This window comes from Carcharhinus amblyrhynchos, chromosome 6 (assembly GCF_965287045.1).
Source record: "Carcharhinus amblyrhynchos chromosome 6, sCarAmb.v2.hapA, whole genome shotgun sequence".
NCBI lineage: Eukaryota > Metazoa > Chordata > Chondrichthyes > Carcharhiniformes > Carcharhinidae > Carcharhinus > Carcharhinus amblyrhynchos.
The window spans coordinates 29729842-29801538 of record NC_137329.1 but is presented as its reverse complement, the minus strand read 5'-3'; the positions used below and the strand labels follow the sequence as shown (position 1 = coordinate 29801538).

The 71697-nt window shown below is 42.8% G+C and overlaps 1 protein-coding gene, 2 long non-coding RNA genes and 10 other non-coding genes across 15 annotated transcripts; all 13 read right to left on the bottom strand.

The window, feature by feature from the left end:
• Positions 1–23031: 23031 nt before the first annotated feature.
• Positions 23032–35733, bottom strand: rps13 (ribosomal protein S13). Its single transcript, XM_080190134.1, has 6 exons — positions 35640–35733; positions 35068–35116; positions 32931–33009; positions 25300–25469; positions 24373–24473; positions 23032–23314 (listed from the first exon to the last, which is right to left on the bottom strand). The coding sequence occupies exons 1-6, from the start codon at positions 35660–35662 to the stop codon at positions 23281–23283; spliced, it is 456 nt and encodes a 151-aa protein (XP_080046260.1). The 5' UTR covers positions 35663–35733; the 3' UTR covers positions 23032–23280.
• Positions 24612–24707, bottom strand: LOC145344615 (small nucleolar RNA SNORD14). The gene has a single exon (XR_013886913.1). It is a non-coding gene; the product is annotated as a small nucleolar RNA SNORD14 (small nucleolar RNA).
• Positions 35734–38035: 2302 nt separating the features above from the next.
• Positions 38036–50754, bottom strand: LOC145344441 (uncharacterized). Of its 2 annotated transcripts, none has more exons than XR_013886866.1 (7): positions 50657–50754; positions 47830–47999; positions 46923–47021; positions 41456–41534; positions 39989–40158; positions 39103–39201; positions 38036–38263 (listed from the first exon to the last, which is right to left on the bottom strand). It is a non-coding gene; the product is annotated as an uncharacterized LOC145344441 (long non-coding RNA). The 2 variants fall into 2 exon arrangements; XR_013886867.1 differs by having other exon boundaries at positions 39103–39162.
• Positions 39337–39431, bottom strand: LOC145344617 (small nucleolar RNA SNORD14). Its single transcript, XR_013886915.1, has one exon. It is a non-coding gene; the product is annotated as a small nucleolar RNA SNORD14 (small nucleolar RNA).
• Positions 40310–40402, bottom strand: LOC145344623 (small nucleolar RNA SNORD14). The gene has a single exon (XR_013886920.1). It is a non-coding gene; the product is annotated as a small nucleolar RNA SNORD14 (small nucleolar RNA).
• LOC145344613 (small nucleolar RNA SNORD14) lies at positions 47156–47252 on the bottom strand. Its single transcript, XR_013886911.1, has one exon. It is a non-coding gene; the product is annotated as a small nucleolar RNA SNORD14 (small nucleolar RNA).
• On the bottom strand, positions 48141–48233 carry LOC145344620 (small nucleolar RNA SNORD14). Its single transcript, XR_013886918.1, has one exon. It is a non-coding gene; the product is annotated as a small nucleolar RNA SNORD14 (small nucleolar RNA).
• Positions 50755–56154: 5400 nt separating the features above from the next.
• On the bottom strand, positions 56155–69662 carry LOC145343794 (uncharacterized). Of its 2 annotated transcripts, XR_013886799.1 has the most exons (8): positions 69454–69525; positions 66520–66610; positions 65897–66059; positions 64988–65082; positions 59793–59871; positions 58153–58320; positions 57287–57371; positions 56155–56425 (listed from the first exon to the last, which is right to left on the bottom strand). It is a non-coding gene; the product is annotated as an uncharacterized LOC145343794 (long non-coding RNA). The 2 variants fall into 2 exon arrangements; XR_013886800.1 differs by lacking the exons at positions 66520–66610; positions 69454–69525 and adding an exon at positions 69581–69662.
• Positions 57507–57601, bottom strand: LOC145344616 (small nucleolar RNA SNORD14). Its single transcript, XR_013886914.1, has one exon. It is a non-coding gene; the product is annotated as a small nucleolar RNA SNORD14 (small nucleolar RNA).
• Positions 58467–58559, bottom strand: LOC145344622 (small nucleolar RNA SNORD14). Its single transcript, XR_013886919.1, has one exon. It is a non-coding gene; the product is annotated as a small nucleolar RNA SNORD14 (small nucleolar RNA).
• On the bottom strand, positions 64796–64891 carry LOC145344619 (small nucleolar RNA SNORD14). The gene has a single exon (XR_013886917.1). It is a non-coding gene; the product is annotated as a small nucleolar RNA SNORD14 (small nucleolar RNA).
• On the bottom strand, positions 65216–65309 carry LOC145344614 (small nucleolar RNA SNORD14). The gene has a single exon (XR_013886912.1). It is a non-coding gene; the product is annotated as a small nucleolar RNA SNORD14 (small nucleolar RNA).
• On the bottom strand, positions 66201–66293 carry LOC145344618 (small nucleolar RNA SNORD14). Its single transcript, XR_013886916.1, has one exon. It is a non-coding gene; the product is annotated as a small nucleolar RNA SNORD14 (small nucleolar RNA).
• Positions 69663–71697: the final 2035 nt, after the last annotated feature.

Here is a 71697-nt window from a genome sequence, read left to right as displayed (position 1 = left end):
TTCATTCTCCAAGTTGGTGACGGAGGCAAAAACCCCAAATTCTTTAAAAAGTACTTGGATCTGCATCTTAAGTGCTTTATGCTATAAAGAAATGGGCATCTGGGTGTCCTCAGGCTGGCAAGGACAGAATGACTCCTTCCGTGCTGCAATGTTTGTGGTTCATGTTGCAACTGTACACAACTCTGGTGCGGCCGCACTTGGAGTACTGTGTGCAGTTCTGGTCCCCACATTACAGGAAGGATGTGGAGGCTTTGGAGAGGGTGCAGAGGAGGTTTATCAGGATGTTGCCTGGTATGGAGGGGAGGTCCTACGAGGAGAGACTGAGGGATTTGGGGTTGTTTTCGCTGGAAAGAAGGCGGCTAAGAGGGGATCTTATTGAAACATATAAGATGATTAGAGGTTTAGATAGGGTGGACAGTGATAGCCTTTTTCCTCAGATGGAGAAAGCTAGCACGAGGGGGCATGGCTTTAAATTAAGGGGGGTTAGTTATAGGACGGATGTCAGGGGTAGGTTCTTTACCCAGAGGGTGGTGAGGGATTGGAATGCCCTGCCTGCTGAGGTTGTAAATGCGCCTAGTTTGGGGGCGTTTAAGAGATCTGTGGATAGGTTTATGGACGAAAAGGGATAGGTTTAGGTTAGTGGGTCATTGTTTTTCAACTGGTCGGCGCAACATCGTGGGCCGAAGGGCCTGTTCTGCGCTGTAATGTTCTATGTTCTATGGGTAGAAAATATTAGTATCTTTATTTAAAGTGATTAAATATTGAGATACAGTAATGAACTATAAAAAAGAGAGTAAGTTTCAGGTTAAAATGTTTGTCTGCTAAAATAAATAATCATAATCCGGAAGAAAATTAAGTCACTTGGACAAACGTAGATGCATTAAAAAGGAAAACCAGCATAGAACTGCCAAGGGAAAGTCACATTTAGCGAACTTTTGTGTTTCTAAAATGAAGGTAACACTGTTGATTGGTGTAAATGAACTTCCAAAAGGTTTTTGCAAAAGTGACACATAGCCCATGGAATAACAAAGTGGCAATAATGACACAACGTGGGCTGAGCAACAGGAAAGAGTGTAGTGCTGAATGTTTTTCGGACTGGAGAAAGGTATGCAGTAAATTTCTGCAGGGATTGGAAATAAGAACACTGCTGTTCCTGACTCTATGTCAATGTCGGGGTGTGCAGAGCGCTACAGTATTTCAAATTTTCAGATGACAAATTGTGAACAGCAAGGAGGACAGTGATAGACTTTAAAGGGGGCATTGGCAGATAAAATGTGAGGGAAAGGGTACAGTTACAAAGGTGGGGGGCACGTGCAGGAGCAGTAGGACTTGAGTTTCTGTGCATCAATTTGGGGAAGTGGCAATGGCTATTGAGAAAATCGTGTCCGAGGCAAACAGGGCCCTGAACGTCATCAGTAAGGCATTAAAGGACAAAAAAAAACCGAGGAAGAGGTGAACATCTATAAAATACTGGTTTGGCCTCAACTTGAGTATTATGCCCAATTCAGGGAACCAAAAAAAATACAAGGGCATTTTACAAGGATGCAAAAAGATTTACATGAATGCTTCCTGGGATGAAAAACTTTTTTAATCTATCCATGTAATGGAAAGATTAAAAAAAAAGAGAGCTGGGACATCGAAAGATGATTTGATAGAGATGTTCGAAATCATGAGGAGTCTGGACAAGGTGGATAGGGACCATAGAATCCCTACAGTGCAGAAGGCAGCCATTCAGCCCATCAAGCCTGCATGGAGAGCTATCGCACCCAGGCCCTATACTTGTAATCCCATGTATTTACCCTGCTAATCCTCCTAAGGGGCAATTTAGCATGGTCAATGCACACATCATTGAACAGAGATAGAGACAATCTGGTCCCGTTGGCCGAATAGTTGAGAACAATTCCAATTTAATATAAAGGCATAAGAACCAAAGGCAGCTCAAAGAAAATCATTTTACACAGTGGGTGGTTAGGACCAGGAATACATGGCCTGAGAATGTGGGGGAGACAGAATCAGCCATGGCTCTTAAAAATGGAATTGGACAATTATCCGAAGAGTCAAAAATGTCACCGCAAATGGAAAAAGGCAAGACTGAGGAAAGAGAAGAGTTTCTCTTGTAGAGAACCAGAACTTGCGTAATGGGCCACATGACTTCTTTCTATGCTATAACCATTCTATTATCCAATAAGAAAAGCATTTAGAACACAAGTTGATGATAGAAATAGGCTGCTGCTGATGCTTCCTCCGTAATATTAAGAACATAAGAAATAGGAGCAGGAGTAGGCCGTCCAGCCCTTTGAGCCTGCCCCGCCATTCAATAAGATCATGGCTGATCTGTCGTGGCTCAGTTCCACATTCCCGCCCTCTCCCCATAGCCCTTAATCCCCTCGCTTATCAAAAGCCCATCAACCCGCGTCTTAAAAATATTTAGCGAGGCAGCCTCCACCACTTCAACAGGCAGAGAATTCCAGAGATTCACCACCCTTTGAGTGAAGAAGTTCCTCCTCAACTCCATTCTAAACCGCCCCCCCTTTGTCTTGAGGCTGTGCCCCCTAGTCCTACTGTCCTTTCTGAGCGGGAAGAGTCTCTCCACCTCTATCCTATCCATCCCATTCATCATCTTATATGTCTCAATGAGATCTCCCCTCGTTCTTCTTAACTCTAACGAGTACAAGCCTAGTTTATTCAGCCTCTCCTCATAGCTCAACCCCCTCAACTCCGGTATCAGCCTAGTAAACCTCCTCTGCACTCCCTCCAAGGCCAAAATATCCTTGCGTAAGTGCGGCGACCAAAACTGCACACAGTACTCCAGCTGCGGCCTCACCAGTACCCTATACAGCTGCAGCAAGACCTCCCTACTTTTATATTCAATCCCCCTCGCTATGAAGGCCAGCATCCAATTAGCCTTCCTGACCACCTGCAGGCTGGGTTTTTGTGACTCATGCACAAGGACCCCGAGGTCCCTCTGCACCGTCGCCTGCTGCAGTTTTTCGCCCCGTAAGTAATAGTCCTTCCTACCATTATTCCTACCAAAGTGGACCACCTCGCACTTGCCAACATTAAATTCCATTTGCCAGTTCCTGGCCCATTCACCCAGCCTATCTAGATCCTTCTGCAGACTCTCCACACCCTCCGTGCAATTTGCCGTTCCACCAATCTTGGTGTCATCAGCAAATTTCGACACCATACACTCGGTTCCCTCCTCCAGATCATCTATATAAATGGTAAATAACTGAGGCCCCAGCACCGACCCCTGGGGCACTCCACTAGTCACCAACCGCCAATCTGAATAGCACCCATTGACCCCCACTCTCTGCCTCCTATTAGACAGCCAATCCTCTATCCACGCTAACACCCTGCCCCCAACTCCATGCCCCCTTACCTTCTGCAATAACCTCGTGAGGTACCTTGTCAAACGCCTTCTGAAAATCAAGACCACATCCACCGGCTCTCCTCTATCCACCGCCCTAGACACATCCTCGTAGAACTCCAATAAATTCGTCAGACACGACTTCCCCTTAACGAAACCGTTCTGCGTCTGCTCTATCAAGTAATTCCCCTCAAGATGCCTCGCTATTTCCTCCCTGATGACGGATTCTAACATTTTACCTACAACAGACGTTAAACTAACCGGCCTATAATTCCCTGCCTTTTGCCTGCCACCCTTCTTAAACAACGGCGTAACATTAGCCGTTTTCCAATCTTCCGGCACTTCCCCGGGATCCAGCGACGTTTGGAAAATAACCACCAAGGCATCCACTATCACCTCCGCCATTTCTTTCAGAACCCTCGGATGCATTCCATCCGGTCCTGGGGACTTGTCCACAATCAGCCCCTCCAGTCTGTCGAGCACCGCCTCTCTAGTAACAATAATGTCATTGAGACCCTCCAGGCCTACCATCTTTCCGTCGCTAACACCCGGCAAATTATTCACGTCCTCCTCCGTGAAGACCGAAACAAAAAAGTTATTCAAGGCCTCAGCCATTTCCCCATCCCCTACCACTAAGTCCCCCCTCTCATCCTCTAAGGGTCCAACGTTCACCCTAGCCAGCCTCTTCCTTTTTATATATTTATAAAAACTCTTGCTATCCTTTTTTATATTAAGCGCTAGCCCAGCTTCATAGTTTCTCCTACCCTTCTTTATCAACTTCTTTGTCAATCTTTGTTGACATTTAAACCTCTCCCAATCCTCTTCTCGCCCACTACTCTTAGCTACTCTAAATTCCTCCGCTTTTAATTTAACACTTTCCTTCACCTCCTTCGTTATCCACGGCTTATTACCTCTCCTCCTACGGTCCTTTTTAACCATCGGAATAAATTTCTGCTGAGCACCAAGAAAGATCTCCTTAAAGATCCTCCACTGCCCCTAGCAGACCTACCTTCCAATGCGCTCCCCCAGTCAACATTCGCCAATTCTTCTCTCATCCTACCGTACTCCCCTCTGTTCAAACAAAGGATGCGTGTCCAGGAACCCACTTTCTCCACCTCCATCTGCACCACAAACTCCACCATACAATGATCACTCTCCCCAAGAGGATCCTTCACCACAAGGTCCCTAATTCTACCCGCCTCATTACATAACACCAGATCCCCTCCATCCTCTCCAGATAAACTGGTATCTGTACAGCAGGATAGCTGGAAGCAATGGGGTAATTAAAAGCAAGATAAGACTGTTCAAAATGATAAAACGCAGCAGATATTGGAAATTTTAAACAGAAAAATGTAGAACCACTCAGAAGCTCAGGCAGATATTTCAGGTCAATGATCTTGTTAGAATTGAAGATGTTAGAAACAAACACTTAAAGTATACAGCCAGACAAAAAGCGGCAAGATAAGAACAAAAAAGGATTTGTGATGGGGTTTGAAGTATGAGTGATCAAATGACAAAAAGTCAGGTCAAAAAAGTGTTAATAATGAAAGAAGAGAAACCAAACAGTTCTGACGAAAAAGCACCAATCTGAATTGTTAGCTCTTCCTCTCTTTGCAGATGCTGTCCAACCTGCTGAACATTTTAATTCATATATTGCCTTTGTATAAAAACAAAAGAGGTGAAAATTGTTAAAATAGATTAAAGAACTTAATTGCAGTGTTAATGTAAGCATACTTGTGACAAATAAACAAACTTTAACAATGAATTGGTGATGGGGGCGGGGGTGGGGATGGTGTAATGGGGATTTTTGTGATGGCATACCTTTTTAACAACTGATTTTTCCACTTCCCTTTTCTCGCCTTCATATTTTATGGATCTTGCTGATTTTCTCCATGTACAAAATTTAATATTTTCTCCAGTGTAGTAATGTCTAAAATGTCTCTGTGATATCACTGGTTTCTGTAACATTGACAATCTTACTTTGGTCAAGTTTTTTCTTCCATTCTCACATTCTGCCAAGCTCTGTTCAGTCAAATACACTACTGCTTTTTTTGTGGAAGAGCTGGCAAGGCAAGCTGTGAAGTTCAAAGGATTGTAAGGGTCTGCAGTGAAGAAAGAGTTCCAGAGAACTTCATTCACTTCCTGATCACTCTCGTCATTAACTGAATCATCACTGCTGTACACAGTGTCAGAATCTTCCTCAGAGTCGTCCCACTCTTCATTATAACTGGAGTTGTAGTTGCCTCCAGTAGTCACCATCATGTTCCATTCTGTTGGAAATATTGAATTTTTTGGAATTATGCAATGATTATTTAAATGATTAACAGATACAGCTTCATCATCATCACTTTCCCTGAAATGATTTTGTTTGGACCCGTTTGGATAATGTTGACTGCTGTTGTTCCCCTCAGGACATGGTTGAGTATTTTCTTCTGATATAATTGGAGACTTATAGCATCCTGTGTGGTTAAAGTTAAATTTGGAGAAGTTCAACTCTGAATTAATTAGGTTGCCTTGCTGCGTAGGTCTGTACTGCAGACCACTTCCTTTAACAGTACTGGCCACTGCCCCAAACGAGGGGAATTTCAGCAATTCTTTGTCACTTCTTTTGACTTCATCCGTCTGACTGCGGCTTGGTGCCTCTTCTATAAACTGATGAAGTATTGCTCGACACAACTGAAGAACTGCAAAATAACAAAGTCAAGATCAGATTAAAGGATTGCATAAATTCTGCTCAAATATCAGATTTTGCTAATCAAAAAAAAAAATCAAAAAATAAGATGCACTAAGCTTTGATTTACATTTGGATGGGGAGGACTGATCATGTCCATAGCACCACGTTGCAACATCACCTTTTAGGTGAGTAGATTGAGTTGAGACCTATAAATTATGCAAATGAGTATAACTGGGCAATGTGATAAACATATTTCTCTATGTCTTGATAATGACAGTGTATATAATGGACATGAGATTTTACAGAACTATTCCATCACAAGTGCAGCTTTATGACTGGCCATTAGGCAGACTAATGTAGATCTCTTCACTTTTCTTCTTACGTGCATCTTACCCCTTTCCCAAAAATGCTGAGAAGGTAGTGAAAAGAAAATCAATTTCTTCACCCAGAAATGTGGCTTTTGCAAAAACATCAATTAGTTTGATGCATCATGAGCATTCTCTCATGCTTGTACAACTGGGGTTGCGTCATTCAATCTTGCCAACACTCTCTATTCCCAATTTTCACATTCCTAAAGTTGAAGGAAAACTTTATTTATTAGTCACAGGTAAGGCTTACATTAAGACTACAATGAAGTTACTGTGAAATTCCCCTAGTCACCACAGTCCAGTGCCTTCTCAGATCAATGCACCTAACCAGCGAGTCTCTTAGAATGTGGGAGGAAACCCACACAGGCGCAGGGAGAACGTGTAAACTCTATACAGACAGTGACCCAAACCAGGAATTGAACCTGAGTCCCTGGCGCTGTGAAGCGACAGTGCCAACTACTGTGCTACCGTGTTGCTCCTTTGCGAAGTACCTCAATTTGTGGTGGTGTTCATCCATATATTTCAGTTCCCCCACCTGTACCCCAACAAAACGGCCTTTCTAAACTAATGTGTGCAAGTCTAGACAGTCAGTATCAGCAGGCTATCCAGCCATGGGCCATACCAGAGCCTGGTATCACCCAACTTACTTCTCATACAAAATCTATAACCATGTACTTTCCAATAGTATCACTTTTTCACCACCCACCCCCCCCCATCCCTGGTACAAGAGGGTTTAGGTAAATTTATTATATCCTGCTAGCTGGTCCTGCATTGAAATTGAAGACCTTAGGATTTAAATGGCTCTATTATATAACATTACGAATAAAACAAGGCTAACTTTTAAATGGATGATATGCAAATCATTTGTCACAACAAAATATTTTGCAAGTAAACAGATTGCCTGATTGTTTTTCTTTAATTTCAGCACTACTGTCATGACTTGAGTTGAGGAAGCTTTAAATTATTCACTTCAATGATTCTTTGGATCAAGCTGTTGTTAATACTATATGCTTAAACAATGGAGATTAAACAAAACAAAGCAAAATCCCCGCAGATATACGACATATTCAAACGCGAATGGCCAGTCATACAGCTGTACTTGTAGAAATACTCTATCACAAAATCTCATGTCCATTACATACATTGTCATTATCAAGACATACAGAAATATTAACTGTTCACTAATGTTTATCACATTGCCCAATTATCCTTGGTTGTATCATTTAGAGATCTCAACTCAATCCATTCTCCTAAAAGAAGGTGATGCTACAATATGGTGCTTTGGACATGATCAGTCCTCCAATTATTTGTGCACATGCCGACAGACATCGTATGTCTGCCTGGACACAAAAGGTCACAGAATATGCAACTGTTCAGAAATTTAGAACTGACCTCAATGTCTAAATGGACATATTAAACAGCAACATCTACTGAATACTAATTGAAAGTAGGTATCCAGGCTTAGTTCAAGATTCTCCCACCCTCAAAACTCCCTTCTCTAACCCAAGCATGTCCCTCCAAAAACAATTCCTGGTGACATCAAGAAATTCAGACAACATTAATGGCCTGGATCCTGCTGTAAAAAAGAACCACCACATGGGTTTCTGGGTCACTAATGCTCTTTAGAAAAGGAAATCTGCCATCCTACTGGATATATATTCAACTTAAATTAACTAGACCAGTTAATTAGTTTAAAAATTAAAATCTTAGTTGATTAACTGCATCAACTTTAAATAAATACAGGCAAGGTTTAATAGGGGTGGCAGCCACTGGCAGGGCAAGTGTTTTGCTTTATTTGCATTATGTGGGTATTTACGGAAAATACTGTAATCCTGATTAACCACATCTGCAGTAAGTGTTCACATCTCAGGGGATTTCTGCTCAGAGCTTTTTCAGTTCAGAGTCAGAAGCATTGTATCCCCTTCACCCCCCCAGTTTGATTCTAAGTCCATTTAAAAAAAAATCAGCTTTCCTTCAATCTATTAACTTGTTTTTTGTCATATCTGTATAGGGACAGAAAGAGGGTGAGAGAAAACAGAGAACTAAAGTATTTGTATAATTCAGTGCTTACCCAAGTAAAAGTGTATTTGCCTTAGCGGGAGAGCAAAAAAGGCTCATGAGGATGAGGGGATTGTCTATCAAAGATTAATTGGACATTACCTATATTCCCTGAAGTTTAAAAGAATCAGAGATGATCCCGATGAAACATAACATTTTTAAAAGGGGCTCGACATGATAACGCTGGGAGATTGTTTCCCCTTGTCAGAGGAACATAGAACTTTGGGTTCTGGCCTCAGAGATTTATTCATTTGGACTGGGATGAGAAGAAAAGATGAAGAGCTTCACTTAAGCTATGGATGCTAAGTCAATTAATATATTTAAGCTAGAGATAGTATTTTGGAGACAAAGGCAATCAAGGGACATGGGGTAGTATAGTAAGGAGCTACAAGAACATGGCTGATCTTCTTGAATGGTACAATAGTTTGGGGGGGGGGGGGGGGGGGGAGCGGGGAGGTGGAAGGGAGCGCATTAATATGAACTACAATACTCCTGCTTCTATTGCTGATGTTATGATGCAATAGCAGATAATTAAACCATTAATTTTCCATGTTTGTTCACACTAGTCAAAAAGAAAAAGAAAACATATGATAGATCTAGGCATATAAAACTGACAAAGCCCTTGAGTATAGTGAAAGCAGGAAGGAATTTAAACCTGGAATTAGAAGGACTAAAAGGGGCCATGAAATGTCTTTAGCAAACAGGGTCAAGAAGAATTCCAATGATTTTTATGCAGATATTAGGAACAAGAGGGTAGCAAGAGAAGGAGTAGGACATGGGCAATGGAGGGAAGTTATGCATGGAACCACAGAAAGTGGGTGAAATCCTTCACGAGTACTTTGTACTGGTGTTCACCAAGGAAAAGGATATGACGTGGAGGTCAGGGATAGGTGTGAACAGCAGATGGAGGTGTACAAATGGCTGATGGAGTTTATTCCGGACAAATGTGAAGTGATGTATTTGAGGATCAAATTTCGGCATGAATTTGACTGTAAATGGCAGAATGCTTGGAAAATTAATATAAAATTAGGCATTAAACAGGTTTTTTGTGTCAGTCTTCACAATGGAAAATACAAATAACATGCCAAAAATTGATGACAGGAAGACTATGGCAGGTGAGAACCTAGAAACTATTGTTATGAAAAAGGTAGTGTTGGGCAAGTTAATGGGTCTAAAAGGTAGACAAGTCTCCTGGTCCTGATGGAATGCATTCCAGAGTACTAAAAGAGCTGGCGGGAGAAATAGCAAATGCACTGGTGGTAATTTACCAAAATTTGCTAGACTCTGGGGTGGTTCCTGCAGATTGAAAAACAGCAAATGTGACGCCACTGTTTAAAAAAGGAGGTAACTATAGACGGGTGAGCTTAACCTCTGTAGTCGGGAAAATACTTAAGAACAAAAGAACATAAGAAATAGGAGCAGGAGTAGGCCAACTAGCCCTTCAAGCCTGCCCCGCCATTCAATAAGATCATGGCTGATCTGTCATGGCTCAGTTCCACATTCCCGCCCTCTCCCCATAACCCTTAATCCCCTCTCTCATCAAAAACCCATCAACCCGCGTCTTAAAAATATTTAGCGAGGCAGCCTCCACCACTTCAACGGGCAGAGAATTCCAGAGATTTACCACCCTTTGAGTGAAGAAGTTCCTCCTCAACTCCGTTCTAAGCCACCCCCCCTTTATCTTGAGGCTATGCCCCCTAGTCCTACTATCCTTTCTGAGCGGGAAGAGTCTCTCCAACAAGGAAGAAAAAGTGAGACATCTGGATAGAAATGTCCCATTGGTAAGACACAGCATGGGTTCATGAAGGGCGGGTCATGTTTCACTAATTTGGTGGAATTCTTTGAGAACATTACATGTGGACAATAAGGAACCTGTGGATGTGATGTATCTGGATTTCCAGAAGGCATTTGACAAGGTGCCGCACTAAAGATTGCGACACAATATTATAACACGGATAGGGGATTGGTTAACTAACAGAAAGCAAAGAGTAGGAGCAAATGGGTGTTTTTCTGGTTGGCAGTGACTAGTGGTGTGCCTCAGGGATCAGTGTTGGGACCACAATTGTTTATGATTTACATATTGATTTGGAGTTGGAGACCAAATGTAGTGTGTCAAAATTCCTAGACAACACAAAGATGGGTGGAAGAGCAAAGTGTACAGACTTTCAGCATCCTCTGCAAAGGGATATAGATAATCTAAGTGAGTGGGCAAGGGTCTGGCAGGTGGAGTACAATGTTGGTAAAAAAGTGAGGTCATCCATTTTGGTAGGAATAACAGCAAAATGGACTATTATTTAAATGGTAAAAAATTGCAGCATGCTGCTGTGCAGAGGGACTTGATGTCCTTGTGCAGGAATCTCAAGGAGTTAGTTTGCAGGTAATTAAGAAGGCAAATGGAATTTTGTCCTTCATTGCTAGAGAGATGGAGTTTAAAAACAGCAAGGTTATGTTGCAGCTGTATAACATGCTGGTGAGGCCACCCCTGGAATGCTGTGTACAGTCTGGGTCTCCTTACTTGAGGAAGGATACACGGGCACTGGAGGGGGTGCAGAGGAGATTCACTAGGTTGATTCTGGAGTTGAGAGGATTGGCTTATGAGGAGAGACTGAGTATTTTTGGGCTATACTCATTGGAATTCAGAAAAATGAGGGGAGAGGTTATAGAAACATAAGATTACGAAGGGAATCAATAAAGATAAAAGCAGGGAAGTTGTTTCCACTGGTGGGTGAAACTAGAATGAGGGGGCATAGCCTCAAAATAAAGGGAAGCAGATTTAGGACTCAATTGAGGAGGAACTTCTTCACACAAAGAGTTGTGAGTCTATGGAATTCCTGCCCAGTGAAGCAGTTGAGGCTACCTCATTGAATGTTTTTAAGACAAGGATAGATAAATTTTTGAACAGTAAAGGAATGAAGGGTTATGGTCAGCAGGAGGGTAAGTGGAGCCGAGTCCACAAAAAGATCAGCATGATCTTATTGAATGGAGCAGGCTCAAGGGGCCAGATGGCCTACTCCTGCTTCTTATAAAGGAGGATCTGGACATGCAGGTCCACAGTTCCCCCAAAAGTGACACTACACGTAGCATATGGCATGCTTACCTTTAATCAGGCAATGAGTCCTGAAGTTGGGAAATCATGTTGCAGTTACACAAAACCTTAGTTAGACTATATTTGGAGTATTGCATGCAGTTCAGAGTCACCACACTATCAGATGGATTGTAGAAGCTTTGGAGAGGTGTGCAAAGGTTCAAGAGGATGTTGCCTGGTCTTAAGGGTGTTGGCTACGATGAAAGGTTGAATAAACTAGGACTGTTTTCACTGGAAAGATAGAGGCTGTGGGGAGACCTGATAGAGCTCTACAAAATCATGAGAGGCATAGACACGGTGGATAATCAGAGGCTTTTTCTAAGGTTGGAAGTGTCAATTAGAAGGGGGCAAAAGTTTAAGGGGAGAGGGGGAAAGTTTAAGGGAGATGCGTGGGAGAGGTTTTTTCACACTGAGTGGTGGATGCCTGGAACGTGCTGTCAGAGTTGTGGTTGAAGCAGGCACATTAGCAACATTTAAGAGTCATCTGTTTGGGTACATGAAGAGGGAGGGAATAGAGGGATATGGACTCCGATTAAGGGCACAAGATTTTATTTTTAAATTAGGGCATCATAATCAGCACAGACTTGGAGGGCAAAGGGGCCTGCTCTTGTGCTGTACTTTTCTTTGGTCATTGGATAAAGAACAACTGCCCTCTGGAATTGTACAAAGATGTATCCATGTCAAAACTTGGTTCCCTTCCCGGGACCAATCTCACTGACTGACAAGTGTGTTATGAATTCTAACACTGGAAGTTAAGCTACTTGCAATTTCATTTCAATGGCACTGGCGAGAGCGAGGGGCAGAGACTTCTTTCCAACTTGGTGTCCCTTCTAAAAACTAAAACCTGAAACCTGCAGCTCAGAACTGAAAAAGCTCCCGTCACCTTACTACAACCATTCTTCCTCCTGACAATGCAGCATCATATAACTAATTCCCAAAATAAAAACAAACCCCAATGAAAACACTGAAGGAGCAATAAAAGTGCTCCAAGTAGGCAGCCCAACAACAATGTCATCAGCCAGGGCTGTAAGCTACAAAGAACACAATTTTTAAAAAAAAATACACTAACGTCACACTACTGGAATTTTACATATTTCTCCTTTCAAAGAAACAACTGACCTAGATTAGCAGACAGGATGCTGCAACCCACATGAATGTAGAAGCAGAAAGTACAGGAAGTGGGCAGATACCCTAATTCCCCTTTTACCAGGCATGGGGGAACAGCTGAAATGAGCAATCAAAATTTTAACAGATAATCACCAAAAGGCACATTACACTACGTTAATAATGGGCATTCTGAACCTGAGATTCCAGTTCTGTTGATGGGTCAAATTGACTTAAAATGTTTATCCCCCCACAGCTGCTGCCAGACTTGCTAAGTTTATCCAACATTTTCTGTTTCTTATTTCAGAATACTTGTCTGACTTTGGGTAAGGGGCAGGAGATTTAGAGGGGATTTGAGAAAAAGCTTTTCACTCACCTAGTGGCAGGAATCTGGAATGCATTCCCTTGGGGGGGGGGGTGGTATTTTCTGGACAAACCAAGTAAACAAACTCAAATTACATTCGGACAAAGAAAAAGGGGATGGCTCCCCAAAAGGAGGGGGAACGGCCCGAACAGGAACAAAAAGTACAAAAAAAACTTAAGACACGTCAAATCAAAATGTGATTGTCGGGGTCTATAAAGGCACCTCAGCCCCTGCAGTGCCCAACGGGCACAGAAGGCCTCGACTGTGCCCGCGGACACCGCATGCTCCCTCTCCAGGGACACCTGACTGCAAACGTAGCCACGGTAGAGGGGCAGTCGGGACAGATGGCCCCCCGATTGCCCGCTGCCTGGACCTGTTGATAGCGCGTCTCACCAGGCCCAGGAGCAGATTCACGAGGAGATCAGCATCCCGACCCTCCCCTCTCCACACCAGGTGTCCGTAGATCAGGAGCGTGGGATTGAAATGCAAACAGAACATCGATAAAAGGTTCTTCAGAAAATCAAAAAGGGAGAGCAATCTATAATACGAAACGCAGACATTCCACGGACTCCTCGCGGCCACAGAAAGAGCAGTCTTGGGAGCCCGCAAACCAGCGAATCCTACGGTTGTGCGGCACTGCTGCATGCAGCACCCTCCATCCCAGGTCCCCGAGGTAACTAGGGGAGATCCCTCCGTAGAGCGACCTCCACTGGGGACCTCCACCGCCCAGCAGCAACAGGGCCCGCCAAGGTGTGTCCGGGTGACAATGCGGTAGCGGAAGTGTGCAGCAGCAGCCCGTACAGGAAAACGCCTCCACGTGCTGGAAAAAGGCACGGAGGACATTTCTGCCAGATGGCTCATGCTGTGGGGCACCTGACCCGGGGAGGGATTGCCTGGGAAGGTAGTGAGGGTCAGAAATCTTACAACTTGTAAAAAATATTTGCTTGAAATGTAACATTCAAGGACATGAGACAAGTGCAGGAAAATGGGATTAGTGGGCCTTTAATAGTAGTTAACATCCCTGCAGGCTTGATGGGCTGAAGGACCTTTGTTTTGCATTACTCTATGACTATGAGTCTCTATGAGAAACATCAAGTTCCTACAAAGATGCAAGAAAGCAGACAAGCTCACGAACCCACTCAGGTCAACCTACAACAGACTATGCTGACTTTGCCATCACACCTCTCTCACACTCCTGAACCACCTCATATACCAGCTCTACAGTACTGGGACCTCTCCTCTTTGTAGTCTACATAAATGACTTAGAAGAGGGCATAGGTGGTGTGATCAGCAAGTTTGCTGATGACACCAAGATGGCAGGGTTGGCGGGTACGGAACTGGATTGTCAGGTGATACAACAGGATATAGATAGGTTGGTGCAGTGGGCAGATAGGTGGCAGATGGCATTTAATCCTGACAAATGCGAGGTGATGCATTTTGGACGGAATAATGCAGAGAGGAGCTATGTGATAAAAGGTAGGCCGATTAGGAGTATAGACGTACAGAGGGACCTGGGAGTGCAGGTTCACAAATCCATGAAGGTTGCGTCACAAGTGGAGAACGTTGTTAGGAAGGCTTATGGGATGTTAGCCTTTATAGGAAGGGGCTTAGAGTATAAAAGCTGCCGTCTAATGCTTCAGTTATACAGAACGTTGGTTAGACCGCATTTGGAGTACTGCGTCCAGTTCTGGTCACCTTATTACCGGAAGGACGTGGAGTCTCTGGAAAGGGTGCAGAGGAGGTTTACCAGGATGTTGCCTGGCATGGGGGGACTGGGTTACGAGGAGAGATCGAAGAGACTGGGGCTATTCTCCTTGGAAAGACGGAGATTGAGAGGGGACATGATAGAGGTATATAAGATACTGAAGGGAATAGATAGAGTTAATAGTGAGAGACTGCTCCCTAGACTGGGTACGAACACGAGAGGTCATCACTTAAGGGTGAGGGGGGGGGAGGTATAATTTGGAGGTAAGAGGAAGGTTCTTTACGCAGAGAGTTGTGGGGGTCTGGAATGCGCTACCGAGTAGGGTGGTGGAGGCAGGAACGTTGGACTCGTTTAAGATGCAGTTAGATAGGCACATGAGTGAAACAATAATGGAGGGATATGGTAGGGGCTATTAAATAGGGTTAAACCTCGGGAGACACCGGAAGGGCAGGCTGTATGATTAATATTTTTTGTCTTTATTCCACAGGTGGAGGTCCACCTCGTGTCAAGCGAGGGGCATGCACACGGCGGGTCGTGCGTGGGCTGCTCTTGGAAGTCCAGGAGTGGCCTAGTACTTCATGTCGGTGTGTGTGCTTGATCCTGGACCAGTAGACGGGCGCCACAACAGCTCGGTGACTAGCACTGCTAGCTGTGCAGATACATGGATTTGGGCCTGTGTCTGTGGGAGTTTGCGCATTCTCCCTGTGGTTGCGTGGGTTTCCTCCGGGCGCTCCGGTTTCCTCCCACACCCCAAAGATGTGCTCTTAGGCTAATCGGTTTCCACCAAATTGACACTATTTCTTCCCTGAATCTGAGTAGGGTCCCATTCGTAGACATGCAGGGTAGAATAGGTGTAGGGTGATGCGGCGGCACGGGCTCGTTGGGCCGAAGGGCCTGTTTCCCGTGCTGGGTTGTTCTTTGTTCTTTACAGCAAACACCGCATTCTGGAAACCAAGATAGAGTCCATGTTCCCAACTTACACTTAGGATGTAGACCAGCTGCGAAACTCTGCCAAGCAGACGAACTAAGCCATCTACATGCACACTAAGAACAGGAAACTTGCGAAACTGGGCATCACCACCAGCAGCAACCAAGCCTCCCCTGGTAACACAGTGGGAAACAGTATCACTGCAGCAAAGTCCATTGTCAACTTGTCAGATTACACACTTCAACTAGATGAAATCGAAGTTCTCAGTCGAGGGCTCAATGTCTGCCCCACCACCAAAATAGACTCCATCAGTCTCGCAGCAGACAGAGGAATTCATCAGGTGAATGAGGCTGCGGGAGTTCTTTCACAAACCCCAAGAGGCCAACAGCGAACACAGTGAGACAGCCAATGAACTGGAACAGCTGAAAAAGGAAAGCGTCGAATTGGACTCCTCCAGAAGGCCACTGCCCTCGACTTGACATGTATACCCAAACCGTCAGGAGGGGTGTCAACACCACATTCATCAGCTGCACTCACAACACAGTCCCAGTCACCCAAGCAGAACGCAACGCCATCTGCACTCTCAAGACCAACTGCAACATCATCAAACCAGACAAAAAGGAGGGCCCATCGTCATACTGAACAGAAATATACCAACAACTGAACAATCAGGACATTAAAGGTAGTTACCTGCAGATCCGATCATACAACACACCCGTCAACTCAGGCTAATCAAGACCTTTGATCCAAATCTTCACAGCACCCTCCATGGTCTCATCCCACGTACTTCCTGTGTCGGAGATCTCTACTGCCTCCCAAAGATACACAAGGCAAACACACCTGGCCACCCCACTGTATTGGGCAATAGGACCCTTGCGAGAACTTCTCCTGCTACATCATTGAAGGCATCCTAAAACCCATCGTACAAAGAATCCCCAGCTTTTGTTGCGACACTAAGGACTTCCTACAGAAACTCAGCACACATGGAGCAGTTGAACCAGGAGCACTCCTTTTCACAATGGATGTCTCAGCACACTACACCAGCATCCCCCGCAACAGTGGCATTGAGTACTGAGGCAGTACACCTGCCAATCTCCAGATGCAATTTTACGACTCATCCGCTTCATTCTGGACCACAACGTCTTCACCTTCAACAACTAGTTCTTCATCCAGACACACAGAACAGCCATGGGGACCAAATTCACACCTCAATATGCCAACATTTTCATGGTAAAAAGTCTGACAACACCAGGTTTTAGTCCAACCTATTTATTTGATAACATTCTCACAAGCTTTCGAGGGGTTACCCTCTTCGTCAGGTGAATGGAGAGTTCTGGCCTCAGACAGAGCATATAAAGCACAGACAGTTTAGAGATTACTGATTAAAATGCGAATCCTTACACCTAACCTGCTGTTCAAGACCTGAAGTGGCTGATAATGTGAGTGGTAGGAGCACTGATCACAGTTTAAAGAGATGTCACCAGGCAAGACTGTTCCCTTCCTGTTGGCGAACACTTCAGTGGTCACGGGCATTCAGCCTCTGACCTTCGGGTAAGCATTCTCCAAGGCGGCCTTCACAACACACGACAGCGCAGAGTCGCTGAGCAGAGACTGATAGCCAAGTTCCGCACACATGAGGACGGTCTCAACAGGGATCTTGGGTTCATGTCGCACTATCTGTAACCCCCGTGACTTGCCTGGGTTTGCAAAACCTCACTTACTGTACTGTCTGGAGACAATACACATCTCTTTAAACTGTGATCAGTGCTCCTACCACTCACATTATCAGCCACTTCAGGTCTTGAACAGCAGGTTAGGTGTAAGGATTCGCATTTTAATCAGTAATCTCTAAACTGTCTGTGCTTTATATGCTCTGTCTGAGGCCAGAACTCTCCATTCACCTGACGAAGAGGGTAACCCCTCGAAAGCTTGTGAGAATATTATCAAATAAATAGGTTGGACTAAAACCTGGTGTTGTCAGACTTTTTACTGTGTTTACACCAGTCCAACGCCGGCATACCCACATCACAACATTTTCATGCACAGATTCGAACAAGACTTCTTCACTGCACAGGACCTTCAACCGATGCTATACACTAGATACACTGATGACATTTTCTTCCTTTGGACTCATGGTGAACAGTTACTGAAACAACTGTATGGTGACATCAACGAGCTCCATTCCACCGGACTCACCATGGACTACTCTCCAGAATCAGTTGCTTTCTTGGACACACACATCTCCAACAAGGACAGTCACCTCAGCACTTCATGGTACGCAAGCCCACGGATAACCTTACGATGCTCCACTTCTCCAGCTTCCATTCTAAACATGTTAAAGAAGCCATCCCCTACGGACGAGCCCTCCGTATACACAGGATCTGCTCGGATGAGGAGGATCACAACTGACACCTCCAGACGCTAAAAGATGCCCTCATAAGATGGGATATGGCACTTGACTCATTGATTGACAGTACCAACACGCCACAGTGAAAAAAAAAAATCGCACCGACCTCCTCAGAAGACAAACACGGGACACGGTGGACAGAGTACCCTTCATCGTCCAGTACTTCCCCGGAGCAGAGAATCTACGACATCTTCTCCAGAGCCTTCTACATGTCATTGGTGAAGACGAACATCTCACCAAGACCATCCCCTCACCCCTACTTCTTGCCTTCAAACAACCGCACAACCTCAAACAGACCCTCGACCACAGCAAAATACCCAGCCTTCAGGAGAACAGTGATCACGACACCACAGAACCCTAGCACAACAACCTCTGCAGGATGTGCTGGATCATCAACACGGATGCCATCATCTCACGTGAGAACACCATCCACCAGGTACAGGTACATACACTTGTAATTCAGCCAATGTTGTCCACCTGATACATTGCAGGAAAGGATGTCCCAAGGCATGGTATACTGGGGAGAGAGGCCATGCATTCACTACAACAGATGAATGAACACCACTTGACAATCACAAGGCAAGTGTTCTCCTCCTGTTGGGGAACACTTCAGCAGTCACTGGCATTCAGCCCCTGATCTTCAGGTAAACGTACTCCAAGGCAGCCTTACAACACACGACAGTGCAGAATCACAGAGCAGAGACTGACAGCCAAGTTCCGCACAGGAGGACAGCCTCAACTGGGATCTTGGGTTCACGTCATACTATCTGTAACCCCCACGGCTTGCCTGGAGTTGCAAAATCTCTAACTGTCCTGACTGGAGACAATACACATCTCTTAAACTTGTGCTTAACCCTCTCTCCACTCATATTGTCTGTACCTTTAAGACTTGATTACTTGTAAAGACTCACATTTCAACATTATTTTGTAAATTGAATGTGTGTCTTTATATGCCCTGTTTGTGAACTGAAATCCCATTCACCTGATGAAGAAGCAGCGCTCGGAAAGTTAGTGGCTTTTACTACCACATAAACCTGTTGGACATTAACCTGATGTTGTGAGACTTCTTACTGTGTTTAACCCAGTCCAACGGCGGCATCTCCACACTATGACTCAGCCTCGTTTTGCTGGCCTCTCCTCACCAGGGGTTGTGTGCAGCACACCAAGGTCGAGCAGCAAATTAGAAAAGTCTTAACAGTCTATCGTTTCTAATGGAGCAGAAAGTTTCACCGGCCCAACGACCCAAAAGGTGCTTTAGGAAAACAGAAATGTTACATTACCGTCTAGAGCTGGTCCCAATCCCCTGCAGCAAACACTTTTATGATTTGAACAGCGCGCTCGCTGACCCACATTGCTACCCTCCTTACCTATGTGAAATTTGATCGATAGTCCAAGGAACTCCTTGAACTGTATCATCAGAGTAACTCCGAAATCCCATAACACAGAGAGTGAATCGAGGAAGCTCATCACGAAGGCGGCGCAGTCTTTAGCGTAAATGTGCTTCACCAGAACCATGTGAGACAGCAGCCAAGCAGCAATGTGGTTAAACAAACATAAAATAAAACGGCACACTCTATTTTCGCACAAAAATCATCGAGAACGCTTCTCACGCAGCCGTTTAATATCCAATCCTATTTAATCCCTATTACTGAGAGTCCTAGCTGACCCGTTCTCAAACTAGCAATGCTGATAAGTGGGCGGCGGAATGAGATTCAAACCCGAGCTTCCTCCCCCATTAAAGTGAAACAGCTGTAAATAGCGTCGATTCCGAGATTTGAGAGATGTTTCCAAAACGTCACAGGAAACTCCCACCCATACTCGCCCGAAACTACGTCTGTGCAACCCAAAAATGAGTCAGTCGCGCACACACTACCATCCCCGAGTTAGAGAACAAGAAAGAAATGAGCGAATAAAAAATTAGAGCTCGCTCCGCTATCCAATCGCATCACCACTGATCCTTTATTAACTCCAGCGTTCTGTCTTATCCTCGAATTCCTTAGTGGCCAAACCTCCGGGGTACAGAAAGAATTGTAACGTGGGAGATTGAGTTCAATTGATGTCTGACCTACGATTCAAGTTCCCCTAAGATAAAAGCAAATTACTGCGGATGCTGGAATCTGTAACAAAAAGGGAAAATGCTGAAAATCTCAGCAGGTCTTACAGCGCCTGTGGAGCACAGAGCTCAGACAAAGATTATCCAGACTTGAAATGTTAACTCAATTCTCTATCCACTCACTTGATGAGTGAGCAGTGCTCGGAGAGTTTGTGATTCCAAATAAACTGTTGGATTTTAACCTCGTGAGACTTCTTAGTGTGCCCACCCCAGTCCAACACCGGCGTTTCCACATCAAAAATGCTTCAGACCTGCTGAGATTCTCCAGCATTTTCTGTTTTTGATTAGTTATCTAGCTAAATTCCTCCTCGCACCCAATTGATCAGGTGAGATCATAACCGATCAAAACGAGTTCAGAATATCTGCCATTGTAACTTCACAACAAGAGATATATAAAGGGGAAGCAATAGACTTGTGTTTAACGTTCTCGGCAAAAAGACAGTCCTGGGAAGAAAATGAAAGCCTGGATTGAGTTCGATCCCAATCAATTTGCGGTCAACAGAGAGATTAGATATGCCAAGTGTAAATGCGAAACTGGATTGACCAGCTCAGAGGGCCCCAGGAAACTGGAGATATAGTAAATCGAAAAGGAAATACTGGAATACCAGATCTGTACGCAATGGGAAATTTCTATTGGATAACAAGCAAAAAGCTTAAGCTCTCAGATCGCAGTTCCAGAGCATCTTGAAAGAAGGTATCAGAGTACCTACGTATGAATTCTCTGCAATCTTCTCAAAGTTAGAATTACAACAAAACATGTTGCAAAACTCCTCTATAACACTGATCCACTTAAAGCTAGATAATTACCCGTCATATATTCCATTTGCCAATCCTGCAAACTAACTTATTTTCCAACATTGGGCAGCAAATTTTGTTACAATTACTCACACAAGTTACAATTCCAGTTGGTATTATAACTAGACAGTAAGGTCCCAGAGTGACTCAAAAGACCTTAACTTATTTCATTAGAAAACCTGGAGAAAATCATTGGATCACTAATTAATTCTAACAAGAAAAATAATAAACATGTAAAGCTTGATCATAATACTCCTCACTGGATGTCACGATTATACAGGTTACAAAGTATATTTCAAGCTATAATGGTCTCAATAACACAGTCCCTTTAAACACAGGCTACTTGTGGTGAGACACTTCACTCCAAACCCAAGTGAATTTCTTCTCAAATTCCTCTAGGTGTCTCTTGTACCATGACCCACCTTGTCTCGTTAAACTCAATGACATTCAAAATCTGTTCCTTTAAATTTTCACTCATGTATTCAACAGCTGCTTCAAAATCCTTGCGTGTAAAAGGAAGATGCTGGAAATGCTCAGTATCTGCTTGGTCTGCTGTGGCTTCTCAACTTGTTCTCTTTATCTTTCAGATTCCTAGCACTGACAGTATTTGTATCCTTTGTTAGAAATGCTGGATATCCATTGTGCATATGAATGTTGCTGTTATGTGCAGACTGGGAAATTATTGAGATGGGGCGGGTGGCATCTAAGTTACATCATCTGCTTCATTTAATGGGATTGTAGGTAGGAATATGATCAGTCCAACTTGTGGGCCGAAGGGCCTGTTTGTGCTGTAGTGTTCTATGTAATGCTTTCCCTCAGCTTTTTATATTTTAAAAAAATCCATTCCAGGATTTCCAAATTATTCTTTAAGCTTCCACTCCACTTTTAACAAGGAATCCAGCATCCAGGTTTTCCATCTCCCATATCAAGATTTCCTTGCCTGAACTATTGTACAAACTCTGCACAATTACTTTTAACTGTCAATCCTCAGATATTGAGATCACACCAAACTTTTTGATCTATCTTTTAAGTTTGTTCTCCCAAATCTGGTTACTGCCGTTCTCTCTAATATAATGCCCTCTGTTTCCCTTGAATTCTCCTGACCAGTACCATTTTCAACAGCTTGGTCTATATTCCCTTAACTTCAGTCTTTCTAAGACTGTCCCAATTCTTTAGTTATCTGGTTCTTTTGATACCTATTTCATTACTTCTTGCATTGTCAAATCAACATGCTGTATCTCTAGTAGACTTGAGTGAAACATTTTTATATTCCTATGATCTTGCTGTTGCCTTGGATATCCTGTTTAACCTTTATTGGTCTCATTCCCAACACAGCCTCTTTTTTTATTGATGTGCCTGGAAAATAGTTTGCAATTTTATTATATTCCTTGCTAATTAATTTCATACTTCATCTTTTCCTAATTGTTTTGAGTTCATTCCTAATCTTACTCTGCTGGGTGTGGATGCCAGAAAACCAAAGTCGAGATGTACATACATGAGAACCATATTCATAATGAATGGCTGAATTGCCTACTCCAAGCTCTTGTCTGAAGGTAAATCTATATATCATCAAATCCCACCCTTGTGATATCCCAACCCCTGAACTACCATTTTATATTGTTCATGCAACAGCATGTTTGATCTGATCTGCAAAATTTGGGATTATGCATTTTTGGTTTTATGTATCTGGATCAAAAGTACATCACTTGAACCATGGGCTCTATTCTCCCTCCAGAGATGCTGTCAGACCTGAAGATATTTTCCAGCATTTTCTGTTTTTATTTCAGATTCTAGCATCCACACACAGTACTTTGCTGTTGTACATCACAAATGTGTGGGTTTGGCATTAACTAGGCCTTTCAAAGAGCACAAGAAGTAGCCAAAAAACAAATGGAACGTTGCAAGCAGTAATTTAAACATATCAAATTAAGGCAGTATGGTTGCTATTATCGAAGCCTTGTCAGTTGACTACATGTTACAGCTCTCAACCACATCAAATTTAAACTCTGCAATCCACACACTTGCAATCACTGAATCAACAAACCCAGACAGACCAAATGTAACATGAAATATTTTATTTTTTGGGTCCAATACAGAAACTTGAAATAAAATAGTGCTGAAAAAAAAACAACAGGCCCGGTAGCATCTGTGCAGACAGAAGCAATTAAACTGTTGATAACTGACTCAAAACATTAACTATTCCATCCACCACACAGATGCTGCCACACCAGCTGATTTTTTTTCAGTGCTTGTTTTCTTTTCCCTCCTGGATTCTCAGCACGCTGCTTTTATTTCAATGAAGAAATTTCTTATGCTACCAATGCTGAAGCAGTGGAGGATTCACTGTGAAGAGAAGAAAAAAAAGCACTATTAGGCTACCGCATAAACAAAACTGAAAGCTCGAGAGGTAATGTGCTCTCCCAAATTATCATCCAGACATGCACAAGGATTAATCACAGAGAAAGCCACTGATCCCATACCAGCAGGGAAAGGCAATCCAGTATAATCTTTCAATTCTTGCTCCACAGCAGCATAGGTTATGAAATCTCAAGTGCATTTTCACTTTCATTTCTTACCTCTAACAGCAGTGAGTTTCAAACCCCCAGCAACCTTTGGATGAAGCATTTCCTCACTCCACTTCATTAATTACCCCCTCCCCATCCTATGCTACTTCTAACCTCAAAAGGCAATAATTCTCTATCCACACTAGATTGCTCGACTTCACACAATTAAAATTTCCCCTTAGCTACCTTTATTCCAAATAAACCCAGCCAATTCAGATGTTCCATGTAGCCAAAGTTCTCCAGCCTTAACAGCATTCTTGTAACTCTCTTCTGTCTTTCCTGTAATGTGATCAGAACTGTACTCTTAACTTTGATGCAATGCAATATATTTAGCATAATGTCCCTCATTGTATACTCCAGACCTCAAAGGATATAGCTAGTTTGCCTACTCAGCTATCTTCTCCATCTGCCCTGCTTTCTTCAGGCGTTTGCACACATGCTCATGGTCCTGCAGTTTCTCACTCAGACATCCAAGGAAGGATTTGCCAACAGGAAGAGTAAATCCCTTTCTGGGAGAAACTGCTAAGATGTGCAGGTAGGTTGACTGGCTATGTTAAATTGCCCCTTAGTGTCTTGAGATGCTTAGGTTACAGGGATTAGTGGGTAAAATATGTGGGGATATGGGGGTAGGGCCTGGATGGGATTGTGGTCAGTGCAGATTCAATGGGCTGAAGGGCCTCTTTCTGCACTGTAGGGTTCTATGATTCTATGAGGAGTTGGACAAAACAGTCATCATTGTGAGCTAAATCTCAAAGCACAAAGTCTAGTCCATTTTAACAGGTTCAAAGTAGATTTGGTTTGTTGTGTTGCATAGTACAACGTGCATTAAATACTTACTACTTCCAGTTGGGTGGAAGTACCCTCTTAGACTTGTAATAACGAGCCAGCCTGTGGATTCTGCTTTCAATAAGAATCAAACGGAATTTGGCATCTTTATCCTGCAGTGAAAATATTACATTGTTCAGATTGAGTGCAAAACATTTATCAGTGCTATTTAACAGACTTCCCCATATCAACTCATTATTGGCTGCTTCAGCTTCCATAGGTACTGAAACTGCCAGAAATAGTTGCATAGCTCACTCAGACATCCAAGGAAGATTTTACCAACATTAAAGGAGAAACCTCTTTCTGGAGGAAACTGCGAATGGTGGATAAAACATTCATCATTGTGAGCTAAATACACACAAATCACCCTTCAAAGAAAATAGAAGCTGATCTTTATCACAAAATTAGGGTGGTAACTTGAATGCATTAGTATTAAATAAAATTCAAAACATAGGTTATGCACAAATTTCAACATTTCACAGTACAAACTTGAATTGTGGCTTAAGATCAAGCCAAACCATCCCACTATTACACTGACGCACCCAGTAAACCTCTTGCTCTTAAACTGCTTTCTCTGTCCCAAACTCAACCATAAACAAAATTCTCAAGACTGGGAGTTTATACCAACTTTCCACCAAAAGGCCAAAAAAATCAAAGGCACAGACTTTACATTGGACAGGACAGTGAAACGGTCACCATTCTCCATTATCCCTTCGCTGAAATGGTCCTCAACTTCTGAAACCCCCAAACAGATTAACTGCTGCCAGTACAAATACTTCCCTAGAGAGTACACTGAGGCAGCATTATCCTCCTCTGAACAGCAATCAATGCAAATTCAATTGATGAGAACTTTCAGCATAACATGCCAGTTTCCGCAAAAAGCACTTGGAAATGCTAGTGTTAAATGAAGTGCAATAAGATTTTGAACGGCACACCAACCTTTCTGTTCCTCTCCAAGTGTTTGCGGACAGCCACAGCAGTCTTGATCAAGTGATACAAATCCTCTGGGAGGTCTGGAGCAAGTCCCTTAGACTTCAGGATCCTGAGAATTTTGTTCCCAGTAACAAAACGCACCTGGGCAACACCATGGGAATCCCTAAGGATCACACCTGAAAGGCAAAAGTTTTTATTTTATCCAACATCAGCCAAACAAGTTATAGAGTTAGAGATTTACAACATGGAAACAGGCTCTATGGCCCTACTTGTCCATGTCACCCATTTAAAAAACACTCACACTAGTCCCAATTGCCCACATTTGGCTCATATCCCTCCATACCATCTTACACGAGTAAGATGCAACTTATCCATGTAACTACCTAAATGCTTTCAAAAAAGACAAAATTGTACCATCTCCACTACTACCTCTGGCAGCTTGTTCCAGATACTCACCACCCTCTGTGTAAAGATTGCCCCTCTGGACCTTTTTGTATCTCTCCCCTTAAACCTATGCTCTCTACCTTTGGGAAAATATATTGACCATCTAGCTGATCTATGCCTCTATTTTATAGACCTCCATGAGACCATCACCTCTCCCACCCCCAGCTGCCTATGCTCCAGAGGAAAAAACTGTCTGTCTATCCAGCCTCTCCTTATAACTCAAACCATCAAGTCCTGGCAGCATCCTAGTAAATCTCTTCTGTACTTTTTCTAGTTTAATATCCTTTCTATAACAGGGTGACCAGAACTGTACACAGCATTCCAAGTGGGGCCATACCAATGTCTTGTACAACTTCAAGACATCCCAACTCCTGTATTCAATATTCTGACCACTGAACCCAAGCATGCTGAATGCCTTCTTCACCACTCTGTCCACCTGTGACTTAAGAAGCTATGAACATGTACCCCTAGATCTTTCTTCTGTAACTCTCCCCAACACCCTATTAACTTACTAACTCCTGCTCTGGTTCAATCTACCAAAATGCATCACCTCGCATTTATCTAAATTAAACTCCATCTGCCATTCATCAGCCCACTGGCCCAATTGATCAAGATCCCGTTGTAATAACAGAGTTGTCGTGATGGGAGACTTCAATTTCCCAAACATCGACTGGAATATCCCTAGGGTAAGGGGTTTGGATGGGGAGGAGTTTGTTAGGTGTGTTCAGGAGGGTTTCCTGACGCAGTATGTGGACAAGCCTACGAGGGGAGAGGCTGTACTTGACCTGGTACTGGCGAATGAACCAGGGCAGGTGATGGATCTTTCGGTAGGAGAGCATCTTGGATATGGTGACCATAATTCTATCTCCTTCACAATTGCGTTGGAACGAGATAGGATCAGGCAGGCTAGGAAGGTGTTTGTCTGGGGTAAGGGGAGATACGAAGAAGTCAGGAAGTTACTTGGACAAATAAACTGGAAGGAGGCGTTCTTAGGGAAAAGTACCGAAGGAAGGTGGCAGATATTCAAGGAATGTGTGTCTAGAGCTCTGAATGACAACGTTCCGATGAGACGAGGGGGGTTTGGTGGGTCGAGGGAACCGTGGTGCACAAAGGATGTGTTGAACCTAGTCAGGAAGAAAAGGAAGGTGTACAAGAGGTTCAGGGAATTAGGAGATGTTAAAGATCTTGAGGAGTATAAGGACTGTAGGAGGGAACTTAAAAGGGAAATTAGGAGAGCCAGAAGGGGTCATGAGAAGACCTTGGCGAGTAAGATTAAGGAGAATCCCAAGGCCTTCTATAAATATGTGAAAGGTAAAAGGATAAGAAGAGAAGGGATAGGACCGATAAAAGGTGAGGGGGGAAAGGTTTGTGTGGAACCAGAAGAAATGGCGGAGGTGCTTAACGAGTACTTCGCCTCAGTATTCACGGTGGAAGCCGATCTGGGAGATTTTGTTATGGATTTGCAGCAGATGGAAAGGATTGAGTACGTGAATATTAAGGAGGAGGATGTGTTGGAACTTTTGAATTCTATCAAGGTAGATAAGTCGCCAGGACCAGATGGGATGTACCCCAGGATACTGTGGGAGGCGAGGGAAGAGATTGCAGAGCCCCTGGCGATGATCTTTGCGTCGTCAATGGAGACGGGAGAGGTTCCAGAGGATTGGAGGATTGCGGATGTAGTTCCTATTTTTAAGAAAGGGAACAGAGATAGCCCGGGAAATTACCGACCGGTGAGTCTGACCTCAGTGGTTGGTAAGCTGATGGAGAGGCTTCTGAGGGACAAGATTTACGAACATTTGGAGAGGTTTGACATGATCAGGAATAGTCAGCATGGATTTGTCAAGGGCAGGTCGTGCCTTACAAGCCTAGTTGAGTTCTTCGATAATGTGACTGAACACATTGACGAAGGAAGTGCCGTGGACGTAGTGTACATGGACTTCAGCAAGGCGTTTGATAAGGTCCCCCATGCAAGACTTCTTGAGAAGGTGAGAGGGCATGGGATCCAAGGGCCTTTGGCCTTGTGGATCCAGAACTGGCTTGCCTGCAGAAGGCAGAGAGTGGTTGTGGATGGGGCTTTTTCTGAATGGAGGTCAGTCACCAGCGGAGTGCCTCAAGGATCTGTTCTGGGACCCTTGTTGTTTGTCATTTTCATAAATGACCTGGATGAGGAAGTGGAGGGATGGGTAAGTAAGTTCGCTGATGACACGAAGGTCGGTGGTGTTGTGGATGATCTGGAAGGATGGCAAAAGTTGCAGCAGGACATAGATAGGATGCAGGACTGGGCGGAGAAGTGGCAGATGGACTTCAACGCGGATAAATGTGTTGTCGTCCATTTTGGCAGAACCAACGGGATGAACGAGTACACTATTAAGGGCAGAAGTCTGAGTAGTGTTGAGGAGCAGAAGGATCTTGGGGTCCGGGTCCACAGGACTCTTAAATCGGCCTCGCAGGTGGAGGAGGTGGTCAAGAAGGCGTATGGTGTACTGGCCTTCATTAATCGAGGGATTGAGTTTAGGAGTCGGGAGGTAATGCTGGAACTTTATAAGACCCTTGTCAGGCCTCATTTGGAGTATTGTGCGCAGTTCTGGTCGCCTCACTATAGGAAAGATGTAGAAGCTATTGAAAGGGTGCAGAGGAGATTTACAAGGATGTTGCCTGGACTGGGAGGCATGCCTTATGAAGTTAGGTTGAGGGAGCTGGGACTCTTTTCCCTGGAGAGACGAAGGTTGAGAGGCGACCTGATAGAAGTTTACAAAATGTTGAGAGGAATAGATAGGGTGGACTCTCAGAGGCTATTTCCCCGGTTTGAAATGGTCGCTACGAGAGGACACAGATTTAAGGTGCGGGGAGGGAGGTTCAGAAGTGATGTTAGGGGTAAGTTTTTCACTCAGAGGGTGGTGAGTGAATGGAATCGGCTGCCGTCAGTGGTGGTGGAGGCGAACTCGCTGGGGTCTTTTAAAAGACTTCTGGATGAGTATATGGGGTTTAATGAGATTGAGGGTTATAGATAGGTCTGTAGGTTGGTAGGTGATGTGGTCGGCGCAACTTGTGGGCCGAAGGGCCTGTTTGTGCTGTAGTGTTCTATGTTCTATGTAATCCGAGATAACCTTCACTGTCCACCACACAACCAATCTTGGTGTTATCTGCAAACTTACTAACCATGCCTCCTATGGTTTCATCCAAATCATTAACATAAATGACAAATAACTGGACCCAGCACAGATCTGAGGCTGTTGGTCACAGGTTTCCAGTTTGAGAAAACTCCCTACAACCACCCTCTGGTTTCTGTCCCCAAGCCAATTTTGTATCTATTTAGCTACTTCATCCTGGATCCTGAGAGATTTAACTGTATGCAACAATCTACCATGTGGTACCTTGTCAAATGCCTTGCTAAAGTCCATGTAGACAATATCAACTGCACTGCCCTCATCTACCTTCTTCGTTACCCCTTCAAAAATCCTCAATCAAATTTGAGAGACATGATTTTCCATTCACAAAGCCATGCTGAATGTCCCTGATCAGACCTTGCTTCTCTAAATGCCTGCAGATCCTGTCTCTCAAAATACCTTCCAACAACTTACCCACCACAAATGAGGCTCACCGGCCTGTAGTTCCCAGGCTTTTCCCTGCAGCTTTTTTTAAAGAAAGGCACAACATTTACCACCCTCCAATCTTCAGGCTGTGCTAGAGGACCCAAAATTTCCTCCCTAGCCTTCCACAATGTCCTGGAATACATTTCATCAGGTCCCAGGGATTTATCTACCTTGATGTCCTTTAAGACTTCCAGCACCTCCAAGATATCACTATTTATACCCCCAACTTGAAAGACAATCCTTCCTAACTTAAGAATAGCAATTCTAAAACCCCAAAGTATAAAATTTCATTGCCTGACAAAACTGTGACCAGTTGCACTGAAATGCTCACTCAGACATCCAAGGAAGGTTGAACCAACACATGGACCTGTCCTTTCTGGAGGAAACTGCGAATGGTTGGAAAAACAGTCTCAACGCCCCATGGCAATAGTCTTAAGTCAATCACAGCCAAACTAAAAATTGTGAAAAGCCGTCTCATTACTATATGAAATTAGATTAAGGTGCATTGGAAACTTTCATGTACACAACCAAGATACAGAAATTGTTTGCTATTCAAATTCTAGATGGTAAAAAAAATCAGTTGACATGTTTTAAGTGATAAAACTTTAAAGTTTCAAATAATCAACGTGAAATCTCTGGCCTAAAATCAATATTAGATGAGCTGATCCAACAACTTGCTTTAAAAACCCTGCCAAATTGAACAAGCTCAGTGGGTGAGCAATCAGAAGAAAGCTGCAAAACAAAGATCCCAGCTAGTAATCAACACTTCCATCAGAAAACAGGAGAAAATGGGCAAAAAAAATTAAAAAATAAAAACTTGAGCATCTCACACTTTGGCAGAATCACCACAACAGGAAGCCATGAGTTTGAAGGGTTTTTAAAAACTAAGTTTACGTTCATTCAGAACATGAAAGTTTGAAAGCTTTCACTTCGACACACTAAATTCTGTCTTCTCATGAGCCTTTAGTGGAAATTGGATTAAAAAGCAGCAGCAACAACATTCCTAGCACAGTATAGCTAATAAAAGGATATGATATACCACTTTTCTGTTCTCCTTTAATGCCCATGTAATTGTTTTCACTTTCTAGTATTTATCAAATCTTTTCTGAAAACTGCCATTAAATCTACTTTCAACAGCCCTTCATGCAATGCATTCTTGACCATAGCTCAGTCCCCACAACCACCCCCTGCCCCCTCCCCATGTTACCTTAAAGTGCTCCACCCCCAATCCAGTGACTGATTTCTCACTATGTCCTATGATCAAAATGTCTCGATATTGAGCATAATTAAAATCTTCCTGGAACCTTTGGGACCAAGAAAGTCCCAACTTCTGTAGTCCCTTAACATCGTTAAAGCCGAGCACTGTTTAAGAAATCACCTCTGCACCCTCTCAAAGGCAGAGATTCTTCCTAAAGAATGGGATAGAAGTGAAAACAAAACTCCAGCTAATGAGACGGCTTTCATTTACTTTACAAGCGGCTTAGCGTAACTACCTTGTATTTTGCACTAGTTTGCATTTAAAGACAAAGACCCAACAAGTATTTTCTTTAAAACAGTGAAACCAAAGAAGAAAATTGTAGCACAGGAACAGGGCCTTCGCCCCTTCATGCCTGCACTGACCATCCTGCCTGACTTAACTAAAACACCCTACCCTTCCAGGGATCATATCCCTTGTGCCCATCCTATTCGTGTACTTGTCAAGACGCCCCTTAAAAGTTACTACCACATTCGCTTCCACTACCTCCCCTGGCAACAAGTTCCAGGCACCCACTACTCTTTAAAAAAAAAATTTACCTTGTACATCTCCTTTAAACCTTGCCTCTCTCACCTTAAACCTATGCTCCCCAGTAAATGACTCTTCCACCCTGGGGAAAAACTTCTGACTGTCCATACCTCTCAATCTTGTAGACTTCCATCAGGCCTCCCCTCACCCTCCATCACTCCAGTGAGAACAAATCAAATTTCTCCAATCTTTCCTCAATACTAACGCCCTCCATACCAGGCAACATCCTGGTAAATCTTTTCTGTACCCTCTCAAAGCCTCCACATCCTTCTGGTAGTGTGGCAACCAGAATTGAACACTATATTCCAAGTGCGGCCTAAGGTTCTATGAAGCTGCAACATGACTTGCCAATTTTTAAACTCAATACCCCAGCCGATGAAGGCAAGCACACCGTATGCCTTCTTGGCTACCTTGTCCTGCATTGCCACTTTCAGTGACCCATGTACCTGTACACCCAGATCCCTTTGCCCAACAATACTCTTAAGGGTTCTGCCATTTACTGTATTGCATCAGACCTTCCAGATGCATTACCTCACATTGTCCGGATTAAACTCCATCTGCCATCTCTCCGCCCAAGTCTCCAACTGATGTATAGCCTGCTGTATCCTGATGGTCCGCATAGTTATCCACAAATCCACCAACCTTTGTATCGTCCACAAACTTACTCATCAATACAGTTACATTTTTCTCCAAGCCATTTATATACATATATATAACAAACAGCACAGGTCCCAGCATTGATCTGAGGAACACCACTCATCAAAGCCCTCCATTCACAAACACACCCTTCCACTGCTACCCTCTCTTCTTTGACCAAGCCGGTTTTGTATCCACCTTGCCAGCTCACCTTTGATCCCATGTGACTTCATCTTCTGCGCTAGTCTGCCATGACGGCCCTTGTCAAAGGCCTTACTGAAGTCCATGTAGATAACATCCACTGTCCCCCTTCAATCATTTTGTCATTTCCTCGAAAAACTCGACCAAGTTCACAAGACATGACTTCCCTTTCACAAAAGTATGTTGCGTCTCACTAATACGTCCACTTATTCCCAAGTGGGAATAAATCCTGTCTCAAAGAATCCTCTCCAATAATTTCCCTGCCACTGATGTAAGGCTCCCCACCAATTACATGGATTATTCTTGCTACTCTCCTGAAACAAAGAAACAACATTGGCTATTCTCCAGTACTCTGGGACATTCCCTGTAGCCAGTGAGGATACAAAGATTTGTCTCAAGGCCCCAGCATTTCCTCCCTTGCCTCAGTATTCTGAGGTATATCTCACCAGGCTCTGGGGACTTGTCTACCTTAATGTTTCTCAAGAACCCCAATACCACCACCTTTTTGATCTCAACATGACTCAAACTATCTACACATCCTTCCCCAGAATCATCCACCAAGTCCTCCTCTTTGGTGAATACTGACAAAGTACTCATTTAATACCCTGCCCATTTCCTCTGGCTCCATGCACAGATTTCCTCCCTTGTCTTTGAGTGAGCCAACCTGCTTGCTCTTATGTATAAAAAACTGTGGCATTTTCCTTAATCCTGCTGGCCAATGCTTTTTCATGACCCCTTGTAAGCCCTTCTTGCTTGAGTTTCTTTCTACTTCCCACCATACAAATATGGGGGGAAAAAGTTGATGTTTCAGGTGATGACCCTTCAGACATCAAGCCTTTCTTTCCATAGACACTACCTGGTCTGCTGAGTATTTCCCATAGCTTGTCTTTCATTCAGACCTCAAGTTTTGTGTTTGCATTAGGAGAAATTGACCTTTTTTGTGCTGCAAATTATAGGCAACTCTCAAACTGTGCACTCACCAATCTGTGATGGGGTCAGGCCTTTCTTTGCCAGTTTGTAAATCTGTTCTTTCACATCATCTGCTGTTAGTTTGAGCCACTGGGAAAGAAAGAAGTAGACAATATATCAAATGCAGGAATAAAACTGAAAATTTTCCTTAAGCTATTCTTACATTTCATTTACAGGATAAATTGCCTCAATTTGAAAAAAATGACATGAAAACACACTACATTTTAGGATAAGGTGTAAACTTTTCACAATGGGAGGCGAGGAGAAATTTCTTCATCCAGAGAGTGGTGAGTGTGTAGAATTCACTACTACAGAATGCAGTTGAGGCCAAAACATTATCTGATTTCAAGAAAAAATTAGACATAGCTCTAAGGATCAAGGGACGTGGGGGGAGGGGGTGTGAAATCAGGATATTGAATTCGATGATCAGTCATCATTAAGATAAATGGCAGAACAGACCTGAAGAGGAAAATAGCCTGCTTCTGCTTTCTATGTTTAAATATATTCATCCAACTCTACAAACCCTAACTTTTGTGTGATCTTTGTGATGTCCAAGAAAATGTTTTTTGAAAAACCAGGTGCATAACATCTACCGGTTCCACTTTATTAAACAACCAGCTACACACAAAACTAAATGGCAAACATGATTGTATGATCAAACAAAGTCAACAACGTTCTAACTGCTTCCTCCAGATGAGATTCAACAATTCCTCACAACCATTTGCCTTGAATATAGTTTCATGTATGCCAACCACCACCAATTGGGACCTTGATAAAGCAGTACACCCCCAGTTCTGAGATTTGGCAGTCCTCAGCTTCCCCATTACCACCAACATTTCCTGAAGTTTCACTCAACTGTCCATTTGTTGCTTCTGAGGTGTAATTACTGCCTTCTACTGTGAAGACAAAATTTTGAGAAACATTTTTACCATTCCCTTATTGGGACCTTAATCTGGCCTTTCTCCCAGATCTGATTGCATTGGGATTATTCTGAAACATTACCTCATATTGTGATGTCCAAAAACAGAAAATGCTAAAATACTCAGGTCAAGAAAGAACTGTGGACAGATAGAGAAGCAGACATGGTTTCAGGTCAGTGACCATAAACTGGCATAAGAATGGTAATTGAACTGCGGCCAAACCATGGCTTAGAATGGAAATTAGAGATAGAATCAGATTCAAGGAAGATTCATACAAATTGGCAAGAAAAAAAGCAATAGGCTTGAGTATTGGGAGCAGTTTATAGTTCAGTAAAGGAGGACCATAAGATTGATTAAGGGAAAAATAGAGTAGGAATATAAACCAGCGGGGAAAATGTTTCCAGAAGTATTTAAAGAGACAAAAGGATTGACAAAAATGAATAAAGGCCCTTTACAATCAGAAACTGTAGAATTCATAAAGGGGAACAAAGAAATGCCAAGGAACTAAATTTGCACTTTGCTTCAGTCTTCACAAAGGAAGACATGAATAATGTACCATAAATTCAGAGAGAAACAAGCTTTAATGAGAAGCTGAAGGAAATCAGCATTAGTAGAGAAATAGATTTGGGAAACTGATGGGATCAAAGGTGGATAAATCTCAAGACCCTGATAACTTTCATCCCCTAGTTCTTGACAGGAGCCCTGGAAATATTAGATCAATTTCCAAAATTCTTAGAACTCTTTAAAGGCTTTTGACAAGGTCTGACATAGACTATTATGTAAAGTGCATATGAACAATAGGAAGCAATAATAGGAAGCCAGATTATAACTTGAATGGGTGTAAATTGATGGATAGTTAGCTAGACCTTGGTGTCCTTACTGAAAGTAAGCATGCAGGTACAACAGACAGTAAAGAAGGTAAATACAATGTTGGCCTTCATACCTAGAGTATAGGAATAGAGAGGTTTTACTGCAATTGTACAGGGCGTAGGTGAGGCCATATCTGGAGTGGTGTGTGCAGGTTTGGCATCCTTAGAGTAAGGGTGTCCTTGCTACAGTACAGTAAAGGTTTACCAGGTCTGTCATGTGAGGAGAGACTAAGTCAATTAGGGTAGTATTCATTGGAATTTAGGAGAGTGAGAGGGGACTTCACAGAAACTCCATCATCCCCTTTGTAAAGTCATGTCTACTAGCTGCTTTTACTAAAAGGGAAACAAAAAAAACTTACTGTGGGCACACTGCGTCTGTAGGGTAAAGCTGACTGGGACAAGCCCTTGCTGTAATAAAATAGAAACACAATGACCATCTGAATCCATCTCATCAATCTTCTGCAAGAATTTCAATAGAACAGAAAATGCTGAGACTGTCCAGGCGGCCTGAAGTATCTATTACTTAAGATACTCCGCACCCACTGCTTTTGCAGTAATAGCAATTGGGCCAGGAGGGCTGCGTGGAGCACATGCTGGGAGAATGAACTCAGCTCCGTGTTACAGGCAAGGCCTGAAGCCTGGCGCCAACGTGGCTTCAGAGGTACTCAGAGAGGGGGCTACGGCCTCCGAACATCAGGTGCTGCGCTGCCCCGGGTGGGGCCGGGGGAGGGAATGGGCCACGACTCGGGCCTGGGAGCTTTCCCCGCCCGAAAATACGCCATTGCCGCTCCGCTCCCCACTGCCCCCGCAGCGGCTCAACGAAACGAGACCCGCGCCGCCGTCTGTGCGACAAGGCGGTGCTAGGCCTTCCCGTTCCTGAAGAAGCCGCTTTATTGGAGTCGAGCTGGGCCTAGCCACCCAGGCTCCTTACCCAGGAGCGTGCATGCGACCCATGGCGGCGTCGAAAAGGAAAGAGACTGAAGGCACTGCGCCTGTGCCAGTTGAGGCGGTCGACCCGGAAATACGTCAGCACGTAACGCCGTGTCCAGCCCCGCCCCCAGACGTCGTAGCCCCTTCCCGCTTTGGACGTCATCCCTTTGTGACATCATCGCCAGGGCAGCCTGAAGGAGCCGGCTGCAGCGAGTTAGGCACGCCGGGCGCGGTGGCGCGCGCCTGTTATCCGGCTACTCGGAGGCTGAGGCTGCCGGATCGCTTGCGGTCAGGGGTTCTGGGCTACCAGCGGACTGTGCCGATCGGGTATCCGCATTAAGTTCAGCATCTATATGGTGTTCCGGGGGGAACCTCGGGTCACCAGGTGGGATAAAGAGGGGTGAACCGGCCCAGGTCGGAAACGGAGCAGGTCAAAGCCCCCGTGCTGATCTGTAGTGGGATCGTGCCTGTGAATAGACGCTGTTGCCCAGCCTGCCCAACACAGTGGGACGCAGTCTTTTTAAATCCATAACAACAGAGTCGCAGTTTTATATTGAATTCTTCAAATGGACACACAAGAACAAGATGCTGAAAGGAACCTCATTCACTGCTTCACTCTCCACGGATGTTGAGAATTCCCAGCATTTATCAAAAGCCTTTTTAAAACATTTCTTCCTCCCGTCTGTCTGTCGTTTCTAATTAAAACCTACATTCTTGAACTACTTTCTCACCTATTTTTTCACCATACCATTTATGACGTGCGGCACCAATAACTGCTCAATTGTCACACCACTGTCCTTGTAAATTAAACATTCAATTTCCATGCAATCCTATGTGATACCAATAAAACGTTTCGGATCTGTGGACCAAAGCTTTGGGTCAACTGGTTGCTACCGCTCTCTGCCGGACGATGTTTGACGTTGTAGTTGAAAATTTCGTCCAAATATATTTACACCGATGATCACCGCAAGATAGCACTAACTTCACTTCATTTTCCACTGCTCCGAAACGAGGAATGATTACTTTTAAAATATGATTTTAAAGGACAAATCCCCAATCACACTTAGTCAAATTACATGATGTTAGTATTTCATTGGATCTGGGAAGTCATGGCAGACGTTTTGTTATATACATAATGAAGTTATGTTTACTTTCTGATTTCTATTCTATCTAGTGCTGATTAATTGGGGATGTTGGTCTGTGAGGGGACATTGATATTGTAATGTCTATTTTGCCATTGAATTAGTAGGATTTTGCAGAGGCACCATTGATGATGTTTCTTCAGGGATTTAAGGTGTCAGCTGTACACGCACAGGAAGGTGGGATGCTCTGCACCCCTGTAGACCATGGGCTTGGTGTTCAGGTTTTTGTTGTTAAATATCTTTTCCTCAGATGGGCAAAGGCTGCACAGGCACATTGGAGGCAATGTTCAGTTCTATTGTCAATCCTGCCCTTGCCAAGAGGAAGCTTCAAAGGTGTGAGAAGTGATCAATGCTATCCAATCATTTGCCATGGGTCTTGGGGGAGGTGGACAGAGGGTAGTGCAGTTACACAACAGGAGCAGGCTGGTAGAGCATTTTTTCATATACCACTGCAAATATATTGAAGCTCAGCCCTGCATTGTGTATACACAAAACCTATCAGTATACAGAGGTTGAGCTGATCTTGATTCTGGAATGGAGGCACTGTTGGTTGAATATTTTCCCTCTTGTCCGGTAGTCAGGGCAGTGGGGGAAGCTCCATGGAGGTGGGGTGGAAGATGAAAGAGTACCATACAACAACAGCCCTGATTGTCTTTTTTTAATTCATTTAACAGTCAATCTTATGAGACATGAGTATCACTGGCTTGACCAGCATTTATTACCATTCTCAGTTTATGCTCAATTGGTGCTGTGGTATATCCATTAATATGAATCATGGCTCATGTTATTGTGCAGCATGGCGGATGGTGATGAATTTCTGCAATTCTGTGAAATGAAATTAAGAGTAGGAAGCACTTACATTGGTACATTATTGACTTTAGGTATTTGCATCAAAAACATATCATTTCATTGTGACTTGAAACATTGGCCAACATACACTGTCAGACCTAGGGCAATAATCCAGCCTTTGTTTTTGTTTGATTTCAGCATCCACAGTATTGTGCTGTTGTACATCATGGTGGTGGGGATGGTTTCTGGAGTTAACTAGGCCTTTCAATAAGAGCATAGAAGAGAGCATTAAAAAAGCAAATGGAACGTTGTAAGCAGGATTAAACAAAGCAAGGCAGAATGGTTGCTGTTGAAGCCTTGACAACTGACTGCACATTACAACCCTCAACCACAAAAACCCTGTAATCCACATACATTCAACAAACCCAGACAGACCAACTGTAACAAGTATTTTATTTTTCAGGTACAAAAGAAATTTGAAATAAAAATACAACAAGCCTGTGCAGAGAGCAAATTGTTGACAACTGACTCAAAACATTAACTATTCCACCCTCTATACAGATGCTGTCACACCAGCTGAGTCTTTCCCAATGCTTGTTCTTTTTGTCCCAGATTCTCAGCATTTGCAGTATGTTCTTTTTATTTCGAGGAAGAAACTTCTTAGGCTACTAGTGCTGAAGCTGCAGAGAACTTACTGTGAAGAGGGAAAAAAGCAATTAGCCCACTGCATAAACAAAACTGAAAGCTCAACCAAGGCAGACAATGTTTTCTCCCAAATTATCACCATCCAGACACACACAAGGATTTACTGCATAGAAAGCCATGGATCCCATACCAAACAGGGAAAGTGGTCCTGTACAATCTGTCTTTCAACTCTTGGTGCACAGTCTTGTCACTTATGGCATCAAGTGCATTTTCTACCTTGAACACCTTTGGATGAATTATTTCCTGACCACACCCATCCTTTCACTAATTACTTTAAGCTAAAATGATACCCCACCCTGTGTAATTTCTAACCCTCAATGACAATAGGTCTCATCGAACCACACTTGGCCACTCGACTTTACACAGCAATTAAATTTCTCCTTAGCTGCTTTTGTTCCAAATAAAGCCAGCCTATTCAGACTTTGCTTTAGCTAAACTTCTCCATTCTTAACACTCTTCTGTACAATCTCTAGTTCTTCCTGTAAGATGATCAGAACTGTACTCTGATGCAGTGCTAAATAATTTAGTATAATCTGATTGAGACCTGGTGTACATAACCTACGAAGGACATAGCTGGTGTGCCTTCTCAGCCACTTCCATGATCTGCCCTGCTATCTTTGGGGTTCTGCATGTGCTCAAGGTACTGCTGTTTCTCAGACATCCAAGGAAAGGATTTGCCAACAAGAGGAAATCCCTTTCTGGAAGAAACTGTATGGTTGGACAAAACAATTATTGAGAGCTAAATCCCAAAAGGACAAAGTCTAGTTCATTTTAACAGGTTCAAAGTAGATTTGGTTTGTCGTGTTGCATAATACATTAAATACTCACTATTTCCAGTTGGGTGGAAGTATATTCTTGGACTTGTAATAATGAGCCAGCTGGTGGATTCTGCTTTCATAAGAAAAAACAGAATTTGACATCTTTATCCTGCAGTGAAAATATTACATTGTTCAGACTGAGTGTAAAACATTTATCAGTGCTACTTAACAGGCATCCCCATATCAATTATTAGCTGCTTCAGCTTCCATAGGTACCTGAAACTACCAGAAATAGCTGCATAGCTCACTCAGACATCCAAGGAAGATTTTACCAACATTAAGGAGAAAGCCTTTTCTGGAGGAAACTGCGAATGGTGGATAAAACATTCATCATTGTGAGCTAAATACATGCCATTCCCCCTTCAAAGAATATGGAAGCTAACCTTTATCACAAAATTAGGGTTGTAACTTCAATAATGCATTAGTATAAAATTAAAAATGTGGGCAATGCACAAACTTCAATGTTGCACAGCACAAACTTGAAATTTAAAGCATGGCTTATCATCCCATTCTTACAGACACATACAGTAAACCACTTGCTCTTAAACTGCTTTCTCTGTCCCAAAGTCTGCCATAAACAAACAATTCTCACCATGACTGGAAGTTTATACCCATCTTCCCCTAAAAAGCCAAAAACCCATCAAGGCACACTATGTTGGATAGGACTGAAACTGTCACTGGTGTCCATTATCCTTTCACTGAAATAGTCCTCAACTGCTGAAACCCTCATATGCACAGAATAACCACTGCCAGTAACACTTAGAGGGCACATTGAGGCATTATCCCCTTGGCAGTAATCAGAACATCCAGTATATTGTTACCAGTTTTGCTGCAAAAAGCACTTGAAAAAGCTAATGTTAAATGACATGCAATGAGGTCTTGAACAGCATACTAACCTTCCTGTTCCTCTCCAAGTACTTGGGGACAGCCACAGCAGTCTTGATCAAGTGATACTAATCTTCTGGAAGGTGTGGAAAAAATCCTTTAGACTTCAGGATTCTGAGAATTTTGTTCCCTGCAACAAAAAGCACCTGGGCAACACCATGGGAATCCCCAAGGATCACACCTGAAAGGCAAGAGTACTTAATTTATCCAACTTCAACCAATCATGTTGAAATACAAACCCTCCCAACTTGTTATTTAGAATAACAATTCTAAAACCCCAAAGTATAAAATTTCATTCCCTGACAAAACTGCAGCCAGTTACACTGAAATGCTCACTCAGACATCCAAGGAAGATTGAACCAACACATGGACCAGTCCTTTCTGGAGGAAACTGCGAATGGTTGGAGAAACAGTCATCATTGTGAAAAAATTTCTAAACCCAACGATAATTCTAAGTCATGGCGAAATTAAAAATTGTGAAGAGGGATGACCTTGCTACATAAGACTAGATTAGTGCATAGAATGTCTTCATGCACATAACTAAGATACAGAAATGGTCAGTTTGCTATTCAAGTTCTAAAAAATAAAAATCAGTCAACGTGTTGAAGTGATAGCTTCAAATTTTCAAATAACCAATTGCCTAAAATCAATATTAACAAATGAGCTGATCCAACAACATGCTCTAAAATGGAACAAGCTCAAAGGCTGAGCAATCAGACAAAAGCTGCAAAACAAAGATCCCAGCTAGCAATCAATACTCCCACCAGAAATGGAGAAAATTGGCAAAAACTTTCAAACACAAAAACTTGAGCACCTCGCACTTTGGCGGAATCAACACAACAGGAAGTCATGACTTTGACAGGCTTTTGAAGTAGAACGTGGAAGTTTGAAAGCTTTTACTCACTAAATTCTACACTTCTCATGGGTCTTTACTGGAAATTGGGATTAAAAAAGCACAACCAGCATTCCAATTGATTAGTTATGTGGTGCTCAAAATTGCTTATCAAGAGATATGATAATGCCACTTTTCTGTTCTCTTAATGTTCCTGTAATTTTTTTCCACTTTCTAACAGATAGCAAATCCCTTTTGAAAACTGCCATTAAATATACATTCACCATCCCTTCATGCAGAGCATTCTTGACCATAGCTCACTCCCCACAACTCCCTTTCCCCAAGTTACCTTAACATGCTCCACCTCCAGCCCAGTGACAATTTTCTCCCTACATTTACTTATCAGATCAAAGACCCCCAGGTCTATTTTTTTAAGCCAGGAAACCATCCCAAAAATGTGGGGCATAGCAGGTAGTTAATGTTTCAGGTCATGACCCTTCAGACATCAAGCATTTTTCCATAGACAATACCTGACCTGTTTAGTATTTCCTGCAGTTTGTCTTTCATTCAGATGTGTTGATATTTGGAGAAATTGGCCTTTTGGGTGCTGCAAATTCAAGGTAACTCTCTAAAATTATACACTCACCAATCCGAGATGAGGCCAGGCCTTTCTTTGCCAGTTTGTAAGTCTATTCTTTCACATCATCCGATGTTAGTTTGAGCCACTAGGAAGGGAAATAGATATAATCAAATGCAGGAATAAAACGTGTCTGTTTAAGCAACTTACATTTGCAAGATAAATTGCCTAAAAATACAAGAAATCATGCAATAAATCTGACAATGGCAATATTGAAAACACTGCATTTGATAGGTTATAGATATTGCTAACTTTTAAAATAGGAAACAAGGCCAGTCAGCAGGACAGAAGTCAGATCAATGTTCCAGGTGTCGAACACTTTCCAAGAATTATCCACTAAATGCTGACATTTTACTTGCTTCCTGTCCTCAGGTAGTGTCATCGTTCCATCAAAAACTATCACAATTGGCCACCTTCAACTTGTATTCATTCTCATATCCTTAAACACTGCTTTTCATCTCCATGATGATCTTCCCCAAATATGACTTAAAACTTCTGTTTCCTTTATAGTACTGAAACACACGCAACCCATTTACAAATCATACGCAAGTGATGGTCATTTATCCTCATGCCTCCAGATCCCTCTATAGTGCTTAGAAGTTAATCACACACCCTCCTCTGTTGTATAACTCAGCAGAAAGAGCAAAATGACTCTTGGGCCCACACAAGACTGTATACTCAGTCTGTCACAGGTGTAACTGTCAGCAAGCTCTGACTTCATGTCCTGTCAAATATTCTTTCCAACAAAGACCACTTTCTTCCACCTATCTTACTGTTGCCAGACCCTAGACATCTAATTTGAAGCCACCAGGTGTTTAGTCTCATACATTAGACCCTGCTTTGACTTGTGTCTGAGAACATGTCAAGAAAATTAATGACAAATAGGAAAAGACTATTTGGTCCTTCAAGCCTGCTGTGCCAATCATATCTGATCTCTTACCTCAAATTCACTTTCCTATTCACCACCCCTCAAGATATACCAGAAATATATTGATCTCAGCTTGAATTACACTGAACAATAGAACTCTACATCCCTCTATGCTGGTTAACTTCAAAGGTCCACATTCGTTTGAGTGAAGAAATCTGTCAACTATATCTTAAGTGACTTATCCCTCATCCTGAGGCCATGCCTTCACGTTCGATACTCTGTCAAACCCCTTCATAATCTTGCCTGTTGCACTGAGATCACCTTCCATTAGAATAATTCCTTTAGGATAAAGGTCCAACATACACAGCCCCTCGTCACTGGATAACCTGCTCACCTCAAAGAACAAAGAAAATTACAGCACAACAACAGGCCTTTCAGCCCTCCAAGCCTGCATCAACATGATGCTTGATTGAACTAAAACCCCCTACCCTTCTGGGGACTGTATCCCTCTATTCCCATCCTATTCATACATTTGTGAAGACTCCCCTTAAATGTCACTAACATATCTGCTTCCACTATCTCCCCCAGCAGCAAGTTACAGGCACCCAACACCATGTGTAAAAACACTTGCCTCGTACATCGCCTTTAAATGTTGCCCCTCACATCTTAAACCACGGTCCCCAGCAATCAACTCTTCCACCCTGGGAAGAAGCTTCTGACTATCCACATTATCCATGCCCCTCAATCTTGTAGACTTCCATCAGGTCATCCCTCAATCCCCATCACTCCAGTGAGAACAAACCAAATTTCTCCAACCTCTCCTCATAGCTAATGCCCTCCATACCAGGCAACATTCTGATAAATCTTTCCTGTACCCTCTCCAAAGTCTCCACATCCTTCTGGCTGTGTGGTGACCAGAACTGAACACTATTTCAAGTGAGGCCTAAGGTTTTATAAAGCTGCAACATGACTTGCCAATTTTTAAACTCAGTGCTCTGGCTGATGAAGGCAAGCATGCCATATGCCTACTTGACTACCTTCTCCACCTGCGTTGCCACTTCGTGACCTATGTACCCTCTGCCTGTCAATACTCTTAAGGGTTTTGTCATTTACTGTATATTTCCTATCAGTATTAGATCTTCTAGAAGGCATTGCTTCAAATTGTCAGATGGAGTTTAATCTGGACATCTCTCCACCCAAGTCTCCAACTGATCCTCTGATGGTACTCAGCACTATCCACAAATCTACCAACCTGTGTGTCATCCACAAACTCACTAATCAACCATTTCTGTAACAAACAGCTAAAGTCCCAGCACTAAACCCTGAAGAATGCCACTTGTCTCAGCCCTCTATTTAGAAATGCACCCTTCCATTGCTACCCCATGTCTTCTGGGATCAGGAAATTCTGTATCCACCTTGCTACCTCACCTCTGATCCCAAGCAACTTCACCTACCATACCAGTCTGCCATGAGGGACCTTGTCAAAGACCTTATTGAAGTCCACATAGACAACAACCACCCACTACACCCAATCATCTTCATCACTTCCTCAAAAAACTCAATCAAGTTGGTGAGGCACCACCTCCCTTTCACAAAACCATGTTGCCTCTTGCTAATGTGTCCCCTTATTTCCAAGCAGGAGTAAATCCTATCTTGAAAAATCCTCTCCAATAATTTTCCTACCACTGACATCAGGTTCACTGGCCTGTAATTACCTGGATTATTATTGCTACCCTTCTTAAAGGAATAACACTGGCTATTCTCCAATCACCTGGGACCTCCCCTGTACCCAGTGATGATACAAAGATTTCTCTCAAGGCCCCATGAATTTCCTCCCTTGCCCATCAGTATTCTAGGATATATCCCATTGGGCTCTGGGGACTTGTCTGCCTTAATGTTTCTCAAGAAAGCCAATACCCCCTCCTGTTTGATCTCAACATGACAAACTATCTACACACCCCTTCCCAGATTCATCATCCAGGAAGTCCTTCTGTGGTGAATACTGATGCAAACTATTCATTTAATACCTTGCCCAAATCCTCTGGCTCTACGCATAGATTTCCTTCCCTACCCGAGTGCCAACATCTCCCTGGCCACCCTCTTGCTCTTGAAACAAAAAAACCAAGGGATTTTCCTTAATCCCTATGGCCAATGACTTTTCTTGACCCCTTTTAGCCCTCCTTACTCATTGCTCAAGTTTCTTTTACTTTCCTTGTATTCCACATTTGCTGTATGTGTTCCCAGCCTCCTTGCTGCTCAACTTGTTACTCTGTCAGATACCCAATGCCCCATCCAAACTCCCAATGGCAGGAGAGTCCAGAAGTAGGGGTCATAATTTGAGGATAAGGGCAAAACCTTTTAGAATTCACAAGAAGATAAATTTCTTCACCCAGAGGGAGATCAACACATGGAACTGGAATTCACTGACAGAATGCAGTTGAGGGCAAAACATTGTGAGATTAAGAAATTAGATACAGCTCGAGGAGCTAAAGGGGTGTGGGTAGGTGAGTTGGAGGGGGCTAGGAGAGAATCAGGATATTGAATTCAATGATCAGCCGTGATCAAAATGAATGGCAGAGCAGACACAAACTGCAAAATAGCTACTCCTGCTCCTAGATTATGTTTAATGTATCCTTCCAACTTTATGAACCCATAACTTGTGTATTAACCTTGTGTGGCATCAAATGAAACATCTTTTGAAAAACCAGGTGCATAACATGTATGGATTTCACTTCATCAAACCAACCAGCTACACAAAACTAAATGGTAATTTAAAAAGCTAATGGTAATTTCATGATTGTGTTATGATCAAAAGTCAATGTCCTAACTGCTCTGAAACTTCCTCCAGATGAGATTCCAACAATTCCTCAAACATCAGTCTTGAAAACTGGTTTTCTATTTCCCAACTTCCAAACAATTGGGACCTTGATAAGACAATACACCTCTGGACGCAGATCAGCACATCCAGGGGTCTGCCAGTCCTTAGCCCCATTTCCACCAATACTTCAAGTATCACTCAACTGCCCATTTGCTACTTCAGACATGTAATTACTGCCTTCTGTGAAGACAAAAACAATTGAGTAACATTTCTGCAATTTCTTTATATCAAAAGATAATTCCACCAGTGTTTGCCTCTAAGAGAATTGACTTAACTTTAACTACTCTCACCCTTTACTACATTCCACTTCTTTCTACATGTACTACATAAAATGCCCTGTTAGATTGAACTATTTCTTATCACACCTAATGCTTTCACCAATTACTTCTAAACAATTAGATCTGCCAACCACCCCTCTCCATTTCCAACTTCAACAGCAATAGGTCTTCCCAAACCATACTTGGCTGCTTGGCTTTACACACCAATTAAATTTCCCTTTAGTTACTTTTGTTCCAAATACACCCAGCCCATTCAGACTTTCCTGGCAGCTAGTTTTCCACCCTTAATGACAATCTTGTAGCTCTTCGGTATTAGATCTAGTTCTTCCTGTAACATAAGAACATAAGAAATAGGAGCAGGAGTAGGCCATCTAGCCCTTCAAGCCTGCCCTGCCATTCAATAAGATCATGGCTGATCTGTTGTGGCTCAGTTCCACTTTCCCGCCCTCTCCCCATAACCCTTAATCCCCTCTCTTATCAAGAACCCATCGACCTGCTTCTTAGAAATATTTAGCGAGGCAGCCTCCACCACTTCAACGGGCAGAGAATTCCAGAGATTCACCACCCTTTGAGTGAAGAAGTTCCTCCTCAACTCCGTTCTAAACCGCCTCCCCTTTATCTTGAGGCTGTGCCCCCTAGTCCTACTGTCTTTGAGCGGGAAGAGTCTCTCCACCTCTATCCTATCCATCCCATTCATCATCTTATACGTCTCAATGAGATCTCCCCTCATTCTTCTAAACTCTAACGAGTACAAGCCTAGTTTATTCAGCCTCTCCTCATAGCTCAACCCCCTCAACTCCGGTATCAGCCTAGTAAACCTCCTCTGCACTCCCTCCAGGGCCAAAATATCCTTGCGTAGGTGCGGCGCCCAAAACTGCACACAGTACTCCAGCTGCGGCCTCACCAATGCCCTATACAGCTGCAGCAAGACCTCCCTACTTTTATATTCAATCCCCCTCGCTATGAAGGCCAGCATCCCATTCGCCTTCCTGACCACCTGCTGCACCTGCAAGCTGGGTTTTTGCGACTCATGCACAAGGACCCCGAGGTCCCTCTGCACCGTTGCCTGCTGCAGTTTTTCGCCACGTAAGTAATAGTCCTTCCTACCATTCAGAATGTAACAGATCTTTGATGCAGTGTTATCTATAACCTCCCTCATTATATACTGCAGGCCCCAGTCAATGAGTGATATAGCTAGTTTGCCTTTTCAGTCTGCACTGCTATGTCAGGGATCTGCACATGTGCTCAAGGTCCTGCTGTTTCTCACTCAGGCATCCAAGGAATCATTTGCCAACATGGAGAAAATCCCTTTCTGGAGGAAACTGCAAATGGTTGGACAAAACATTCATCATTGTGAGCTAATTCAAAAGCACAAATTATAGTCCATTTTAACAGGTTCAAAGTAGATTTGGTTTGTCGTGTTGCAGGACATAATGTGCATTAAATACTTACTAATGCCAGTTGGGTTGAAGTACCCTCGGACTTGTAATAACAAGCCAGCCTGTGGATTCGACTTTCAGTAAGCAGCAAATAGAATTTGGCAACTTTATCCTGTAGTAAAAATATTACATTGTTCAGACTGAGTGTAAAGCATTTCAGTGCTGCTTCACAGACACCCCCATATCAAATTATTGGCTGCTTCAGCTTCCATAGGGACCTGAAACTACCAGAAATAGTTGCATAGCTCACTCAGACATCCAAGGAAGATTTTACCAACATTAAAGGAGAAACCTCTTTCTGGAGGAAACTGCGAATGGTTGGACAAAACATTCATCATTGTGAGCTAAATACATGCAAATCCCCTTCAAAGAAAAAGGACGCTGATCATAAAATTAGGGTTGTAACTACAATAATACATTAGTATTAAATAAAATACAAAACGTAGATAATGCACAGACTTCAGTGTTTCACAGTACAAACTTGAAATTTGAACCTTGGCTTTAGATCAAGCCAAACCATCCCTTTGTTACACTGACACAGCCAGTAAACCCATTACTCTTAAACTGCTTTTTGTCCCAAATTCTGCCATAAACAAAATTCTCGTCAATATTGGAAGTTCATACTCACTTTCCCCCAAAAGGGGAAAAAAATCATCAAGGCACAGACTTTACATTGGACAGGACAGTGAGACTAGCACTGTTGTCTGTTATCCCTTCACAAACAGTCCTGAGCTTCTGAGACCCATACACACAGAATGACTGTTGCTAGTAGCAACTCTTCTCCAAAGGGTGCATTGCTCAGGCATCATCTCCCTCCGAACAGCAATCAACACAAATTGAATTGGTGAGAACTTCCAGTTCCTCAAAAAGCACTTGAAAAAGCTCATGTTAAATGAAGTACAATGAGACAGTATACTAACCATACTTCCTGTTCTTCTCCAAGTGTTGCCAACAGCCAAAGCAGTCTTGATCAAGTCATATCAATCCTCTGGAAGGTCTGGAGCAAGTCCTAGACTTCAGGATCCTGGGAATTTTGTTCCCAGCAACAAAACACACCTGGGCAACACCATGGGAATCTGAAGGATCATACCTGAAAGGCAGGAGTTCTTAATTAACCAACATCAACCAAACAAGTTGAAAGACAATCCTTCCAGACTTGTTATTTAGAATAGCAATTCTAAAACCCTAAAATATCAAATTACAAGCCCTGCGGCCAGGTACGCTGAAATGCTCACTCAGACATCCAAGGAAGGTTGAACCAACACATGGACCAGTCCTTTCTGGAGGAAACTGCGAATGGATGGAAAAACAGCCATCATTGTGAGCAAATCACTAAAAACTAAAAATTGTGAAAAGAAATGATGTTGCTCCACGAAACCAGGTTATGATGCATAGAAAATTTTTATGCACACAACCAAGAGACAAATCGTAAGTTTGCTATTCAAATTCTAAAAAAAGTGAAAAATCAGTCAACATGTTTAAGTGGTATGACCATAATAATTTCAAATAATATGAAATCTCTTGCCTAAAATCAATATTAGCAGAGGGGCTGACCCAACAACCTGCCATCTGAACAAGCCCAGTGAGTTAGCAATCAGAGGAAAGCTGCAAAACAAAGATTCCAGCTAGTAATCAACACTCCCACCAGAAATTAAAGAAAATTGGAAAAAACAGTTTGAACACCAAAATAAAAACAAACTTGAGCATCACAATTTGACAGAACCGACAACAGGAAGCCACGAGTTAATGTTTTTTTGAACCAGGTTCATCCTCAAGAATGGGAAGTTCCAAAAGCTTTAACTCAGTCACTAAATTCTACTCTTCTCATGGGCATTTACTGGAATGCACGAATAAAACCTTCCTGTTTAAGCCACTCTTACATTTTAATTACAAGATAAATGCCCTCAAAATGCAAGTTCAATTACACTAAATTTGACAATGGCAACACTGAAAACACTGGATATTGACTGATCTGATTTCTCTTGGAATGCTCCATGTGTTGAACACTTATTAGCCACCAAATGCTGACTGACATTTTAATTGGTTTCCTCTCCTCAGGTAGTGCCACCTGATCAAAAACTTTATCACAACAATTGGCCCACCTTCAACTACACTTTGGTGTCATGTCCTTGTAAAAGCTGCCTTCAACTCCATGACCATCTTTCCCAAAGATGACTTTCAAAACCTTTGTCTTTCTAATTGCTTGCTACGTTTGCAAGTGAACTTTGTTGCGTCAGCCAGGATAATGGAAGTGCTTCTGAGTATTAACATTGTTTCTCATGTTTAAAAAATATTGTTCAATTTTACTATAAAGTGAATAACCTCAAACCCCAGATGATAAGCCAATCACTACCTTGCCAGTCATGTACTTAACCAGTTACTCTCAGCTCCCCACTCCATGCCATCCATATTCCCAGTGCTAAGGGAAACCAAAATTAGGGATCTAGTTTGAGGATAAGGGATAAACCTATTAGAATTGAAGTGAGGAGAAATTACTTCACCCAGAGAGGCTAACATGTGCAACTGGAATTAATGTCTACAGAATGTAGTTGAAGTCAAAATGAATACCAGCCATGATCAAAATGAACGGCAGATCAAGCGCAAAGTGCCAAATGCCTGCTCCTGCTTCAGGCTTTGATGTTTAATATATTCTTCCAAGTCTACAAACCCATAACTTGTGTACTAACCTTGCCAATAAAATGTCTTTCGAAGAACAAAGTGCATTAGATCTACTGGTTTCACTTCATCAAACTAACCAGCTACACAAAACTACATGGCAAATACGACTGACCTTGTCGGATCATACTGCAACTCCTCCAGATACGATGCCAACAATTCCTCACAACCACGTCTTGAATATTGGTTTTGTATTTGCCAACTTCCAATCAATTGGGATCTTGATTAAACAGTACATCCTTGGGCAAAGGTCAGCAGATCCAGTGATCTGCCAGTCGTTAGCCCCATTTCTGCCAATATTTCCTCAAGTATCTGACATGTAATTACTGACTTCTACTGTGAACACTAAGACAATTGAGAAACATTTCTGCTATTTCCTTATTTCAAGGATAACTCCACCAGTCTCTGCTTCTAAGAATCAATAACTTAACTACTCATCCTAGATTGCACATTCCACTTTTTTTCCACTACTCTCATCCTTTATTAGTTTCAACTTTTTTCTATATGTACTACATTAATACCTTATTTAGATTGAACTCTTCCCACATGTCCAAACAAGATTTGAACAAATTCTACCGTGCACAATCTGTCACACAACACTGAAAAACTGCCTTGGGTCCTTAATCTAGCTTTTCTTCTGGCAGATCTAACAGCATTGGGATCATTCTGAACAAATAGACATCACAATATATGGGATAAAAGCAGAGAACGCTGAAATACTCAGGTCAAGCAGTAATACTGAACAGACTGAAAAACAGGTAAGGTTTTAGGTCAGCTGCCATAGAAGCCCACTCCCCATCAGCCATTTGCTTACAAGTCATAACAGAAGGGTAAATGGGTGATCAGACCTGCCCCACCATTCAAAACGATATGGTTGAATCTGGGGTTTAAATTTACTTGACTACTCTCAGTACACACCCCTTCCAATTCCCTGAAGGATTAGAAATTCTCTGCCTTAAATATATTCACTGATTACACAAAGCTCTGGGGCCTGCGTAACTCAAACATGCCCTTTGTAAAACAATGTCTACCAGCTCCTTTTACTGAAAGGGAAAGAGTCAATGGACTTACTGTGGCCACACAGCGCCTGCAGAGTAAAGCTGACTGGAACAAGCAGTTGCTGTAAGGAAATAAATTAGAAACACAATCACCATCTGAAACAATTATTTTCAATCAGCCCCAACGTCCTGTTCTCTGCAGGAGTTTCAATTAAACAGAAAATGCTGAGAATGTCCAGGCGGCCTGAAGCATCTGTTACTGAAGATACTCCGCACCCACTGCTTTTGCAGTAATAGTAAATGGGTCGAGAGGCCTTTGCCAGGAGGGATACGTGGAGCACGTGCTGGGAGTTGGGGCACGAACTCAACTGCGGGGCCCGCGTGTTACAGGCGAGGCCTGAAGCCTGGCGCCAACGTGGCTGCATACAGGCAGGTGCGGCCACCGGACAGCTGCGTGTAGGGTCGGTGGAGGCTTGGGGAGCGGGGAATGGGTCACGACTCGGGCCTGGGAGCTTTCCCCTCCCGAAAATGCGCCATTGCCGCTCCGCTCCCCACTACCCCTGCAGCGGCTCAACTTCCCGTTCCTGAAGACGCCGCTTTATTGGAGTCGAGCTGGGCCTAGCCGCCCAAGCCCCTTACCCAAGAACGTGCACGCTACCCACGACAGCGTCGAAAAAGAAAGAAGGGGAAGGCACGCCACGTGCAGTATTTGAGGCGGCCGGCCCGGAAGTATGTCAGCACGTAACGCCACGTCGAGTCCCGCCCCCAGACGTCTTAGCGCCCTGTCCCCTGTGCACGTCGACCCTTTGTGACATCATCGCCAGGGCAGCCTGAAGGAGCCGGCTGCAGCGAGTTAGACACGCCGGGCGCGGTGGCGCGCGCCTGTTATCCGGCTACTCGGAGGCTGAGGCTGCCGGATCGCTTGCGGTCAGGGGTTCTGGGCTACCAGCGGACTGTGCCGATCGGGCATCCGCATTAAGTTCAGCATCTATATGGTGTTCCGGGGGGAACCTCGGGTCACCAGGTGGGATAAAGAGGGGTGAACCGGCCCAGGTCGGAAACGGAGCAGGTCAAAGCCCCCGTGCTGATCTGTAGTGGGATCGTGCCTGTGAATAGACGCTGTAGCCCAGCCTGCCCAACACAGTGGGACGCAGTCTTTTTAAATCCATAACAACAGAGTCGCAGTTTTATATTGAATTCTTCAAATGGACACACAAGAACAAGATGCTGAAAGGAACCTCATTCACTGCTTCACTCTCCACGGATGTTGAGAATTCCCAGCATTTATCAAAAGCCTTTTTAAAACATTTCTTCCTCCCGTCTGTCTGTCGTTTCTAATTAAAACCTACATTCTTGAACTACTTTCTCACCTATTTTTTCACCATACCATTTATGACGTGCGGCACCAATAACTGCTCAATTGTCACACCACTGTCCTTGTAAATTAAACATTCAATTTCCATGCAATCCTATGTGATACCAATAAAACGTTTCGGATCTGTGGACCAAAGCTTTGGGTCAACCGGTTGCTACCGCTCTCTGCCGGACAATGTCTGACGTTGTAGTTGAAAATTTCGTCCAAATATATTTACACCGATGATCACCGCAAGATAGCACTAACTTCACTTCATTTTCCACTGCTCCGAAACGAGGAATGATTACTTTTAAAATATGATTTTAAAGGACAAATCCCCAATCACACTTAGTCAAATTACATGATGTTAGTATTTCATTGGATCTGGGAAGTCATGGAAGACGTTTTGTTATATACATAATGAAGTTATGTTTACTTTCTGATTTCTTTTCTACCTAGTGCTGATTAATTGCTGCTTATTCTTTGCTTTATAATGTCCTCAGAGCAATAAGTAGGGAATATACTTGAAGCTGAATGCGTTTCCTACATCTCTGTGCGACTGGAAAGTTAATTGTAAATAGGTATGACTAATAATTTTTTTGCTATTCTTTCCCATCTTTGCCCACTTTTGTCTTTTGCTCCATGGGCTTCATTTTATTGGGTGAGTGATTTGGGTACCAGGTGGTAATCTGATGTTGGGGAGTGGGGGAACATCATTTCAGAGTTGTGTGAAAACTTGCACTATTTGTCTCCTCCTTGTGGTTCTTGGTCCTGGAAGTCAACAATGCTAGAATTGGAAAGTTTGAACTCTACTTATAGTCCCTTCAGGACCGAGGATGACTTCTGTCCCATCTGGCGTTGTGGGTCTGAGATGACCGAAAAGTCCAATGCTGGATTCGCATGCAGCTGAAATAGATAATGTTTGATAAGGCAGGCAGGTGGGAAGATTGGATTTCAGTATTTCGTTTCCGCTTTGGCGTGGCTGCCACTTGGATCTGCCAGAGAAGCTCAAAATTGATTGGTACTTTCACAGATATTTCTCTGGACAGTATCAAGCAATAGATTTCCATAGATCTGTGGCGTTGGTGCATTTTTTCAGGGTGGCTTTGAGAACATCCCTGAAGTATTTCCTCTACCCTCCTGGTAACTGCTTGCAGTGATGAAGCTCTGAGTACAGAGCTTTTTTGGGGAGTCTTGTGTCAGGCATGCACACAATGTGAACTGCCCAACGTAGCTGATTAGTCATAATCAGCATGTCAAAATTGGGGATGTTGGCCTGAGAGAGGACATTGATATTGGAATGAGGGGAGATCTCATTGAGACGTATAAGATGATGAATGGGATGGATAGGATAGAGGTGGAGAGACTCTTCCCGCTCAGAAAGGATAGCAGGACTAGGGGGCACAGCCTCAAGACAGAGGGGGGGCGCAGTTTAGAACAGAGTTGAGGAGGAACTTCTTCACTCAAAGGGTGGTGAATCTCTAGAATTCTCTGCCCGTTGAAGTGGTGGAGGCTACCTCACTAAATATTTTTAAGACGCGGGTTGATGGGTTTTTGATAAGAGAGGGGATTAAGGGTTATGGGCAGAGGGCGGGAATGTGGAGCTGAGCCACGACAGATCAGCCATGGTCTTGTTGAATGGCTGGGCAGGCTCGAAGGGCTAGTTGGCCTACTCCTATTTCTTATGTTCTTATCATTGAATTAGTAGGATTTTGCAGAGGCAGCACTGGTGACATTTCTACAGGGATTTAAGGTGTCAGCTGTACATTGTCCGTGTCTGACATACACAGGAGGCTCTGCACCCCTGTAGTCCATGAGCTTGATGCTGGATTTTAGGTTTTTGTTGTTGAATGATCTTTTCCTCAGATGTATGAGAAACAATCAATGCTATCCAATGGCTTGCCATGGATCTTGATAGGTTGGGGGGGGGGGGCAGTGCAGACAGAAGGTAGTGCAGGTAGAGGTTCTTTGTTGTCTGGATGTTCCAAGTCCATTCTTTCATATACCTCTGCAAATATATCAATGATAGATTGAAGCTCACCCCACATTGTGTATACACAACTTATCAGCATACTACAGCGCCATGACAGAGGTTGAGCTGATCTTGGTTCTGGAATGGAGGCAACATGGCTTGAATATTTTCCCTCTTGTCCTGCAGAGTACTCAAGGCAGTGGGGGAGCTTCTTGAAGGTGGGATTGGGGGGGGGGGGGGGGGGGAAGAGAGAGAAAGGAAGATGGAAGAGTGTCAGTGCAATGACACAGCCCTGATTGACATCAGTTTGTGCTCATATTTGTGCTGTGGCATATGGTGATGAATTTCTGCAATTCCGAGGTGAAAAGAGGCTGTGAAGAAGTTAGGGGTGCCATCTGCATTTCTTTAAAATTTATCTTACTATGAATATTATGGCCACAGTGCCTCTTGGAGGGAATCCAAATTGTGACCCAGGAATCTACACCATCAGCTGAAGACAATTTAGTTTTGCAATGACCTTCTGTGTGGTGTACAAGAGATATCCTTCTATAGTTACTGCAGTTAGTCTCACCTCCCTTTGTGAAGGCTATTGCTTAAGCCCCTGGCATACACTCCTCCATCCAATTGAGGGAGATGAGGTCATATGCATGTTGAGTATTCTACATTTTGGTGGGGATTTACTGTTAGCAACCTTATTGGTTGTTAGTATGTGTAGAGGATTTGACCTGTCCCAATTTAAGGCTTGCCTAGGAATACCATATGAACATAAATAGGAGCAGGAGTAGGCCATCTGGTCCTTTGAGCCTGCCCCGCCATTCAATAAGATCATGGCTGATCTGTCGTGGCTCAGTTCCACATTCCCGCCCTCTCCCCATAACCCTTAATCCCCTCTCATCAAAAACCCATCAACCCGCATCTTAAAAATATTTAGCAAGGTAGCCTCCACCACTTCAACAGGCAAAGAATTCCAGAGATTCACCACCCTTTGAGTGAAGAAGTTCTTCCTCAACTCTGTTCTAAACCACCCCCCCTTATCTTAAGGCTGTGCCCCCTAGTCCTGTCCTTTGAGCAGGAAGAGTCTCTCCACCTCTATCCTATCCATCCCATTCATCATCTTATACATCTCAATGAGATCTCCCCTCATTCTTCTAAACTCTAACAAGTACAAGCCTAGTTTATTCAGCCTGTCCTCACATGGATACTTAGTGCAGTGTCTGATCAGTTCTGTGTGGATAGTTTATTCACCCAAAAGGTCAAGTCTTTAGGGATTTCAAACTTCCTAACTTACTCTACTGGGTAGTGGATATCATAACACCAAACAAACTGGATAGGTTTTCAGATTATGTAGAGGAAGGTGGAGATAACATCAGGATGAGAATCAGCCATGATCATAATGAATGGCTGAATTGCTCATTCCTAGTTCATGGGAAGTTAGGTTTTGATATCAGCTTGGTATGGCTCCTGCTCTGCCCAAGACTGCAAGGAATTATAAAAGGCCATGAATGTGGCCCAATCCATCATGCAAACCAGCCTCCCATCCATAAACTGTCTACACTTCCTGCTGCCTTGGTAAAGCAGCCAGCATAATTAAGAACCCCCACACATTCTCTTCCACAAAGTCTGAGGTCATGTACCAACTGGTTCAAGAACAGCTTCTTCCCTGCCACTGTCAGACTTTTGACATGGACTTACCTTGCATTAAGTTGAACCTTGACACCCCATGACCATGACACTACATTGCTCACTCATTTCCTCTACAAACAGTATGTTTTGTCTGTATAGCACAATACTTCACTATGTTACTGCATATGAAATATGCAATTAGTTTGATCTACACAATTAACTGTTTGGAAGTGCTTATTAGTGCATTGACTATATTTGCATCAAAGACATATCACTTGATTGTGACTTGAAACATTGGCTCTATTCTCTCTACATATGCTGTCAGACACCTGGGGGGTATTCCAGCCTTTGTTTCAAATTCCAGCATAGTATTGTGCTGTTATGCATCACAAATTTGTGGTGGTGGGGGTGGTTTCTAGAGTTAACTAGGCCTTTAATAACAGGAGGTCATTAAAAACAAATGGAATGTTGTAAGCAGATTTAAACACATCAAAAGCAAGGCAGAATTGTTGCTATTGTTGAAGTCTTGACAGCTGACTACACATTACAGCTCTCAACCACAAACAAACCCTGCTATCCATGTATCTGCATTCACTGAATCAACAAACCCAGACAGGCCAACTCTAACAAGAATTATTTATTTCAAATTTCTTTATCATACCTGAAAAATAAAAGTGCTGGAAAAAATACATCAAGCATGTGTAGAGACAGTTAAATTGTTGACAACTGACTCAAAACATTAACTATTCCACCCTCTATGCAGATGCTGCCACACCAGCTGAGGTTTTCCAATGCTTGTTCTTTTTGTCCCACATTCTCAGTATTTGCAGCGTTCTTTTCATTTCAAGGAAGAAACTTCTTAGGCTACCAGTGCTGAAGCTGCAGAGAACTTACTGTGAAGGGAAAAAGCACAATTAGCCCACTGCATAAACAAAACTGAAAGCTCAACCAAGACAGGAAATGTTCTCTCCCAAATTATCACCATCCAGACAAGGATTTACCACATGGAAAGCAACTGATCCTGTACCAGCAGGGAAAAGTCATCTTGTATAATCCATCTTTCAACTCTTGGTGCATAGCCTTGTCACTTATGGCATCAAGTGCCTTTTTCACTTGCATTTTCCACCTCAAACACTTTAGGACAATGAATTTCCCCATCAACCTTTGGATGAATTATTTCCTGACCACACCTATCCTTTCACTAATTACTTTTAGTAAAAATACACCCCACCCTGTGTAAATTCTAACCTCAATGACAATGTGTCTCATCTAACCACACTAGGCTGCTTGACTTTACACAGCAATTAAATTTCTCCTTAGCTGCTTTTGTTCCAAATAAAGTCAGCCCATTCAGACTTTCCTTCAGCTAAAGTTCTCCATTCTTAATACTCTTCTGTACAATCTCTAGTTCTTCCTGTAATGTGATCAGAACTGTACTCTGATGCAAGGCTATGTATAGTTTAGTATAATTAAGACCTAACATACATAACCCATGAAGGACACAGCTAGTTTGCCTTCTCAGCCACTTCCATGATTTGCCCTGCTACCTTCATGGTTCTGCACACAAGTGCTCAAGGTGCTGCTGTTAGACATCCAAGGAAGGATTTGCCAACATGGAGTAAATCCCTTTCTGGAAGAAACTCTGAATGGTTGGACAAAACAATCATTGTGAGCTAAATCCCAAAGCCTAGTCCATTTCAACAAGTAGATTTGGTTTGTCATGTTGCATAATACAATGTGTATTAAATACTTACTTCCAGTGGGAAGTACCCTCTTGGACTTGTAATAATAAGCCAGCTGGCTTTCATTAAGGATGAAACAGAATTTGGCATCTTTATCCTGCAGTGAAAATATTACATTGCTCAGACTGAATGTAAAGCATTTATTAGTACTACTTAACAGGCACCCCCATATCAAAGTATTGGCTGCTTCAGCTTCCATAGGTACCAAAACTACCAGAAATAGCTGCATAGCTCACTCAGACATCCAAGGAAGATTTTACCAACATTAAGGAGAAAGCCTTTTCTGGAGGAAACTGCGAATGGTGGATAAAACATTCATCATTGTGAGCTAAATACATGCCATTCCCCCTTCAAAGAAAATGGAAACTAATCTATCACAAAATTAGGGTTGTAACTTCAATAATGCATTAGTATTAATTAAAATACAAAATGTAGGCACTGTACAAACTTCAATATTTGAGCACAAACCCAAAATCTAAGGCATGGCTTAAGATCTTCCCATTCTTATACTCATACAGTAAACCACTTGTTCTTAAACTGCTTTTGCTGTCCTAAAGTCTACAAAAACAGTTCTCACCATGATTGGAAGTTTATATCCAGCTTCCCCCCAAAAAATCATAAAGGCAGACTATGTCAGACAGGACTCAAACTGTCACTGTTATCCATTATCCCTTCACTGATAGTCCTCAACTGCTGAAACCCTCATGCACAGAATAACCACTGCCAGTAACAACACTTATCTAGAGGGCACATTGAGGCATTATCCCCCCTCAGGAGTAATCAGAACATCCAGTATATTGTTACCAGTTTTGCTGCAAAAATACACTAAAAGAGCTAGTGTTAAATGACATGCAATGAGATCTGAACAGCATATTAACCTTCCTGTTCCCCTCCATGTGTTTGCAGACAGCCACAGCAGTCTTGATCAAGTAATGTTAATTCTCTGGAAGGTCTGGAAAAAAATCCTTTAGACTGCAAGATCCTGAGAATTTTGTTCCAGTAACAAAAAGCACCTGGGCAACACCATGGGAATCCAAGGATCACACCTGAAAGGCAAGAGTACTTAATTTATCCAACTTCAACCAATGTTGAAAGTAAAACCTTCCCAACTTGTTATTTAGAACAATTCTAAACCCCACCCCAAGTATAAAATTTCATTCCCTGACAAAACTGGCCAGTTACACTGAAATGCTCACTCAGACATCCAAGGAAGATTGAACCAACACATGGACCAGTCCTTTCTGGAGGAAACTGCGAATGGTTGGAGAAACAGTCATCATTGTGAGCAAGTCTCTAAATGCAATGATGATCATCTTGGTCAGTCACAGCTGAACTAAAAATTGTGAAAAGGGATGACCTTGCTACATGAGATTAGATTACAGTGCATAGAAAGTCTTCATGTACACAACCAAGATGCAGAAATTGTCAGTTTGCTATTCAAGTTCTAAAAGATAAAAGTCAACATGAAGTGATAAGCTTTAAATTTCAAAGAACCAATTGCCTAAAATCAATATTAGCAGATGAGCTGACCCAACAACCTGCTCTAAAATTGCTCAGCCCAAGCTTGTTGAATCAGACAAAAGCTACAAAACAAAGATCCCAGCTAGTCATCAATACTCCCACCAGAAATGGAGAAAATTGGCAAAAAATTTCAAATAAAACTAAAAACTTGAGCATCTCACTCTTTGGCAGAATCAACACAACAGGAAGCCATGACTTGGACAGGTTTTTGATGTAGAACAGGAAATTGAAAACTTCAGTAAATTCTACACTTCCCATGGGTCTTTACTGGAAATTGGATTAAAAAGCACAACTAGCAATTGATTAGCTATGTGGTGCTCAAAATTGCTAGATATGATAATACCACTTTGTTCTTAATATTCTTGTAATTTTTTCACTTTGAGGAAATCCCTTTTGAAAGCCACCATTAAATCTACATTCACCAGCCCTTCATGCAGAGCATTCTTGACCATAGCTCAGTCCCCACAATGCCCCTTGCCCAAGTTACATTAAAATGCCCCACCTCCAACCCAGTGGAAATTTCTCCCTACATTTACTTATCAAAATGCCTCAATGTTGAGCACAACTAAAAGCTTCTTGGAACCTTTGCTGTTCCAAGAAAATCCCAGCTTCTGTAGTCTGTCATTAAAGCCTGGCACCATTTTAAGAAAGCACCTCTGCACCCACTCAATTCTTCCAAAAGATTCAGATAGAAATGAACAAAGCTCCAGCTAAAGCATTACCAGTGCACAAGAGGCTTAGCATAACTTCCTTATAAAATCAAAGGCCCCAGGTGTATTTTTAAACCAGGAAACCATCCCAAAAATGTGGTGTGTAGTTAATGCTTCAGATCATGATCCTTCAGACATCAAGTGTTGCCTTCCATAGGAAACACCAACTGGTTTAGTAATTCCTGCAGTTTGTCTTTCATTCAGATCTTAAGTTCTATGTGTTGCTATTTGGAGAAACTGGCCTTTTTGGTGCTGCAAATTATAAGTAACTCAAATTGTACACTCACCAATCTGTGATGAGGCCAGGCCTTTCTTGGCCAGTTCATAAGTCTATTCTTTCACATCATCCAATGTTAGTTCAAGCCACTAGGAAGGGAAGTAGATATAATCAAATGCAGGAATAAAAAAACTTGTCTGTTTAAGCAACTTGCATTTCATTTATACAGGATAAATTGCCAAAAAATGCAAGAAATCATGCAATAAAATTTGACAATGAATATTGAAAACACTGCATTTGATAGGTTATAGACACTGCTAACTTTTAAAATAGGAAACAAGGCCAGCCAGTAGGACAGAAATCAGATCAGTCAATGTTCCAGGTGTAGAACACCTTCAAGAATTATCCACCAAATGCTGACTGACATTTTAATTGCATCCTTCCATCAAAAACTTTATTGCAACAATTGGCCACCTTCAACTTCCGTTCGTTCTCATATCCTTGATAATGCTGCCCTTCATCTCCATGATCATCCTTTCCCAAACATGACTTAAAGCTTTTTTCCTTCAGTACTGAAATGCACCCAACCCAGTTACAAACCATACTGTGAAAGTGATGGTCATTTATCCTCATGCCTCCAGATCCCTCTATAGTGTCCAGAAGTTAATCACACCCTCCTGATTTTGCAGTGGAAAGAGCAAAACGACTCTTGGGCCCACATAAGACTAGATACTTTCAATCTGTCACAGGTGTAATTGTTGGCAAGCATTGATTTCATGTCCCATCAAATATTCTTTCCAACAAAGACCACTTTCTTCCATCTATCTTACTGTTGCTAGACCCTTAACATCTAACTTGAAGCCACCATGTATTTAGTCTTGTACACCTACTGACCCTGCTTTGACTTGTCTGAGAACACATCAAGAAAATTAATGACAAATAGGAAATTACTATTTGGTCCCTCAAGCCTGCTGTATCAATCATATCTGGTCTCACCTCAAATTCACTTTCCTATCCACCACCCCTTGAGAAATACCAGAAACATTGATCTCAGCTTGGATTACACTGAATAGAAACCTACATCCCTCCAGGCTGGTTCATTCCAAAGATCCACATTTGGCTGAGTGAAGAAATCTGTGAACTATATCTTAAGTGATTTATCCCTCATCTTGAGGCCATACATTCATGTTCTCATTTCTCCCAGTCAAACCCCTTCATAAATCTGCCTGTTGCACTGAGATCACTTTCCATTTGTCAAATCTCTAGAATAAAGGTCCATATACACAGCCGCTCTTCACTGATAACCTGCTCACCTCAGAACAAAGAAAATTACAGCACAGCAACAGGCCTTTCCACCCTCCAAGCCTGCACTGACCACACTGCCTGACTGAAATAAAACCTCCTACCCTTTGGGAACTGTATCCCTCTATTCCCATCCTATTCATACATTTGTGAAGACACCCCTTAAATGTCACCATCATATCTGCTTCCACTATCTCCTCTGGGAGCAAGTTGCAGGCACCCATCACCATCTGTAAAAACACTTGCCTCATACATCTCCTTTAAATGTTGCCCCTTGCACCTTAAACCATGGTCCCCAGCAATTGACTCTTCCACCCTGGGGAAAAAGCTTTGACTATCCACTATCCATGCTCAATCTTGCAGACTTCCATCAGGTCACTCGTCAATCTCCATCACTCCAGTCAGAACAAACCAAGTTTCTCCAACCTCTTCTCATAGTTAATGCCCTCCATACCAGGCAACATCCTGTAGGGTGTCAAAATTTGCTGATGACACCAAGATTGGGGGAACGGCAAATTGTGCGGAGGGTGTGGAGAGTCTGCAGAAGGATCTAGATAGGCTGGGAGAATGGGCCAGGAAATGGCAAATGGAATTTAATGTTGGCAAGTGCGAGGTGGTCCACTTTGGTAGGAAGAATGGTAGGAAGGACTTTTATTTACAGGGTGAAAAACTGCAGCAGGCAACAGTGCAGAGGGACCTCGGGGTCCTTGTGCATGAGTCACAAAAACCCAGCCTGCAGGTGCAGCAGGTGGTCAGGAAGGCTAATGGGATGCTGGCCTTCATAGCAAGGGGGATTGAATATAAAAGTAGGGAGGTCTTGCTGCAGCTGTATAGGGCATTGGTGAGGCCGCAGCTGGAGTACTGTGTGCAGTTTTGGGTGCCACACCTGCGCAAAGATATTTTGGCCTTGGAGGGAGTACAGAGGAGGTTTACTAGGCCGATACTGGAGTTGAGGGGGTTGAGCTATGAGGAGAGGCTGAATAAACTAGGCTTGTACTCGTTAGAGTTTAGAAGAACGAGGGGAGATCTCATTGAGACGTATAAGATGATGAATGGGATGGACAGGATAGAGGTGGAGACACTCTTCCCACTCAAAAAAGACAGTTGGACTAGGGGGCACAGCCTCAAGATAAGGGGGGCAGTTTAGAACGGAGTTGAGGAGGAACTTCTTCACTCAAAGGGTGGTGAATCTCTGGAATTCTCTGCCTGTTGAAGTGGTGGAGGCTGCTTCACTAAATATTTTTAGGACGCGGGTTGATGGGTTTTTGATGAGGGGATTAAGGGTTATGGGGAGAGGGCGGGAAAGTAGAACTGAGCCACGACAGATCAGCCATGATCTTATTGAATGGCAGGGCAGGCTCGAAGGGCTAGATGGCCTACTCCTGCTCCTATTTCTTATGTACCCTCTCCAAAGTCTCCACATCCTTCTGGCTGTTTGTGGTGACCAGAATTGAACACTTGCAAGTGAGGCCTAAGGTTCTATAAAGCTGCAACATGACTTGCCAATTTTGAAACTCAATGCTCTGGCTGATGAAGGCAAGCATGCCATATGCCTACTTGACTACCTTCTCCACCTGTGTTGCCACTTCCAGTGACCTGTGTACCCTCTGCCTGTCAATACTCTTAAGGGTTTTGTCATTTACTGTATATTTCCTATCTGTATTAGATCTTCCAGAATGCAGTACTTCAAATTGTCTAGATTAAACTCCATCTGCCATCCCTCCAACTGATCCTCTGATGGTACTCAGCACTATCCACAAATTTACCAACCTTTGTTATCTGCAAACCTGCTAATCAACCAATTACATTTTTCTCCAAATCATATTACAAACAGCAAAGGTTCCAGCACTAATCCCTGAGGAATGCCACTTGTCACAGCCCTCCATTCAGAAACACACCCTTCCACTGCTACCCCATGTCTTCTAGGAGCAGGAAATTCTGTATCCACCTTACCTCTGATCCCAAGCAACCTCACCTGTACCAGTCTGCCAAGGACCTTGTGAAAGACCTTATTGAAGTACATGTAGACAACATCCACCCCCTATGCCCAGTCATCTTCATCACTTCCTCAAAAAACTCAGTTAGTGAGGCACCTGCTCCCCTATTCACCCCAAGAACCAATCTGAGTATTTGCTGTAGCACTACCAATGCAAGCATGCATTTCCTTGGATAGGGAGATTAAAACTGCACAATTCTAATGGTGTAGTCTCACCAAAAACATACACATTGAGGCAAGAACTCTTCATGCTTGTACCTCAGTCTCAAGCTTTATTTTTCAGACTTGGTCTCAAGTTTCTATTTTTACTAAAAGTTAATATCAAACATACCCTCCAATTATAACCCATAATGAAAACTCCGATCTTGCTGCTCATTTACTTAACTTGTTACTCTGTCAGTTACCCAATACCCCATCCAAGTTCCCAATGGTGGGGGGAGTCCAGAACTAGGGGTCAGTTTGACAATAGGGTTAAACCTTTTAGAATTGACAAGATAATAAATTTCTGCATCTAGAGGGAGGTGTATGCATGGAATTGGAATTCACTACAACAGACTGAAATTGAGGCCAAAACATGTGATTTTAAGAAATTAGATACAGCTCTGGGGGCTACAGTATTGTGGAAGAGTGGGGGAGAATTAGGATATTGAATTCAGTGATCAGCCATGATCAAAATGAATGGCAGAGCAGATGCAAATTGCTGAATACCTACTCATTTCCAGTTTATGTTTACTATATTCTTCCAACACTAAGAACATAACTAGGAGCAGGCCATCTAGCCCCTCAAGCCTGCCCCACCATTCAATAAGATCATGGCTGATCTGTTCCACATTCCCACCCTCTCCCCATAACCCTTAATCCCCTCGCTTATCAAAGGAGTAATGTCTTTTGAAAAAACAGGTGCATAACATGATTTCACATCAAACCAACCTTCTACACCCAAAACTAAATGGCAAACATGATTGTAGTATGATCAAAGTCAATGTTCTAACTGCTCTGAAACTACCTCCAGATGAGGTTCCAACAATTCCACAAAACAGTCTTGAATACTGGTTTTCCATTTCCCAACTTCCAATCAATTGGGACCTGATAAAACAATACATCTCTGGATGCAGGTCAGCACATCCATGCATCTGCCAGTCCTTAGTCCCATTTCAACCAATACTTCAAGCATCACTCAACTGCCCATCTGCTACTTCAGAGATTAATTACAGCCTTCTGCTGTGAAGACAAAAACAATTTTGAGTAACATTTCTGCCATTTCCTTATTTCAAAAGGAAATTCCAGTGTTTGCCTCTAAGAGATCAATTACTTAACTTTAACTACTATTACATTCCACTTCTTTCTACACCTACATAAAATGCCTTGTTTTGATTGTACTATTTCTCACCACACCTAATACTTTCACCAATTACTTCTAATTAGATCTGCCACCCCATGCCCCCAACAATTTCCAACTTCAATGGCAATAGGTCTTCCAAACCACACTAGGCTGCTTGGCTTTACACACCAATTAAATTTCCTTAGTTGCTTTTATTCCAAATAAACCCAACCCATTCAGACTTTCCTGGCAGCTAAAGTTTTCCACCCTTAAAACTCTATTATCTCTAGTTCTTCCTGTAATGTGATCAGAACTATAACTTTGATGCAGTGTTATCTACAACCTCCATTATATACTCCAGGCTTCAGTCAATGAACAATATAGCTAGTTTGCTTTTTCAGTCTGCCTCACTATTGTCAGGAATCTGCACATGTGCTCAAGGTCCTGCTGTTTCTCACTCAGACATCCAAGGAAGCATTTGCCAACATGAAGAGGAAATCTCTTTCTGGAGGAAACTGCGAATGGTTGGACAAAACATTCATCATTGTGAGCTAATTCCAAGAGCACAAATTATAGTCCATTTTAACAGGTTCAAAGTAGATTTGGTTTGTTGTGTTGCATAGTATAATGTGCATGAAACACTTACTACTTCCAGTTGGGTTGAAGTCCTCTTGGACTTGTACTAATGAGGCAGCATGTGGATTCAACTTTCAGTAAGCAATAGAATTTGGCATCTTTATCCTGCAGTGAAAATATTACATTGTTCAGATTGAGTGCAAAGCATTATCAGTGCTGCTTAACAGGCACCCTCATCAAATTATTGGCTGCTTCAGCTTCCACAGGGACCTGAAACTGCCAGAAATAGTTGCATAGCTCACTCAGACATCCAAGGAAGATTTTACCAACATAAGGAGAAACCCTTTCTGGGGGAAACTGCGAATGGTTGGACAAAACATTCATCATTGTGAGCTAAATACATGCAAATACCCTTCAAAGAAAACAGAAGCTGACTTATCAGAAAATTAGGGTTGTAATTTCAATAATACATTAGTATTAAATAAAATCCAAAGTGTAGATAATGCACAAACTTCAGTGTATCACAGCAAAAACATGAAATCTGAACCATGGCTTTAGATCAAGGCAATTTTTTTTTTAAATACTGCACAGCCTGTAACCTCATTACTCAAACTGCTTTCTCTGTCCCAAATTCTGCCATAAACAAAATTCTCATCAAGACTGGAAGTTTATACTCACTTTCCCCAAAAGGCCAGAAAACCAAAGGCACAGGCTTTACATTGGACAGGACAGTGAGACCCTCACTGTTGTCCATTATCCCTTCACTGCAATAGTCCTGAACTTCTGAAACCCACACAGAAGAACTGTTGCTAGTACCAACACTTCTCCAGAGGGTGCATTGTTGAGGCATTATCTCCCAAACAGCAATCACAAATTGAATTGATGAGAACTTCCAGTGTAATGCTGCCAGTTTCTCAAAAAATACTTGAAAAAGCTCATGTTAAACGACGTGCAATGAGATTTTGAACAGCAAACTAACCATACTTCTTGTTCTTCAAGTGTTTGCCAACAGCCACAGCAGTCTTGCTCAAGTCATATCGATCCTCTGGAAGGTCAAGTCCCTTAGAGTTCATGATCCTAGAAATTGTTCCCAGTAACAAAACACACCTGGGTAACACCATGGGAATCCCAAAGGCTCATACCTGAAAGGCAAGAGTTCTTAATTAACCAACATCAATCAAACAAGTTGAAAGACATTGCTTCCGGACTTGTTATTCAGAATAGCAATTCTAAAACCCCAAAATACAAAACTGCAAGCCCTGCAGCCAGTTACACTGAAATGCTCACTCAGACATCCAAGGAAGGTTGAACCAACATGTGGACCAGTCCTTTCTGGAGGAAACTGCGAATGGATGGAAAAACAGTCATCATTGTGAGCAAATCACTAAACCAAATAATCGTTTTATTCAGACACAGGCAAATTAAAAATTGTGAAAAGAAATGATATTGCTCCATGAAACTAGATTATGACGCATAGAAAGTTTTTATGCACACAACCAAGAGACAGAAATTGTAAGTTTGCTATTCAAATTCTAAGTGAAAAAAATCAGTAAACACCTTTAGTGATACAACCATAAAAATTTCAAATATGAAATCTCTTGCCTAAAAACAATATTAGTAGAGCTGACCCAACAACCTGCTCCAAACACCCTGCCATCTGAACAAATCCAGTGAGTTAGCAATCAGAGGAAATCTGCAAAACAAAGATTCCAGCTAGTAATCAACACTCCCACCAGAAGTTAGAGAAAATTGGAAAAAGTTTGAACGCTAAAATAAAAACAAACTAGAGCATCACAAGTTGTCAGAACTGACAACAGGAAGCCACAAGTTTAAAGGTTTTTTGAACTAGGTTCATTCTCGAGTGGGAAATTTTGAAAGTTTTAACACTAAATTTACTCTTCTCATGGGCATTTACTGGAACGCATGAATAAAACTTTCCTGTTTAAGCTCTTACATTTCATTTACAAGATAAATGCCCTCAAAATGAAAGGAAGCATGCAAGTTCAACTGCATTAAATTTGACAATGGCAACATTGAAAACACTGGATATTGACTGATCTGATTGCTCTTGCAATGATTCATGTGTTGAACACTTATTAGCTGCTAAATGTTGACTGGCATTTTAATTGGTTTCCTCCCCTCAGGTAGTGCCACCCTATCAAAAAGGGTATCACAACAATTGGCCCACCTTCAGCTACACTTTGGTATCATGTCTTGAAAAGCTGCCTTCCCAACTTCGTGACTATCTTTCCCAAAGATGACTTCAAAACTTGTCTTTCCAATTGCTTGCTATATTTGCATGTGAACTTTGTCTTGTCAGCCAAGATAATGCAAGCTCCTCAGTACTAACACTCAGATTTGTTTTAAAAAGTACTGTTTCTAATTATACTAAAAATGAATACCTCACAAACCCCAGATGATAACCCAATCAACCACCTTACCATTCACGTACTTAACCAGTTACTATCAGCCCCCCAATCCATGTTCCCAGCAGTAAGGGAGTCCAAAATTAGGGGCCATAGTTTGAGGATAAGGGATAAACCTTTTAGAATTGAAGTGAGGAGAAATTACTTCACCCATAGAGGCAAACATGTGCAATTAGAATTCATGACTACAGAATGTAGTTCAGGCCAAAAGGTCTGATTTCAAAAAATTAGATACATCTCTAGGGGCTAAAGAGATTGAGATTAATGCATTGGCAGGGGGAGAACCAGGACACTGAATACCAGCCATGATCAAAATGAATGGCAGAGCAGGCGCAAGGTCAGGAATAGGCCAAACACCTATTCCTGCTTCTGGTTTCGATGTTTAACATATTCTCCCAATTCTACAAACCCATAACTTGTGTACTAACCTTGCTAATAAAGTGCCTTGTGAAGAACCAGGTGCATAACATTTACTGGTTTCACTTCATCAAACCAACCAGCTACACAAAACTACACAGTAAATACAACTGACTTTGATCATACTACAACATCTAACTGCTTTGAGACTTCCTCTGGATACAATTCCAACAATTCCTCACAACCATGTCTTGAATACTGGTTTTGTATTTGCCAACTTCCAATCAATTGGGATCTTGACTAAACAGTACATCCCTGGACAAAGGTCAGGAGATACAATGATTTGCCAGTCGTTAGCCCCACTTCTGCCAATATCTCCTCAAGTGTCACTCAACTGCTCATTTGTTGTCTGACATGCAATTACTGACTTCTATGAAGACTAAAACAATTGAGAAACATTTCTGCCATTTCCTTATTTCAAAAAAACTCCAAGTCTCTGCCTCCAAGAGATCAACAACTTAACTACTCATCCTTTATTACACATTCCACTTTTTTCCACTACTCATCCTTTATTAAATTCAACTTTTTCTATATGTACTACATTAATGCCCTGTTTAGATTGAACTCTTCCCACATGTCCAAACATGATTTAAACAAATACCACTGTGCACAATCTGTCACAACACTGAAAAACTGCCTTGGGTCCTTAACCTAGCTTTTCTTCTGGCAGATCTAACAGCATTGGGATCATTCTGAACAATTAGACATCACAATATATGAGATAAAAGCAGAACGCTGAAATACTCAGGTCAAGCAGTAACTCAGCCGACAGAAACACAGGCAAGGTTTCAAGTCAATTGCCATAGAAGCCTTCTCCTCATCAGCCATTTGCTTATGAGTCATAAGAACAGAAAATCATATGGATCATCAGGCCTGCCCCACCATTCAATATAAGGTTGATTCTGGGGTTTAAATTTACTTCCCTACTCCCTGCACACACCCCTTCCAATTCCCTGCAGCACTAGAAATTATCTGCCTTAAATATAGTCACTGATTACACAAAGCTCTGGGGTTTGCGTAACTCAAAACACCCCCTTCGTAAAACCATGTCGACCAGCTTTTACTGAAAGGGGAAGGAGTCAATGGACATACTGTGGACACACTGCGCCTGCAAAGTAAAGCTAACTGGAACAAGCCGCTGCTGTAAAGAAATTAATTAGAAACACAATCACCATCTGAAAATTATTTTCAATCAGCTCTAACGTTTTGCTCTCTGCAGGAATTTCAATTGAACAGAAAATGCTGAGCGTGTCCAGGCGGCCTGAAGTATCTGCTATTGAAGACACTCCGCACCCACTGCTTTTGCAGTAATAGTAAATGCGCCGAGAGGCCTTTGCCAGGAGGGATACGTGGAGCACGTGCTGGGAGCTGGGGCATGAACTCAGCTGCGGGGCCCGCGTGTAACTGGCGAGGCCTGAAGCCTGACACCAACGTGGCCATGATGTGGGTATGCCGGCGTTGGACTGGCGTAAACACAGTAAAAAGTCTGACAACACCAGGTTTTAGTCCAACCTATTTATTTGATAATATACTCGCAAGCTTTCGAGGGGTTACCCTCTTCGTCATGTGAACGTGGCTGCAGAGCTACTCCGAACATCAGGTGCTGCGCTGCCCTGGGTGAATGGGCCATGACTCGGGCCTGGGAGCTTTCCCCGCCCGAAAATGCGCCATTGCCGCTCCGCTCCCCACTAACCCCGCAGCGGCTCAACGAAACGAGCCCCGCACCGCCATCTGTGCGACAAGGCGGTGTTAGGCCTTCCCGTTCCTGAAGAAGCCGCTTTATTGGAGTCGAACTGGGCCTAACCACCCAGGCTCCTTACCCAAGAGCATTCATGCAACCACGCCGGCTTCGAAAGGGAAAGAGAACGAAGGTATGCCACGTGTGGTATTTGAGGCGGCCGGCCCGGAAGTATGTCAGCACGTAACGCCATGTCCAGCCCCGCCCCCAGACGTCTTAGCGCCCTGTCCCCTGTGCACGTCGACCCTTTGTGACATCATCGCCAGGGCAGCCTGAAGGAGCCGGCTGCAGCGAGTTAGACACGCCGGGCGCGGTGGCGCGCGCCTGTTATCCGGCTACTCGGAGGCTGAGGCTGCCGGATCGCTTGCGGTCAGGGGTTCTGGGCTACCAGCGGACTGTGCCGATCGGGCATCCGCATTAAGTTCAGCATCTATATGGTGTTCCGGGGGGAACCTCGGGTCACCAGGTGGGATAAAGAGGGGTGAACCGGCCCAGGTCGGAAACGGAGCAGGTCAAAGCCCCCGTGCTGATCTGTAGTGGGATCGTGCCTGTGAATAGACGCTGTAGCCCAGCCTGCCCAACACAGTGGGACGCAGTCTTTTTAAATCCATAACAACAGAGTCGCAGTTTTATATTGAGATGCAGAAGATGCTAGAAGAAACCTCATTTACTGCCTCACGTTCACAAATGCTGAGAATTCCCAGCACTTTGCCTTTAAAACATTTCCTGTGTCCCTGTTACTTCAACCACCAATTGAAAACTAATGCATTTCACATTCTTGAAATATTTTCTCACTTATTTTTCACCATATCATATATGGGTACGTAGCAGTAAAAAGTGCTCCATCGTTGCACCACTGTACATGCAAATTGAGCATCCAATTTCCATGCAATCCTACGCGATACCAATAAAAGGTTTCTGATCCGTGGACCAAAGCTTTGGGTCAACTGATTGCTACCGCTCTCTGCTGGCCACTGTTTGACGTTGTATTTGAAAATGTAGTCCAAATATTTTTATACCTATGATCGCCGCAAGATAGCACTAACTTCACTCCATTTTCACTTATGAAATTACAAAATTAATACATTTCGGACATGTAGCCTCTGACATATTCTTATTGTGGACACACTGAAATTGACTCAAACATTTGACCCACGGTGAATTCTATTTTTGAAATTTTACCCTACAAGTACTATCAAAAAGTCTCTCGGGTGGAATGACTTAATGCCGCCCGATTATGAACAAAGGAATCTGTAACCTGATGCTTGTTCCCCAGACAATGAGCAGGAAGGCTTTTGAGTCTGTGGAAGTATCAGCAGGAGCTTGAAAAATATTCAAAATATTCCAAAAAAATGGAGCTGTGCCAGAATCTAGCTGCTGCACTTGTCATGTATAAGCTGAAGAAAATTACTGGTGTCCGGTTAATTGACCTATTAAGACCCAGGCCAGAAACTTCAAGATTTTTTATGAGGTTAGCATAGACTCTACGTTTTGCATTTTGATTTTGGCGTGGGTGAGCATAAGATGTTTCACTCTGTCTAAGATTCAAGTAACCCACGAGGAAGCCTTTATCAAACATAATTTATTTAAGAACATAGTCTGAATATAACTAAAAGAATTGGCACAACTTTTACCAATTACAAGAATTAAACACACGCTTCTAATGGCTATCGATCTCTGCTGTTCCAAGTTAAACGCCATCCCACAGACATACACACTTCTTCAGGCTTAGCACATTAAGCAAGTATGTTTACATGATGCTGGACCTTCAGCTTTGTAACACTTATGTGAATTGGCCCTTTGACTGTTGGATCAAATCTCCAAGGCTCCCCAGTCTTGGAACTTTCAGAAAGACTCTGTAGAAAGAGAAAGAGAGACTGCCTTCTTCCAGCAGCTTCTGGCAGCTACTGAGAAACAAAACTAAAAACTAGAATGCTCTGTGGAAAAATACTGTCCTCAGTCACATGATATGAACTATCAATCAACCCTAGTCCTGTCAGCAATCCCAGAGGACACCGCAAATTACAGAACACTGCATTAGTTCCAAATTAAAAATAAATATATTAATTATGCTGCCTGAGCAGTATAAGAAAGGATTCTAATCACAGGCAACATGGTGCCAGCAAAATGCCAGTGCCTGCTACAACCATCCTGCAGAGAAACATGATTAAAATACATTTTTTAAAGGCACAGTATTGT

Excerpts from the sequence above, each read along its gene's own strand:
- rps13 (XM_080190134.1), bottom strand. The coding sequence starts at position 35,662 with ATGGGTCGCATGCACGCTCCTGG. Across the intron at positions 33,010-35,067 it reads ACAGACGCAGTGTGCCCACA|TGGCTCAAACTAACAGCAGA; the intron begins GTAAGTTTTTTT and ends TTTCTTTCCCAG. Across the intron at positions 25,470-32,930 it reads CCTGACCCCATCACAGATTG|GTGTGATCCTTAGGGATTCC; the intron begins GTGAGTGCACAG and ends TTTGCCTTTCAG.